The following is a 72,089-nucleotide window of genomic DNA, read 5'->3' on the forward strand; positions in this document are numbered from 1 at the left end:
TTGGATTTCCTGATAGTAAAGAATTACAAAAGTTCAGCCTTGAAGTAACAAATGCATGGATTAGTTTTTCAGCATCTCTCCTGACAGAATGTTTTTATTTTGCAAATATTCCGGCAGTGAAAAAAGGAAATCCTGGAAACCTGTTTAATATGGGATTTAAATAACATGTCTTGGTCAAAAATAACACAAATACATTTTCACTTTACTACCAGAGGCCAAGTCAATGCTATCCAGATTAGGTGATTGATTTATTGATTGAAGTTTATTTTTTGAGGACTCAGGTTCCAAAGGTGACAATTTCTGTCTTGTCAGAATTCAAAAGCACTGATTAGACAATATGTATCTAAACAATGTTAAACTGGACAAATTCACTGTTAATCCATGCATCTCCGGTTGTTTATTTTCAACTGACGTTACCTCTGCACCACACACCTTGATATAGAGACTTAAAAGTAAAAGCATGCATGGGAAGTTATAAACATTACAGTTGGATCAGACACCTTTTGCTTAATCAGTTTTACGAACCCAGATGCTCCAATACGTTGAGGTGCAAAGGAGAAAGAGCGCTTGGAGGTCAGCTGTTTTACACCAGCTGTTCAACATCGCTATTATTTTGAAGACAAGGCAAGGCAAATTTATTTGTATTGCACATTTCAGTACAGAGACAATGTAAAGTGCTTTACATGATTAAAATATAGGCAAATAAAACAGAATAAAAGCAAGCAGGAATAAAATGCGGAAACAAAATAGAACATGGGAGAATAGAAATTAAATGCAAACAAGTAAAAACGGACTACAAAGTGAACTAATGATGTTTCAGTAATACAGTTCAATTAGAACAGTTGAAGGCAATCCTAAACAAATGTGTTTTTAATCTTGATTTAAAGGAACTCAGGTTTTCCGCACTTTTACAGTTTTCTGGGAGTTTGTTCCAGATAAGTGGAGCATGGGAACTAAATGCTGTTTCTCCTTGTTTCTTCTGTTCTGTCTCTCCTCGAGGTCGGTCGGTTTTTCTTCAGCTCTCCAGAGCTCCTTATCTGCTTTTACCCTGCCCCCATTCTCCTGCTATTTGCTTCGTCTTGTGTCTTTTGTGCCATTTCTTCATAGCAACCGAAAGCTCTAAGGCAATTATGGATCTCGTCAGCTGGTCTCTCAACGCTATTGATCAAATTTTTTCAACTGGAAAGCAAAGGACCGGGGAGCGTGCCTGTCCCGACGGAACTTTTTTTGCGGGATACATCTTGGACCCGTGGCAGAAATGGTCCACGGTGTGCCTCTCAATTCTTTCTGTTGAGGACGTCGAAGATGTCTACTTATTCGGATTTATGATACTTGGATTCCTCATTTTTGGCTTTGGAGGATATTTAATGTATCAACACCTTCAAAAGCTGCTGGCGGTAAATATGGCCCTGATGAGACTGCCAGTGGCAGTCGACGCGATCACGAGGTCGTTGAATGAACAAAACGGACGGCTTGATAAGCTGACCGCGGTTGTGGTACAGAGGTGAGATGGGATAAAACCTGGAAGTGTGAACGTTACTAGCCCATCGATTGGATTATTGGAATATTGGATCCTGGAGCCAGCGGCGAAAAGACTCTAAGGCTGACAGAAAAGTTGGTGTCAGCTTGTTCTCATAACAAATTCTGTTTTCTTCAAATCGGACTCCCCGCTATCAAATTCTCCCTGGTTGTTATGGCGACATCGCACAAATTCCCTGCTACCCCACATTCCTGCGGACATCTGTGGAGGAGTCAAGCCGGAGCGGCAGAGTGATAAGACTTTCCACCAAGGACACTTGCCTGCCGGAGGACGGCCTTCATGGACATACAGATTTCCACACAACATGCACCCAGACACACATATGCTCACAAATACAGATGACTTACCCGACAGAACTCAAATGTTTACCTTCTGCATATATGTGTCTCGTCATTGATTGTGCTTTTTGTGCAAATGAGGTTTTTTTGTCGGATGCTTCACATTTTGTGTGGAAACACAAATTGTGCAGCACCTGTCTTTTTTCTCTCCTCCACTAGCCCAGTGTAAATCTTTTTTCAACAGATCTCAAGGCAGCGCCTAGGGACCCCGTGTAAAGCGGGGTCTGGGGCAGTTTGGGGAACGCACCTCACGGCTAGCCCTCATGTAGCAGCGGCCGACTGTGTGTGTTCCTGGCAACGCAAGGCCTCAGTCAATCGTTCCCCCAAAATGTTTGTTAAGTGTATGTGATGGACGGTTGTACTGGAACTGAAATTTCGATTGTAATGCAAATTGCAGTTGACTAATAAAATTGATTGATTGATTGATTGATTGATTGATTGATTTAGTTCTGGTTCTAGGTATGCGGAGTAGGTTGGACCCAGACGACCTTAGTGGTCTGGATGGTTGATACACTGATAAGTCTGTGATGTATTTAGGTGCTAAGCCATTCAGGGATTTATAGACTAACAGGAGTATTTTAAAGTCTATTCTCTGAGATACAGGGAGCCAGTGTAAGGATTTTAGAACTGGGGTGATGTGCTCTACTTTCTTAGTGAGGACACGGGCAGCAGCGTTCTGTATCAGCTGCAGCTGTCTGATCCACTTTTTAGGCAGACCTGTGAAAACACCATTGCAGTAATCAATTCTACTAAATATAAACACATGGATTAGTTTTTCCAGATCCTGCTGAGACATTAGTCCTTTATTCCTGAAAATGTTCTTCGGGTGATAGAAGGTCGACCTAGTAATTGTCTTTAGATGCTTTTTGAGGTTCAGGTCTGAGTCCATCACTACTCCCAGATTTCAGACCTGATCAGTGGTTCCTAGCTGAAGCAGCTGAAGCTGTGTGCTAACTTTTGATCTCTCCTCTACTGGTCCAAATATTATTACTTCAGTTTTGTTTTTATTCAGTTAAAGAAAATTTTGGCACATCCATGCATTGATTTCTTCTAGGCATTTACGCATTGCCTGAACTGGTTCATAGTGACCTGGTGACATGGCGATGTAAAGCTGTGTGTCATCTGCATTGTTATGGTAGCTGATGTTGTCTTTTATGATCTGAGCTAGGGGGAGCATGTAGATATAGAACAGGAGGGGACCCAGGATGGATCCTCGGGGAACCCCACATGTAATTTTTGTTGTCTGGGATGTAAAGTTACCTAATGATACAAAAAAGTCCCTGTCCTTTAAGTAGGATTTAAACCAGTTGAGAGCTGTACCAGAAGACCGACTCAGTTTCCCAAGCGCCCTAACAAGATGGAGTGATCGACAGTATCGAATGCTGCACTGAGGTCCAATAGTACCAGCACTGTGGTTCTTCCACAGTCTATTTATATGGGTGTCATTAAACACCTTGATAAGGGCGGTCTCTGTACTGTGGTGAGCATGGAAGCCAGAAAGGAAAACATCAAAGTGGCTGGTCGTTGTTAAGAAGGTGTTTAATTGTTGAAACACAGCTTTTTCAATAATCTTACTGATGAAAGGGAGGTTTGAGATGAGCCTGTAGTTCTGAAATAGTAGTTTGTCTAAATTGTTCTTTTTCAGCAGTGGTTTGATAATTGCTGTTTTTAGGGACTGGGGAAAAACACCTGACAGAAGGGACGTGTTTATTATCTGAGTCAAATCAGACGCTACGACAGGCAAAACTTTCTTAAAGAAAACTGTGGGAAGAACATCAAGGCAGCAGGAGGAGGAACTTAGTTGCTGAATGATCTCCTCTAAGCTTTTGTAGTTTATTTGGCTGAATTGGGACATTGAAGGAGTCTGACTGGCTGACAAAGCTTTTAGCATAGTGGTACACTAGTCTCCATGCATCCGGCATGTTTAAAAACATCACTCAGTGGTGAATTTGTATGGGACTGTGTGGAAAAAAACTTTTCTAAAAACAATCCTAAAATAATATTACCATACTATACCATATTATTTTTTACAAATTTGTAATGATTAAGAGTGTGGACCCAGTATTCAGCCAGACAAATAGAGTGCCGACAGAAGATATTTATTTTGGAACAGGAACCAAAACAACTGAGGCAGTCAGATCACAAAAAAGGGAAAACAAGAAACCCAATTCAAAAATCAGTCCAGGGTCAAAAAACAGAAAAATCAAAATAGCAAGAGTGTCCAAACCAGTATCCAAAAGCAGCATCCAAGAACAGGTCTAAGGTTGGCAACAAATAAACTAAGCAGGAGGACTGGGAACAGCACTACTTGACAGGAACAGAATCAGATCAGGTAAACAGAAATTCATTTCAATTTTATTTATATAACGCCAATTCATGAAACATGTCATCTCAAGGCACTACACAAAGTCAAGATCAATCATATTATACAGATTGGTCAAAAATGTTCCTATATAAGGAACCCAGTTGATTGCATCAAAGTCCCAACAAGCAGCATTCACTCCTGGAGAAGCGTAGAGCCACAGGGAGAGTCGTCTGCATTGTACATGGCTTTGCTGCAATCCCTCATACTGAGCAAGCATGAAACGACAGTGGGAAGAAAAACTCCCCATTACCGGGAAGGAAAACCTCCGGCAGAACCGGGCTCAGTATGAACGGTCATCTGCCTTGACCGACTGGGGGTTACAGAAGACAGAGCAGAGACACAACAAGAGAGACAAAAAAGCACAGAAGCACACATTGATCCAGTAATCTGTTCTACATTAGATGGTAATAGCGGGTGAGCCGTCTTCTCTGGATGATGTCACAGTTAACAGAACGCCAGACCAGGTGTACCTACTATGAAGATAAAAGAGAACAGAAAGTTAAAGCAGAAATGACAACACGTAATGCATAATTGAAGAACAGTAGAACTCTATAGAGTGAGAAAATTAGATCCTGATGTCCTCCAGTAGCCTAAGCCTATAGCAGCATAACTATAGAGATAGCTCAGGGTAACATGAGCCACTCTAACTATAAGCTTTGTCAAAAAGGAAAGTTTTAAGATTAGTCTTAAAAGTAGACAGGGTGTCTGCCTCACGGACCAAAACTGGGAGTTGGTTCCACAGGAGAGGAGCCTGATAGCTAAAGGATCTGCCTCCCATTCTACTTTTAGAGACTCTAGGAACCACCAGCAGACCTGCAGTCTGAGAGCGAAGTGCTCTGTTAGGAACATACGGGGTAATCAGAGCTCTGATATATGATGGAGCTTGATTATTAAGGGCTTTATACGTTAGAAGAAGAATTTTAAATTCTATTCTTGATTTAACAGGAAGCCAATGAAGGGAAGCTAAAATTGGAGAAATATGATCCTGCTATGGCCCAAAACAAACTAAGACGGTTAAGTGGCCTGCTAGGTAAACCAAACTGAACTAAAAGCTTACAGAACCCTGACTGATAACATAAAACAACACAATCAAACCATAACAAAAACTCAAATGATTACACAAATTATGTGGTGGAGATAATCGTTTGTATAAAGACCTGACTATGTGTGTACAAGGCCTAAGACTCCATGAAGTAAATCATTATCACAATGCATGCACCTTATATCTTAACAGGTTAAAGTCAAACAAACCCTAGAACCATCTTCATTTCGTATTCTTAATATAACATATTGGTGTATTCATAAATGACATGCTATATAATAAACTTCTAACGTCCCCCCAAATATTTGCAATAGCCATCCATGGTAGCGGCCGTTACTAACTAAACTAGAAACCCCGAAGTGACGTACAACCTGCACTAAGGGGAGTGTAAAAACACATCTCCCATCATCCTGCAAGCTGTCGGTCAGCATTTTTCATAAGTCTTAATTTGACAAAGTCAGTAATTTATTTGTGCAAAATGGCTGAAAAATCTTCAAATGACATCCAGTGCTACATGTTCGTTCCCAAATATGAATCTGGATAGTCAAAGCTCAAAAACAGAATCTATAGGGCATTTCAAGAGGAAGAAACCTGCTGAATCTCCATAGAATTTTGGCTAATACAAAGAATATATTTATATATGTAACCAGGTGGATGTGATGTACAAGGGTTACAAAAGGGTTTTCTCCTTAAGAAGGGTTATGCAAGTCAACTTGTAGGATGAGAAATGTAGTAGCGCTCCTTTGCTCAAGGGGGCATTGTTCGCGCAGGAGCGCATAGTTTGCTAAGACGCTAAAAAGGAAGTAGCAGTAACACGAAGTGACTGACTGCTGTGGTGTGCAAAGGTGGATACCCTATACATTTCGGTAAGGTCTGAAAATGGTTGCAAGAGTCAGCATATGAGATAATGATTAAGTTAGAAGACTTAAGATTTATCAATGATGATTTTGTATTCCTGACGATTTCTGTAGATCAGTAAATGAGTTGCGTGCATATCTGTGAGGGCAACACGGAACAGCGGGGTTAGCCTTAGTAATGCTGGCGTACATGTGTGAGCTGTATTATCTCCTACCATTGTATGCTGACTGGTAAATAAGCTACCATTTTTATGTTTCGGCCTAATTTAGAGGGGAGATGTGCGTGTTGATTGCCAGGTGTGTGTGTCCGGGAGTCTAGGCCACACACTGGAGGGAAAGTGAGTCAATTTTATTTTTCTCTGAGAATTGTTTCTGTATTGTTAAGAGGATGTTTTGTTATGAATATACTTTTACATTTTTCATGGAATTATTTTATTTTGAAGTGACTATAAGGGATGTGGCTTAACAAATGTTTTTATTTCCTTTTTTTTTTTAAGAAAGTACCACTACTGTTGTCTAGTGTTAGCTAAAGACTGAAGTTCAGCTAAATACAGTTGAGCAGTCTGAGTCATTATGAATCATTTTGTTTTCTTGTAATTAAAACTGTCCTAAATCCTCAAGAAAAAACAACAAACAAAAACAATATTAACGCTGTTCTTTATTAAGCTCAGTCGGGGAATAAACACCCACAAACTAAAAAATTGTTTTTGTGTTCGGTCTCATCATTCTTGACCAGGCCACATATATATAAACTTAAAACATCTTATTTTCTAAAGCTGTAAAGTGAATCATCACACTGTAATCAGACACTGACCCATCTCACCTTCACACCCACACACACACCCTTACTCAGACACAAATGAATAAGCCAGTGTTGTTAGATCTTGTGCGAGAAACAAGTGACTTGCTCTATGAAAACTAGCCCAACAGAAGCCCAACAAGCACATCACAACACTATTACAGAGGCCATTTCTAATCTTTACAAATGCATGTGCATATACACATCGGAACTTTTCTTGCTCACTGACAAATATTTTGGCTGGCCAATAGCTCTTGTAGTGTGGTGGGTTAACCAAGAAAACGAGTTCAATCGGGAAAAAAAGCCAACCCCAAATAAATTACCTCATGATGAAAAACAAGCCCTCGCGACTCATGAAATTTGCAAGTCACTTTAGGGAAAAACAAGCCCAAAGCCACTTATAATAAGGAGAGTAGGGAATGCTGAATCTCACATATACATAAACACCCTACTGACATTCTAATAGACCACCAACCCATCTCATAGACCATTTCTGCACAAGTGTGCAGAAATGAAAAAAAAACTCCCTTCATATGGTCACAATCACCATATCATCAGTCTCTCTGGCAGAGACCAACACAGCAGTGTTTTGTTGTTGTCATAATATGTATGTTGAGGCAATACTCAGGACAGATCTGTTCACTATTTGACTCGTACAAGTAAAGCAGCATGTTATTATTCCGGGGCCTAGTGCAGTTGTTACGTTACAATTACAAATATTCTCACGTGGTTTGAGTTACAGCATTAAGTATCTTAGCATTACAGTTATGTGAGTGCTAAGATGGCAGCTCCCTTGAAAAGCACAGAAAGGGTAAAACAAAAAACTTTTTTACTGTATATAGACAGGCATTGGTACAAAATTACTAGTGAAAATACTTCAAGGTCGCCATTGTATAATGAATAAAAAAATTCTTTAAATACTAGATTTTGGGATCTTATTCCATTGTACTCTTCATCTCACCAACGTAATACTAGGAATAGGCTGCTTCTAAAAGGGAAATATAAGAAACTAAAATGTGCTAGCTTTAGCATATGTAGTAGAGGTCCAACCTAATGGAATGAGCTGGACATCAACTTGTCTGCGCCACTGTCGCCTTATGGGCAAACAGTGGCGCAGAAGTTAGGGAGTTAATTTGGCAATTGGCTGGTTGTCGCTTCGATCCCCCACTCTGACAGTCTAAGTTGTTGTGTTCTTGGGCAAGACACTTCACACAAATTACCTGCTGGCAGTGGTGAGAAGGTCCGGGGGCGCTGTTGTATGGCAGGTGTAAATGGGTAATTGACTGACTGTAGTGTAAACTGCTTTGGGGTCATCAGACTAGTTAAAGCGCTATACAAGTACAAGCCATTTACCATCTGAAGCAATCTGCCACATTAGTGATTTTTAAACAGCAGCTAAAGGGCTATCTACTGGACAGTTATGCATCCGGTTGATTTATGACTAGGTGTCAGTCTGGGATTAGCCTTTTCTTCCTGTACATGGATACGGTATGAGGTCAAAGGCAGTCATTAGGATAAATGGAAATTTTATATTGGATTATGTTGTCTGATTATATTATGAGCTGTGAAAACAATCGTGGAATGGAGGAGTCCAGAGGTAACTGTCAGCAAGAGAAGCTGCTCTACCTCAAATGTGATAGGGAGCTTATTAATCAGAGCTGCCACAAATTGGGCTTATCAGGAGGTGAGCTTAAAATAACTCCAGAATCAGAGAAGAATCTTCACTTTTTCTCTTCACAGTGGTAGTGCTTACTCCTTCATAAAATTTTCATAAACGAGTAAGACAAAACGTGCGTCCACGTGAGAGGATGCAGAAACACTGAAAACACTGTATTGCCATGTCGGTGTCACACAAACATGGCAAAAACATGTGAAACTCATGTGAAGTAAACGGCAATGTGTCAGGGGATCAGATGCAAACATTTACTCATGGTAAACATGATCTTTATGTAGTCTGGAAGAGGAAACATCATGTATAGCGCGCTCATCGGAAAGGAAGAGTCTGAGGATGCTACTAACAGCCATAACAAAGCCAACTTTTGCCTAAGCTTGAACACAACACCTGAAAGCTCTATCTTTGTTGTTATTTGTAAGAGTGAGGTGCATGTGGGTTACAGAAAGAGGCAAAGCTATGATGTCATAGTACTCAGCAAGCATGTACACATGGAGTCACAAAACCAGTGCTTTGGAATTTTTCTACTCTGGGACCCAATTTCAAAAATAATTGTTGACAGTCTCCCGAAATGCCAGATCGATGTGGATCTGGCCTGAACATCAAAATGCATTTGTAGATACACTTAAACTCCTTTCCATGTGGACCAGTCATCAGTCTTCATGCACACCTTCTGTAATCTTGTTCATCTCCACTCACTCAGTTTTCCTTAAGTAACCACTTAGGTGGCAATATTACTTAATTGATGATTTTTTGTTTGTACTTCTGTTTTGTTGTTATTATTTTGAGTGAAAAATAAAAAAAATCTTTGATAAGATTTGGCTTTTGACGCCGTTTCTACAGATTGTATGTTACCTTTTAAATTCTCAGACTGTTATTTTTTGAGAATTAGCTTTAGAAGTTAAGAAGTTAGTTGTATTTGATTTCAGTCATGTGGATAATCAACACAGTGAGTTAACTCAAAAAAATAATTTACTTCTACAGCATTTAAAAGTTTTGATGACAGCTGTCGGAGCTTTTTTCTTTGTATTTTACCCATCTTAACCTTTGGCCTCAAAATATTATATCTTGTCTTTGGGTTGTTAGCTATGTTCATTGTAGAACGAGTTGGACAATAAGCAATAAGTTGTAACAATTTTCCTTTACTAGTAGATTGGAATTTCCAAAGATGTCAGGTGAAAATGATCTGCATAATGGTAAATATGCACTATTCTAGAATTGTGCATATTTAAATAGCTCTGTAGGACTAAGATGTAATTTTTTTTCAAAATCTCATTCCTGCTTTTCTTTGAAAAAAAAAAGCTGTTTTTGGACAACCATTTCTTCTTGTATTGCATGCTGTGTTGCTGGATTGATTTTTCCCAATACTTTTCTATATTTTGCTCTTTTGTTATGATGTGTAACCATAGCAACATACTGGTTTACAAGAGGGAGCAGTTGATTAACATTGCAAAAGCAGAACTAATACAACAACTGAAGCCAGATATCCCTCAGGAGTTGAAAAGGAGAGGTCGTGGTTGCAGAGCAGGAGCAAAGAGGAGAGAGAGAAAGAGGAAGTTCAAACCATCTCTGTCATCCATCATCATAGGCAACATCAGATCATTAGCTAAAAAGTTGGAGAAACTTCAAGCCCTGACAAGGAACTATTGACAGTAAGTTTCCCTCCATATTATTTGCTGAGATTGTTCATCAGTGTAGTTTTGGTGGTTGTTTACATTCCACCCTCAGCTGTTGCCTACAATGCATGTAATTGTAACCCCTGGGTTCCCAAAAATAGAAATGTTAATTAGTTGGGCATCGATATTCTATTTCTTTGTTGTTTTGAGAAGAACAACCAATAGATTTACAGGTTATTTTACTAATATACCCAACAAGCTAACTAAACAATAGCTTATTTAAAAGAAAAAAAAAACACTGTCTAAGGAGTAGAAAAATACTTTTGTTAAAATTTTGTGGAATGTCACTTCAACATTGCCAATCTTTCTCACAGGGAGTGAAACATTTGATTCTGGTCACAACATAAAGATGCACAGACAATACAAATGGCTGGTGACAACACCAAAGTAATCTCATATAATGTTAACGGGCTGTTAAATCCTATTAAGCGATCTAAAATTCTATCTAAAATGAAAAGAGAAAGAGCACATGTGGTTTATTTACAGGAGACCCACTTAAATGACAAGGAACATGGAAAACTAAGAACAATGGGTTTTAACAAATTATTTTTCTCATCATATAAATCAGGACACAGAAGAGGAGTGACAATCCTTATTTCCAAAAAAGTTATTTTCGAAAAACTATCTGAAATAAAGGATAAAGAGGGTAGGTACATTTTAGTTAAAGGAAAGATAGAAACACAGTCACATTACTAAACATCTATGCACCCCCAGGAAGTGATATATCATTCTTTAAAAAAATAACTGAAATGATGATAACAGAAACTGAGGGTCTTCTTATATGTGGGGGAGATCTCAATATTCATTTACAACCAAAATTCGATTGTTCAAGTGGGAAATTAGATGAAACAAGGTTGGTTAAAAACATCAACACACTTTTTAAGGATGTTGGTCTTATAGACATTTGGAGAGAGCTGTTCCCAGGGAGAAGGGACTACACCCACTAATTAGCCCCCCATGCCCTATATACAAGAATAGATTATTTTATGACATTTGGAAAAGACAAGGATAAAATACATACTTGTGATATTGGGACAATAGATTTAAGTGACCACGCACCTATGTATCTCACAATTGATCTTAACCTACGACCCAGAAATACTACATGGAAGCTAAACTCTAGCCTATTAAAGGACCCTATATTTAAGGAAGAAATTAGAAAAGAAATAAAGACTTTCCTAGAATTTAATGATAATGGGGAAACATCTCCACCCATGTTATGGGACACCATGAAGGCTGTCTTAAGAGGGAAAATTATATCAATAGCCTCACATAAGAAAAAAGAAAGGCAGGGAACACTTGACAGACTACAAAAAAAATTAAAGGATCTGGAATTAAAGCACAAATTGAATTCAGATAGGACTACACTACAGGAAATTGATAAAGTCAGAACCGAAATAAGAAATATAACTACACAGGATGTTAAACGAAACCTTATGTATTTAAAACAAAGATTCTATGAAAGTGGTTCCAAATCAATGAAACTGCTAGCATGGAAGTTGAAGAAGAGAATGGCCGAAAATACAGTTAATAAAATATACGATCCATTAACAAAAGAACTTAAAAATAACTTAAGTGAAATACATGAAGCGTTTGAGAAATACTACAAAATCTTGTATACCAGAGTCCCTGGTGGAAGCATACTTCAGACTGACACCTTTTTAAACTCACTGCAATTGCCTACACTGACAGAGGAACAGAACAATACACTTATAGCAGAGATAACAGAAAGTGAATTGCTAGCCACAATTAACAAACTGAAAGTGGGTAAATCCCCAGGCTCCGACGGATATACAGCAGAATGGTACAAGGAGTTTAAAAGCGAATTAATCCCAGTCATACTCTCCACACTAAATTGGGCCCTGGAAAAATCACAAATACCTCCAAGCTGGAGTGAGGCAATTATATCAGCCATTCCAAAAGAAGGCAAAGATAAAACAAAGTGTGCATCATATAGACCAATATCTGTTTTAAATCTAGATTACAAGATGTTTACTTCCATAATGGCCAGGAGATTTGAGAAGCTAATGACCCACCTGATCCACAATGATCAGACAGGCTTTATACACCAACGCCAAACACAAGATAACATAAGACGGACACTACACATTCTAGACCACGTAATTAAGACCAAAATGGAGACAATAGTGGTTAGTATCGACGCAGAGAAAGCATTTGACTCTGTCTCCTGGACCTTTCTATACAGAGTCCTTCACAGATTTAATTTCCACAATAGGATCATTAACACTATACAAACTTTATACAACAACCCCACAGCAAGGGTCAAAGTTAATGGCTATATCTCTAATAGTTTCACCTTGGAGAGGGGAACAAGACAAGGATGCCCTTGGTCACCACTATTGTTTGCACTTTTTCTTGAACCACTCGCTCAATATATAAGACAAAATTCAGAAATCAAAGGGATAAATCTTGCAGAAAGAGAACAGAAGATAGCTTGTTATGCAGATGATGTGATAACCTATCTCAGTGACCCAACACACTCTTTGCCCCAACTAATGCTAGCACTAGAGAAGTACGGGGAATTGTCAGGGTATAAGGTCAATATAAGCAAAACCCAAATATTAGCTTATAACTACGATACACCAGTTGAAATAAAGACCAAATACCCATGGCCATGGCAAACAAAACATATTAAGTATCTGGGTATCACTATCCCAAAAGATCTCTCAAAACTTTCAGATTATAACTATTCCCCTTTAAATAAAAAGATTAAAGAAGACATTTCAAGGTGGAACCTCACCCTTTCTTAGCTTCAGCTCCAGGATACAATCTATCAAAATGAACATATTACCAAGGTTTCTATACCTATTTCAGACCCTACCAATAGAAATACCACAGAGTCAATTTAATGAATGGGACAAGATGTTGTCTAGATATATATGGCAGGGGAAGAGACCTAGGGTCCGCCTCAAAACACTACAACTAATGAAAGAAAAGGGAGGTTGGGCCTTACCATCTCTTAGAGGATACTACTTTGCTGCCCAGACAAGAACAATATTATGCTGGTGCAACCCATCATACCTTGCACAATGGAAAGACATTGAAAACAGGATGCTCCCCATCCCTATACAAGCAGTTGTAGCAGATTCTAAATTAAAACATTACATACACCAAACAGACAACCCATGGGTAAAATTTACTTTGGCAGTGTGGGAAAAAATACTGAAAATTTATAAATTAGAGGGAGACTTGCTCCCCCTGAAATGGTGCTCCTATGATTCTGATTTTACACCAAATGCAATGGATAATAGATTCCAAATTTGGACCGCAAAAGGAATAACAGCTTTATGTACCATTATGAAGGATAACTCAATGTGCAGCTTTGAGATGTTACAGGAAAAGCACCAATTAGATAAGCTAGACTTTTTCAGATACTTACAACTGCGACATTATGTTAACACAAAGGTTAAAAATATGACAGAAATAAATCACAGTTTTGTTGAACTATTTAGAAGAGCATATAATTCAAAATTAAGTACTGGTATTATATCAGCCACATATAACTGCTTATCACAGAACAATACCCACTCCACAGCATATATTAAAGCAAAATGGGAAAGGGAAACAGGGAGTGAAATATTAGATGAAGAGTGGAAAAGAATATGGCAATATCAATGGAAATGCTCCAGTTCAATGACCTGGCGGGAATTTAACTGGAAGAACTTTATTAGATATTTTATTACCCCATCCCAGAAATCTAAATTCAGTGACACCACCCCTACCTGTTGGAGACAATGTGGTCAACAAAGTGCAAATCACCACCATGTTTTTTGGGATTGCCCAAAAATTCAAGGTTTTTGGTCAGAAATACATAATTCAATACAGGACATTTTCAGAAAGGATCTGCCACTGGACTTTAAGACTTTATATCTGGGATGTGTTCCTCAAGACTGGTTGAAAGTGGACAAATACTTAATGAATATTCTGTTGGTGGCCAGCAAAAAAGCTATTACAAGAAAATGGCTACAACCAGAAAGCCCAACACTGGGAACATGGAGAGACATTGTGGTGGAAATATACAAGATGGAAGAAAGGACAGCCTATGTTAACCAAAAAATGGAACTCTTTTTAGAGCGATGGTTGAAATGGGATCTCTTTGCTCCAGCCAAGTGGCCTAACAGCCCGACCTTATTAATATGACTTTATAATGTAAATGTATCCTATTGTATGAATATGTATGTGACAAACTCCCTGTATGTATATAGTTCTGTTCTAAATGTGTGTTGCTCCCCACTTCCCCTTTCCCTGGAAAAGCAATAAAATATAAATAAAAAAATAAATAAATAAAAAAACATTGCCAATCTTTCAATAGTTTGTGTTAAGTTGTGCTTGCAGCACAAAGTGTGTGACAGACTAACATCTGTTTTTGTTGTAAAGCTTAAGATTGATTCTTATTGGGTGATTTCATTTCTCCTGTATTAGGATTGGTCGAGGGGCGGGACTTGGGGTAGATGAGAGCGGGAAGAAAAAAAAAAGGAGATACTGGAAAGGTGCGCCCCAAAAAAAGTTCTGGAGTTCGGAGTTGTTTGGAAAAGTGCAACAACTTAACGGTGGACTGTTAGAGAAAAGAAGAAGATATGAGACAGATTGAACCAGCACACCTTAAGTGGTTCTGTGGTCCAGGGTGTGAACCCATCCAGAGGAAGAGACGGAATCAGTGGTGCGTTTTCTTTCTCCGCCTGCGCCGGGGAAGATGTGTTCCTCTTGAGTTTTGGACCTGCCGTTCTATGGACGGACTGTAGAGGAGCCTTTGGGTTTTTTCATGGATTTTCCATCAGCCTTTGGTGGTATTTTCCTCCTCCACCTGTGGGGCAGCCTGAAGGACCTTGTTCCAGCCAGCTAAGGTTGACCTAGGACCAGTGGTGAGTCATCGCAAGATCAGGCCTGCAACTGGGGTTGGTTTCAGATAGTGCCGGCTTTATTTAATGTTATTTCTTTTGGTGGGCCCACCCATTTAAAAGATAAGTTTGTTTGTAGGAAGGTTTAATACCTATATGTGTTTGGACGTTTCGGCGCCATTAATGTCGGGTTTAACAGATGAAAGACTGATTGAAGAGTACCAAGAGTAGAAACCTGTTTCATTTCTAATTGATGTCCAGCCATAAAATATGAAAAGAATATTTTGGGGTTGAGGTTTTTTTTTTTTGGTTTATTCTGGGGTTTTTTGTGTGTGTGTGTTTTATTTCCACAGACGTTCTCGTTTTGAAGTTTGTTCAATAAATGTGTTAACTTTACAGAGGTCTCATTAATTGTGGGTCAGATATAGTTGAGTTTAGAGAGGACTACTGTTAAGGAAAATTTATTTAATTTAATGCTGTAGCTAAAGGGTTGTCAATAAAATAAGGCTTTAGTCATAAGGACTTTACATTATTTTTGGGTCCACAATAAATTAGAAGGAACCCAGAGTGCTAGATCTGGTTTGGCAATACCAGTGAAATGCTACATAATGTTATCAGTTCTATTGTTGCTAAGATGCAGACTCAATACCCCAATTCTTTTGTGGCAATAGCTGGTGATTTTAATCACGCCTCACTCTGCTACACTGCCAACATTTCTTCAGCAGCTCTACCAGAGAAAACAAGACATTGGATTTGTTTTACACAAATGCCAAGGATTCATATATTTCCAAATTGAGACTTCCTCTGGGTAAATCAGATCACAACCTTGTTTTTCCTCTCATTATATTACAAACCAAGAGACTACCTGTTGTTATGATTTCGGTTTTGTTTGCTTTGCTTTTGGACTTTTCTTCAGCCTGTCACCTCTCAGCCACCTGCCACTATCCTGTCAGCTCTGCCCTGGCCAATTAGCCCACCTGCTGCCAGTAATTAGATTCTACTCTTGTCACCTGTTCACCAGCCCACACATACCCACCTGAGCCAACTCATCCCAGCCAGAGCGTCACCTCACTTCACTTCTCATGTCGGATCATCCTGAGCGACGTACCCTGCTCTACCAGATCCTGTATGCTCAGCCAGTGGGATTCTTCAGTTAATTTGCCTGTGTCTGCGTGCTGCAGCCCTGCCTGTTTCTCCATGAGTCCCTGCCGTTTACTAGTGATGGGTGGATGAGGCGTCATGAAGCGTTTCGACACATTGCCAAACTGTATTGATACTGTGCCGATACTGTGTCACTGAATACTGACACCTGCTGGACCTTAAAAAATCCCTACAGGCAACCTGGTTGACAGAAGCTGTGTCTCAATTCGGCGGCTGCGTCCTTCGAAGGACGCATTTTAAGGCCGGTGACGTCACAACAATGCGCGGAGGCTGTCCCATTTGGCAAAAATTCTGAGGATGCTTAAAATGCAGCCTTCAAATGCGTCCTCCTTTTCCCCGAATTCTGAGGATGCACCGATACCATCCTTAGTGGCCTCGCCTGCCATAAAATTTCCCGAGGTGCTTTGCTGGCTTTTTTTTTTTAGTTGTTGAAGAAGAAGAAAGAAGGCGGATTTTCATCAAGACTAATGAAAGCAGCAGCAGCGCTGGCAGTAGTGCTGAGTACAGCTTTAAATGTAAGTAGTTTGTTTTTATTTTTTTAACTGAACATCTATTAAAATACATGACGGTAACGGAGCCACCGGAATTTGTAGGACCAGCTAAAGCTTAGAGCTAATCTGTTGATACGAGACGTTCAGCAACATTAAAAGCCTTCATAAAAATGTCACAATTTTTTATTTTAACCTACATCTTATTGTAACTGTGCTGATAGCCGTGTCCCTCACAAATCCGTCATTTTGCCTGTTGACATAACAGAAATATGCTCAATATGTCATTTTGTTCTAGGCAGCAGGGAGCATACAGAGGAGTTGATAAAACTCCGTGGGCAAAATGACCACCTCTTTACCAGGGCCAAAAACACTGCCGCAGTCGGATGGAGGTAAGAGTTGAGGCATAATTCCATATACATGTTGCATTTGTATGTAAAATTCACACAAATTCAAAGAAGTCCTGTTCAAACACCAACGTACAAATATAATCTTTTGATCACATTAAATGATGCCCAGATGTCACTTTTTTTAATCTTATAGTTGTGATAGTAGTGATCCTTGTGTGTTTATCTCTTCTCGTTTCTCTTGTTTAGAACAATCCTGCAAAAAACGGGCCTGGAGGGTGAAGTTGAGCCACAACAGGCCAAAAAAGAGTGGGACAACTTGAAAAAAATTACAAAGTATGTTCAGGTTTGGCTAATGTAATGAAATACACACACACACACACACACATACATACATACATACATACATATATATATATATATATATATATATATATATATATATATATATATATATATATATATATATATATATATATATATATATATATATATATATATATATATATATATAGGGCAGGGGGTCAGTGGGAAGCCTACTGCTGCCACCTGCCCATGGTTTATCTTCACGTTCTGTGTTGCTGTTATTGTTAAATTAAATTATTAAAGTGTTTATAAAAGTTATTGTTGTCTGTGTGTTCTTAAAGTCTTTTAACCTTTTACATTATCTGTTTTATCACTTCTTTACAATTTAAGTAAACTTAGAACAACTTCTCAGTGACAACATCAATTTATTTTTAGAGAAACAAGTATTTACAATAAACTATCAAAAACATTTTAACTATTTACATTAGATTTTAAAATTAACTACTACAACTATTTACAGAAAAATAAATATTACTAAAGAACATATATATATATATATACAATTTTGACTGAGCAGGAGTCCCTGGTGGTGCTGCTGGACTGGATGGGATGCCACACAGATGACCTTGGAGTCTTCTGACTGCGAGTGGGACATCATCTGGGGTGTGGGGGATGCCTCTCTCCACTGTTCATCACATCGTCCATCAGGGTTTGCAGGGCTGACCCAATCGACGGCTGCCATGTTCCTAAAAATGTTGAAGAAGACGCAGAAAATGACTTTACTACAACTGTTTTCATAACCCTTACATGAGAAAAGCTAAAAAGTGATTATACTTGCCATCTAAATGTAATCGTGGTCGGGTAGAACCTCCTCCAGGGCAGACTATTCAATTCAAATTACTAAAGTTACAAACATATGCCTATATCAAGTCTTACAAATAAATATAACATTTTATATTTAAACATATTCGTCAATCTGCTGACAAGCGTTTGTTTAATAACTGGTATATTATGATCATTAGCAGGCCCCTGTGGGTGAAAATAATAGCAGGTAAATGTTACCTCTCCACTGCGCTCCTCCAGCCTGAGAAAAATTTGTCGCCGGTTTTACTGCCGCCGAAGCCGTCTAAACCAACTCTCCTCCAATAACAAGTAAATAAAAAATAAATAAATTCAATATCCCTTTTTTTGCGTCGTTTATCGGCGCTGGTGCTGTTTTTCGCCGGGCTTGGGGTAGACGTGATGACGTCGTATCGCAACCAGGAAGTGCTCCAAAGGCTAGACCGTCCCATTTACCAACGGCTGAGGATCCTCCGGAGCATCCTCCGATGGCTGGGTCCTCCTAAGGCTGTGTAGGCTGGGTCCTTCGAAGGACGCAGCCGCCGAATTGAGACACAGCTAGAGTTAACTGACACTGATTTGATGACCAAGTATACACAATGCAATTTAAATCATTGTATGTTGCATTGTATTATTTTATATTTTCATTTGAATTAAACATATATTTGATTTTTTTTTTTTTTTTTTTTTAGATACAGTCAATAAATAATTTGAACGAGGATGCTTGTGGACGGGCTTTTTTATTTATTTTTTTTTACAAATTTTTTGCCGCCATGTCCTTTCAATGCCCATGCTCACGTTCAATGGTAGATCGGACGCTGTGTTTAGTTACCTGACTGATATTATCTGTTCTGAAATCGGAAATCCTGAGTATGACAAAGGGAGGAAGAACCACTCAGAGTAGCAGCTTTCTACCAAGGGTAGATCAGCTGTTTTTTCTGAAACGACGCTCAGAGCAAAGACGCACAGCGCAACCCGCCCAACCCATCCATCAGTGGTGCGCTCCGATCAGCACCTGGCACTCACAGAGCAAAACTGTGGTACACCATCACAGTTGGAAAATGGTTAAAAATTAACCGTTCTTTTGTTTACAGTTCAGCTTGGATTTTATTTACTGCGCAGCATAGCTTTGCTGTGCGCGCTGCTGTGCGCGAATGCACACACGTGCAGCTTAGAGGGAACACTGCAATAACGGACCTAAAATAAGTAAAATGTTCTTAAAATTTGTGTATTTGTCCTTGATCTGAGCAGGTAAATAAGATTATCTGCCAATGGAATGAATATTTTAACCCCTAAAATAAGATAATTAGACATTCTGCACTTGAATTAAGATGATGGAGATGAGTTGTTCCTGTTTTAAGTGCAAAAATCTCATTCCATTGGCAAATAGTCTTATTTACCTGCTCAAATCAAGGACAGATACACTAATTTTAAGAAAATATTACTTATTTTAAGTTCCGTTTTTGCAGTGCAGAAACAGTTTGGCACGTCAGTCAGTTCGAAACAGTTCCTGTATCGGTCACGTGTCGATACGCGCATCGACACGGGTTTTGCTCTAGGAGCTCGACACATGCGCCGACGCATCGGTGTTGCCGGACCCATCACTACCGTTTGCTCTGTTAGTTCTGGTGGTTTCCTGGTCTACATCGCCTGTTCTGGTTTCCTGCTCATCAGTGGCACAAAAAGTGGGTATGCACTATATGCAGCGCATAGGGGCGCAGCACCAAGGGGGCGCCAAAGTGATGGTAAAAAAAAAAAAAAAAGTTTTGGTATTTTCTATATGTAGCTGGTATTGTGCTTTTCTTAATCATTTCTGAATTTCCTCAATGTTTTAAATAACATTTTAGAACAAAACATGCTAGAGTAGACGCCCTATGTCATAAGATTCCACCGTAGAATTTTGACACAAGAGGGAGCGGGGAGAAGCATCCCAATGCAGCCTGCGGGAAGGCGGGGCTTGATGTCAAGTCCCGCCTTCCCGCAGGCTGCGCCGTGAGCGCTGAGCGGGCTATAGAATAGAATAGCCTACGAGTAGTGAGTTCAGTTGTCTATGGAAAATGGATAAAACAAGAAAGCTGTCGGGGGCGAAAAATAGAAAAAGGAAGAGGGAAAGGGAGATGGCATTTCAAGGGATGCGACAGCAGTTAAACAAGTGGATGGTGAAAGGCAACAGGTAGGAATTAAAGTTTGATGGCTGTGCTTGGAGGCTTGCAAATAACGCTAGCGATTACTAACGTAGCAGCCAAACGGGGGTTCACCGCTAGCTTAGAATGTGCAAAACCGATGTTGCTGAGCTGAAAACTGGAAAATATAAGTGTTTCCCGCAGGAATTTGCTTAGGCGAGGTAGTGAATTGGGGTCGGGCACAAGTTTTGCGCGGACGGGGGGTTGACGACGACAAATTTTGCGCGGACCGACTTGGGGGTCGCCAAGATAGCGCTGCGGGAAACACGTGTAAGGTAGCAGGTAGAATACAGGACAAGAATCTGGAAAACAGATACATAAACTGGTTTATCACGGAATCATTAATATATTTTGTTTTACCATTAGCTGTTGATGTATATAACTAATGTAATGACTTTGGTTTACCATGGAATCATGCATAGGTTTGCTCCCGTTACTTAGGCTTGTATATTCATACAATATGAATATATATGTACAGACTAGCTAGTGTTTGCTAACAGTGGGAATGTAGCAGCCAAATGGGGGTTTAAAGCTAGCTTCTAGCTTAATGCAAAACCAATGTTGCTGCGCTGACATAGTGGAAAATATAAGGTAGCATGTACAATAAATGACAAGAATCCAGAAAACATAACTTATGCAGTAACTCATGCATAAATAATATGCAAAAAAGATTTTGTTTTACCATTAGCTGTTCATGTTAGCTGTGCTGTCAGACATGTAGGCTGCTTTACATTTGTTGGGTGACATGGAAGCTGTAATTACAGGGTCACATCTCTCTCTCTAAAGGTCTGTGCTAAGGCTATCCATATTTCTACTTTTTAAAATCCAAAATGTGAATGTAATTTCAACAGCAGCAAAACCTTACTGCTTTATAGTCTTATCTGATGCCATCACTAGGCTGATTTAGAATTCAATTAAGGCTGCTATATTTAACAGTGAGTTCATTTCATTCAGGTGTGAGGATGGTGGATCAGGAAAGACAGGGGAAGGCAGGTAGGTCTAACATTAGGTAGAAGTGTAGGGTGAGCCACTTGATACCAACAGATTGATTTCTTACTATCATTAATATGGAAAAAACTAATAATGGAAAATCTATTACAAATTGTTTATTTGACAACATGTCTTAGTGGAGAAGAACACAGGCAAGGAGTGAATGAGACAGACATGAAGTTGGTGATGGCATCAAGTATAGATGAGACCAGTAATGACATCAGGCAGGAGTTCTATTCTTTAGACCACACAAAACTAAATGTCCAGTATGGTTTAAAGTTCTGTTGACCAACCTATTCATTGTGTCCTTTTTTGGGGGGAAATAGTGCAGACAGAAATAGAGAGCCACTCACCACTGAGAAGGAATTTGAGGAGAATGTGAAAACGAGAGGTGAAGATGAGGTGGAAGAGTATGTGGAACAGAGAGGTGAAAAGGAGAGGGAGGTGGAAATGGAACAGAGAGGTGAAGAGGAGGACTCAGAAGATCCATCTGACTGGCCACCACCACACCAAATTGGGGACTCATTTAGGCAGCATATGGTTGAGAATGGCCCACAGAAATGTCCTGATGGGCCGTGTCCAAGATCAGACAAGAGTAGAAGGTGTTTTTACAAAGCATACTGTTTTCGTTTAATGTCCAATGGAGAAAAAGTGCAGCGGGATTGGTTACTGTACTCCAAAAGTACGGATAAAGTGTATTGTTTTGCATGTAAGCTTTTTGGAGGAGCTAGAGTTGTTGACATGCGCTTTGTTGTGGGGTACAATAACTGGCAGTGTCTTTCAAAAACACTGCAGCACCATGAAACCAGTGGTTATCACATAACTGCTTATCTGTTGTGGAAAGAATTAGCCTCCCGCTTACGCCTTGGTAAAACTATTGACAGAACATTGCAAAGAGCCATAGATGATGAAAAGGCACACTGGAGAAGTGTGTTAGTGAGAGTGATCGACTGCATACTCTTCCTTGCAGAAAGGAACTTACCACTGAGGGGGAAGAATGCTAAATTAGGAGATCCTAAAAATTGAAATTTCCTGGGTTTACTTGAAGTCATAGCACGATATGATGTCACACTAGCAGAGCATCTTAGAAAGGTAGCCTCTAAAGAAACCACAGGATATCTTACCTGGTGCACTCAAAATAAATTTTTAGATTCAATTTCAGAATGTGTACTTGCACAAATTTGTGCCCAGGTTAAAGCCTCCAAGTACTTTGCAGTGGAGTTGGATTGCACACCTGACATTTCAAAGCAGGAGCAGGCCTCAGTAATAATCCGGTATGTCCATACAGGCGACAACAAGAATGCCACCATCAATGAGTCTTTTGTTGGCTTCACAGTCGTGAAGGACACAACTGGTAAAGGCCTCACAGAAATACTGACTGGGGTGCTGGATAACCTGGGGTTGGAGTTTGCTAACTGTAGGGGGCAGAGTTATGACAATGGCTCAAATATGAGGGGTATACACAAGGGTGTGCAAACATCGGTGCAGCAGAAGTAACCAGAGGCACTATTTTTCCCCTGCTGTAGCCACAGTCTGAACCTTCTGTTATGTGATGCTGCATCATCAAACAGAATGTGTCTAAACTTTTTTGGCACTCTCCAAAGACTGTACACCATTTTTTCGGGTTCGGTGAAGAGGTGGGATATTTTGAAAGAAATTGTGGACATTACTCTGAAGCCTCTGAGTGATACCAGGTGGGAAGCAAAATTTGACTCCGTCAAAGTTGTACGTTTCCAGTTAGGGGGGATTCTTGATGCTTTGGAAAAGCTTGAGGAAGTGGAAAAAGATGGCAAAACTGTCTCAGAGGCAAAGTCGCTCTCTGGCGAGATTGTCAGCATGGAGTTCCTCATGTGCCTCTTGGTTTGGTATGATCTATTGTCAGAGATCACCTATGTCAGCAAGGCAATGCAAGCAGTGAACATCTCGATGGACACCGCCATTAGAATGATAGATTCTCTTAAAGAATTCTTGCATAAGTACAGAGTGGAGGCCTTTCAAAAATCCCTTGATGTTGCACGCAGAATAGCCATTGAGATGGATGCTTCCCCTGAGTTTAGAGAGAGACGTTTCAGAAAGCAAAAGAGATTTCATGGTGATGATTCCAGCACTGGCCATTATGAACAGGAACTTGAGACCCATTTTAGGTGCATGGTGTTCAATGTGATTGTTGACACAATAATTCAGGAGTTGTCTGATAGATTCAGCAATCTTCACCTTGTGTCCGAAAAGTTTGAATTCATCTTTAAAATGGAACACATGACAAAAGCTGAGTTGGAGGAATCAGTGACAAGATATGCTCTGGCTACCAATGATGTTTCAAGGGATATCATTCAGGAAATTTACCCAGCGAGACGTCTACTTAGGGGTCATGAAAAGGCTCTGGATAAATTAAATTTCCTCCTACAGGAGAACCTTGATTTGGTTTTTCCAAATCTAACAGTAGCCCTGAGAGTTTTCCTGACAATGCCTTTGACAGTTGCCTCTGCGGAGAGATCGTTCAGCAAGCTAAAGCTGATAAAGACATACCTTCGTTCCAACATGAGTAATGATCGCTTAACCCAATTAGCAGTAATTTCAATTGAAAACAGTGTGGCACGAACTATTTAATTTGATGCAATGCTAGATAAATGGGCAAGTGCAAAGGCACGCCATGTTGCAATTTAGTAGGATCTAAAGAGGGCTCTAGAATCTGGTAGCAACATTGTTACATTAAGCTACATTATAATTTACAGAGAGGGTTCTAAAGGATCTTTGTTTGTAGGCTTACTTTTGCATTTTAAGGCATGCATTAAGTTGCATTGGTTATAATGATAATGTTAATGTTAGTCAATTTGCAACTGTTTATTATGTGTTAACATTGTTAATAATATACCATATAATTATTATTATGGTAGGCCTACAGTGGCTGATATACTTTAAAATAAACCTTTATTATTTAAAGACCATACATGATGATGTCCGGCACTTATTTAGTTATTTATTTATTTTAATCCGGGGGGGGGGGGGTATGCAACTGATGCTGCATACCCCTCTTATACTGGGTAGTTGCGCCCCTGCTACTCATCCCTGCCTGCCTGCACCTTCAGCTAAAGTCTGGTTCTGTTGTCTGCCTCACCTGCCACCACTCATCTTTACTGCTGGTGAACCCGATATTCAGCCGGACAGAGAGAGACGTTTAAAAGGTTTATTTTAATCATTATACCTGTAACAAAAAGGGCTGTGAGAAGTGGTCACAGGAAGCTGAAGAAGCCCTACAGGGTTGTTTTGAAGCTACTTACTGGTTTTCTCTTTGCAAGCCACATGGAGACGACATAAATGCCATGACTGAGTGTTTGACCGAATATATGAACTTCTGTCTGGACAGCATCATCTCCACCAGAAATGGCCTGAGCAGAGTCATAACCTGTTGTTCCAGTTAGTTCAATAATGGGCACTTTTTCAAACACTTAAACAATTTGATTGAATCAAATTAACTAGTGATGGTGAGATGAAGCCTCATGAGGCATTGAACCACTTGAGCCAACTGGTTCGAGAGAGAGTTCATTTCTTGGAGCTTCATGTGCACACGGAACTATAATCACAGCCAGCTGTATCTTAACACGTGTGATGCATTGATTTTTTGTCTATTATGGCTCTTGGGAATGACTTCACAAAAGGTGTTGGACGAAATCATTTGTCTACATAAATTGTGTATACACATATGTGTATAATAAAATATTGTTTCAATGTATTGTCTGTGTGTAATTATTCCCAAAATAGTAGTGTCATGTGATATGGCATGGTGTGTAATAATCAGACCTCTCAACTTTGATCAAAAGTTAAGAGTGAGATTATGCTAATTTTGGGTGCGGGGGGGGGGGGGGGGGGGTTATGGTCAACAATTTCCCCTCAGCAGCAACACTGAAGCACACAGAGGTTCACGCTGCGTCTTTACGCATGATCCAGCTGCTGATGTCTCCCTCTTTTCAGCTCAATGCACTTCTAGACTGTTACAGTTTATAACATTCTCAGCACCTTTCACAGCGACAGGTTTCTCAGTCAGTCGCCGCGCTGACCAGACAAATTTCTATTGCTCTCGTCGGTGCGGTGGGCGGATTTTACCCCTGTATGTTGTTAAAAACGAAAGAGCATGAAACACAGCTAGTAACTCTCCTATTGACTTTAACTGGCAAACGTTGCCACCGATGTGAGGACATTAAACGTAGTGATTCACGTTTTGAATGGTGAACGGTGATAAAAGCACCTGCTCCGAGGGAAAGGGGGGGGAGGAGCAAGCGCTGAGGCACAGAAATACGGTGCATGTAGTTAAAAAATGCAGAATTAATAAAAATGAAACTTATAAACAGACCAAGTGGCGTTTTAAACTGCATCTGGTTAGCAGAACTGTTTTATGATCCAGCGTGCAGCCATGACTGGTTCTGAATGAACCGGTCATCTGGCAAACTCTGAGCCACTTCCCGAAGCAGTCACGTGGTACAGCCGGGCAGCAAGGCTTCGTACGTCATCGTTCTCGGCTCCTCCCCTAAATGAAGCAAGCCTCGATACGCACTTTACGGAAACGCCCCCTCCATTACTCGACACATGCCTCAAAGCCTCGGCACATCACGTAACATCACTGAAATTAACTAATAATGTAAAAAAAAAAGATTTGTTCACTCCTGCATAAATCAGAAAAACAAATATCATTCTTTCTAAAGTGAAACCTGCTAAAAAACATATCAAACTGTGACTTTAAAACTGAGGTAAGTGCCGAAGCATGAATTTTGTTTGCGATTGCACAATTAGTCTCCTGCATTGCCTTATTAATGCTTTAAAATGGTAGAATATGCAATTTGATTGCCAAATGAGCCAGGCTTCCACAAATATATATATTTTTTGACATGTAGAATATTTTTGCCACATGAGTACCCCTGCTCTTACATGCCTTCTCTGCTGTACAGAGCAATATCTGTGACTCAAAAACACAACAAGTAATCTCATGGGGTGCTATTTAGATGTTTTGCTTACCTCAGGATGCTGGAGAGTTGAAATTGAAAGTGAAACTTTATGGCTTCACTTGCCTGATAAATTGGACTAATAACTATGTGACCACATGGGGACACTTTACTATTCTTTGAAATTTAATTCTTGGTTGATCTTTTAATTTGAAGAAACAAATTAGGAGATGACATCACGGAAAAGTAAAATAATTTCCAATATGCACTCCATAAAACTTTAGAATTTTACATGACCAATCTTACTTCACAAGAACTATCCAGAAGACACTGGACTTGAGCTCCCAATGTACCTAAAAATATATAATTATATAGTCACAAATGTCTGAACCTGTTTTAAAAACAAACAGGCCTAGATTGGAAACAGCGCCACAACAGCTTTTGTGTTGGTATACAGTATTAAATGCTGAGTATTTGTTGTTGCATTATTATTGTATGCAAGTTAGGGGCTTGTAAAGATTTATAATTAAATAGATTACCTAAAGATAATACAAATAAATACTATTATGTTTACTGCAGTTGCTTCACAGAGCAAATACTGAAATGATAGGTTATCACTAAAATAAAAGGTTGTGACAGTTCCAGTAAAAATACAGAATCAATATTTCCATCCCAAAGGTTATTTTACAGTAATCTGCTTATTTGCAGATGGTTTTCTTAGGACTGGGTAAGCTGCAAATATTTGCTTTAAGTGAAACTTAAGATTGGGTCTTCGAATAGGAGAGGAAGCAGTTAAATATGTTTTCTGCCAACAGTTAGCTTGAACAGTGTCCTTTTCTTCTTCAACAGTGTACAAAATTTGCAGCTCAATCCTGAGAGCTCCATCTCAATTGATCACCGGCTGTTCCTACTGTATTTATACATAAACAGGTTTTTTTCTGTTTTTGCTTTCTTTCAAATTTTTTTTTTACATCAAAAGATAATACATTAACTGCTTTTATTGATAAAGTTAAGTACAACTTCAATAGTCTAGCGTTTGAACAGCTGATCTGCTCACTTGAAAATTGTACCCAAGGATGAACCAGATTTCTGAAGGTCCACAGCTGTTTTACTGGTACTTCTGGTACTTTACAGATTTCTTTTGATTTTCGTATACACAAACCCCACCTTCATTTAATCTCCATTTACCCAATCAGAAGCTTTCAAAGCCATGACATCACCAGCTGGGCTTTCCCAAATTTTTTACAGCATATTAATCATTAAAAATACAATAAAGTGATTAATGTAATGTTTTTTTAATCTGGAATTATATATGTGATTTATTATATTTTTAATTAAAATAAAATATATTTTCTCTGTCATTATTCTGGCATTTAACAAAATAATGTTGATTATCCAAACCAACCTAAAGAAGGAAACATTTAGTTTCAATATCAAACTGTGTTTTTGATTGTAAAGCATATTATTTTTTTAGCTATTTTCCTTTCTCCTCTTAAGCTAATAAAAGAATTTTGTGAATATTTACTACAGAAACATCGACTGCGTGACTAACACTGAGATAAATATCACAGCAAGCTAAGAAACAAATACTTATTGACACAAACACCTCTAGTATAAGGTAAGATCACTGTCAAAATAGACTTGTACAGAAAAGGATAGTTGTGTCCATATTAGTCAGAAGTTGTGCATAACATTTGTAAATTCATAATAATTGAAATCGCATTCAAAAGATACAACATACAGTTTAAATAGTTACAACTTCAATAACTAATATATACAAATTTCAGGTTTAAATTTGTGCTTTATTCTTCATGAACACAAACAGCAGCGGCTGCTTGAGAATACAGATTTTTTCTTTGAAAATACGAATTCACAACAGTGGTCTGACGTCACGGTTTCCAAGGCTGGTTAATGGAGCACAGAGTGCGAAGATAAGAGCCGCGCATGCGTTCTTCAGATTGACCGTCTCAGAACGCACCGCGGCCGCAGCTTGATTCCAGACAGCGCAAACAGAGCTCACAGCGGTAAGTTAGACATTCCCTTTTCTGCTGCTGTTGTTCTTCAAAAGTACTTTTTCAGATCATTTGAGGCAAGAACATTATACTTTTAAGCTTCCCTATGTGGCCTGTTTACAAAGTTAGTGCGTAATTTTAATAAAAGGTCCGACGTTGAGCGTCTGTGCCAACTGGTAGGTTTTTTAAGATTGACAGCCTATTTCCTACTTTTATCTTTAAAAAAACAACATTGAGGATGGTATTAAACATATGATCACGTTGAAATTGTGACTATTTCTCTGTAAATAATTAAAATGAAAACATAATTTTTATATATTAGTAACAGTAAAGGCAGTAGGGTACTGACCTTCACAGCATTGATCATTAAGGAAAAGTCATTTCTGTCCGCCCACCTTTACAGTGATTAATCTATAAATTATGTGCAGTTAGTTCAGTTAATTCTCAGTGAAATGGTAGAAATACCAGAAAAGGGTAGCCATTTGTTACATTTACTACTATATATTTTACCTTTTCTTTCTTGAGAACTATAATAATCTGCATGTTAACCACATATAGTTTTATGGTGTGAAAAGGTGAGAATTGAAAAAACAATTATGGTAACATTTGGCATTTTTTATTTACAGGAAGAAACAGAAACAAAATATGTGAGGACACCTCTGTGCCAATCCTCCAAATATTTTTTTAAGAAGGGGACCTGAAACCAGCCGTCAGGCTAAACAGGGCCACCATCGTCCTCCTCCTTCAGCTGCTGCCATCCAGAAGGCCCATGGATGGCCACTGGCTGGCCTGTGGTGCATCCTATAGGGCAGGGGTGTCCAGCTCCAGTCCTCGAGACCTAAAACTTTTAGAGGTTTCCCTGGCCCCACACACCTGAATCAAATAGCACAATTAGCTCCTCAGTATGCAGTCAAGTTCTTCAGAGTCTTGCTAATTAACTGATTATTTGACTCAGGCGTGTCAGACCAGGGACACATCTAAAGGTTGCAGAACACCGGCTCTCGAGGACTGGAGCTGGACACCCCTGCTATAGGGAAACAGCTTGCCAGTAAGATCGCTTACCTCCTTGTCCTTAAATAGAGCCAACAATGACACACAACTGATACATACATTATATTAATTGGATAGAAGATTAAGACATATCAGCATATTACCTAAATTACAAGTTAATTTTATATTTGGTACAGTCCAAGTGGAGGCATGTTACAACAGGCACCACGACAAGGCGAGAAACCATTGGGCATGCCTTTGGTGGTCTGAAGACACGGTGGCGTTCCATCTTCTTAAGGGCGCTGGAGGTCCGCCCGACATTTTCCCCAAAAGTAATCGCCCTCTGCTGCATCCTCCACAATATTTGTATAGAGGCAGGGGACCAGCTAGACGTGGAGGACGAGGAGGTTGACCCAGAGGAGAACAGCCATCCGGCGGCTGAAGACAGGGAGCTGCTCCAGTTGGCTGCATGTTTAAGTGAACATGACATATGACCTAACGTAGATCAGTTGTAGTAGTCATGTACTCATGCTGCTTCATTTAATTTTTTTCACTACCTGTAAAAATACATAAAAAATCAGTAAGTTAATTTCCATTCCAACTATTTTTAATTGCATGTTTGTAGGTGTTGTCTATTTGTACAAGATGTTAATAGAAGTTATTTCTGTTTTTTTATAGGATGATCCTTTTTTTTTTCCCCAGTGTCCTGTCTAGCAATGTGGCAATAGGAATTGATGTCTCAATGCCAGATAGAGCTCGACAGATTTTGCTTTTACAAGTGGAGCGAACAGCTTTCGCCATAGTGCTCCACTTGATTTATGCTTGTAAATAGCTTTATTGTGATTCCTGCAGGGAGAATTTCAAATTATATGGACATTACAATGGGAGAGTAAAGGAAGAACAAGAAGTGAAAGAGAAACAAAAAAAGAGTAGAGGTGAAAGAAAGAAGAGATAAAAGGGAGAGAATGATAAAACCTTCTCCGTCTGCTCCATCACCTGGAAAGAGAGATGCAAAAAGAACAGCACAACTAACAGACATAAAGCAACAGATACAATCAAATAACACCTAGATGCCATTGCTAAATCATATTTCTTTGTTTTAAACCACGTTAGTAACTGTTAATTTGTTGAATATGTTACACCTTCATTCTGTTCCAAAGTTAAAACATTTGTCTAAAATAAATGTCTTTTTTTCATATATTGTTACTATTGTTTTCTTTCCCTCTTTCTCCTCTCAATTCTTCGTGTCCTCACTCAGAGGAAACTCACTTAGATAGGAAAAACATTTATAGAATTTATTTATTTATAGATTTTATATTAGGGCTGGACGATATAGAAAAAAAGCACATTGATAAAAAAAATGCATATTGATTGATAGATAATTATCAAAAAGATTTAAAACCTGGCTCTTATAATATTGCTAAATAACTTACTTTTATCACACACAAACACTCAATCCCAATTAAATTCTTATTTAACCAACATTTTTTACAGTTTTTTTTTTTAAAGAAAAATAACTCAACTTAAAGAGACCTGGGTGATGTTATTAAATACTGACAAAGAATAAACTAAAGTGACCAGCGCTGTTAGGGAGCGCTGTTAGAGAAAAACTTGCAGCCCGGAACTTTATATCACGGATCAAGACTGGTGAGTGGTTGTTTGCAGCCAGGTTTTTCAACTGCAGACAACAGCAGCATGTCCATCATTATGAAGCATTTTACTGCATGTGTGATGTCCTTATGCCGCCTGGACACTTTGTCATTTTATCACAAAGAAGGGAGCCCAGTTTAGCTTGCTATAGGCCTACCTGCTTTGTTTTGGAAGAAGTTCCATAAGATTCCTAAGAAGATGACGCAGAGCTGTGTGGGGCCGACACAGCTCGCGCTGCTGCGGGAGTGAGCGGCTTACGTGATGAAACAAGTTGGTTGCGTTACCAGACTTTGTTTTTACCGGTTTCTTGCAAATTTTACAAATCACTGGTTTATCTCTGTCAGGCTGGCGAACTAGTAAAACCCTGTTTTGGAACAATTTCCTCTGCAGCTCCTTGCTGCGACATATTCACGTGCTCTGTGTTGTGGTTTGAGAGGGCGGCGCTTTATGACGGTGTGCCAGGGTCCGCGATTACGATTGGTTGAGAGGAAGCAGTGACTGCAGCATCAACTAATATAATAGGCTAAGAGGAAGGAAGGAAAACTGATTCTATAACCAACTTTTATCGACCCTTTTTTCCCTTATTGTGCCACACGTCTTTCAATTTATATATATTGTTATTAAATTATCGTCCAGCCCTATTTTATATGCTGCTGTCATCCTTGGGAGACATTTACAATTTATTCCAGCAATTATTGAGTTAATAAAGCAACACGCGTCAGTCTGATAAACACAAAACAAATAAATCAGACTCTTTTTTTTTATTACACACCAACTCTGTAAATAAGGAAGCTTAAAAGTATAATGTTCTCGCCTCAAACGATCTGAAAACGTACTTTTGAAGAACTGCAGCAGAAAAGGGAGTGTTTAATTTACCATTGTGATCTCTGCGCTGTCTCGAATTAAGCTGCGGCCGCGGTGCATTCTGGGAAAGTTCAGTCTGAGGAACGCATGCGCGGCTCCTATCTTCGCACTCTGTTCTCGATTAACTAGCCTTCAAAACCATGATGTCAGACCACTGTTGTGAATTCGTATTCTCAAAGAAAAAATTCATATTCTCAAGCAGCCCCTGCTGTTTGTGTTCATGAAGAATAAAGCACAAATTTAAACTTGAAATTTGTATTTATTAGTTATTGAAGTTGTAACTATTTAAACTGTATGTTGTATCTTTTGCATGAGATTTCGATTATTATGAGTTTGCAAATGTTTGTTATGCACAACTTCTGACTAATATGCACACATCTGTCCTTTTATGTACAAGTCTATTTTGAAAGTGATCTTACCTCATACTCTAGAATCTAAGATTTCTTGAGCGGTCAGAATACTGCTGTACAAGATCGTAAAACCCCAGATTTATCTGGTAGGGCCAGATTGATTTATAAGGAGACCTTTGTTGACATTGCATGCACCATGCCCTGTGTTCATGCTTGCCAAATGCCACTCCTTGCTGAAGCTTTCTGCTGAAATAAGCAGCACTCTGGTTCCTTGGGGGGTGGGGGAACCTTCACTGCAATGCACCCAGATAATCCATAACCATGGAACTGCAGGAGCCTATAAACATTCCCCCAACAACGGAGGAAGGGGGTTTGCTTTGGCAAACAGTGAGCATTTCTTTGGGAACACGGTAATACATTCTTTCAATCAGCCTTGTAAGAAGTGACCCAGCCCCAAGATGGCATTATATTAGATTTTTTTAACTGGTCTTTGATTGGGAGAGGGCAATGTCACTCCATATGACTCAGTAAAATAGTTATGCAATTTTTTTTGATTTGCAATGCATTTGCTGGTCCTCCCTTCTCATTAGAAATGAATAATCATGAAGCAGACCATTTGTGTTTTGGGGTTCGTTTGGGGCGTGTGAGACCACACTTTGCCATCTCCTCTCTCATTGCATCATTTTTTTTCTTTCCAAAGTGGTTTTAAAATTAGCAATATTTATTACATGTACTGCCAAATTTTCAAGAGGCTTGGTCAACAGCAGTCATCAATTTTATTAACAAAAGGTACAGAGTTTTATTTAAATTCAGTCAGACTGGCTTAGTTAAAGTCAGTGAAAATAGGAGAAACATGAATTTCTTCTTACTTCTGGTAATCAACAGGGCTAGGTAAGATGTAGACAAAAGATTGTCCAGGGTTCCAGAAGCAGCATGTTTCTTTCTGCCATCTTTGTGTCCTTTCAGGAGTCTCTTCCAAATAGAAGCCAGGAGCTGGGAGGGGAGGGGGAAGAGAAGAAGGAGGTATGGGGGAGGGCACAAAGAAGAGGAAGTTATCACCAAATTGCCATATCTACAAAGCTCTCCCTGCACGCCACAGATTCCCCCTCTTTAATCTGACACATACAGCCTCATGCCTGCTAAAACCCTGCAAGGCACTGTGAAGCTCAGCATCCTGGGCTGAAAGAACGCTGCAGCCAACATAGTTGGTGGGAGAGATGGAGAAACAGAAAAAGAAAAGATAGTACAAGTGCATGTGATGGGAAGAGGGAAAGAGACAATTTTTATTTGTTCTTTAGAGCGAGTATGAGGCTGGCTTTATAAAGAGAGCTAAATTGTGAAGGTTAATTGAAAAATTAGATAAACAAAGGCAGTGGAAAGTAGAGGGAAAGATTATGGCTGGCAGCACAGGCGGGCCACCACTGAACCTTCAGACTGTGCAACCCTGATAAAAAAGCACAGTTAATTGTTTCACAATTTCTTCCACTTAATTTCAATCCAATTAGAAAAAAGAAAATTTGCAAGAAACCATCTTCTTCCTTTCATTGTTAAGACATGTACCGTACCTCTGTTCAAAATAACACCAATGAGTGATTCTTTATAAGCACAATCATTTATATAATCAGCAATAAATGCCCTGCAAAGATTTTCATATGTTTTCGGATGTGAACATAATGCCCAATTCAATCTTCTTTTCAACATTTTCTTAGCAAGGAATTCTCAAATTCAACCAAGCTGAGTTCAGCTCATTGGATGACTAACATCTATTAGGAACATAAAGAGAAAAGCGTTAAAACCACAGTGCTTTAGTACCCCACTTTACTGTAGAAATGTCGGGGAAGATTAAAAGCAAAGCATTTGGTTAAAGACCCCTTTTTAAGGAAACTGGCGAGTAGAAATGTCAAAGCACTTAAAAGTCAGGGATTGCTCTGTCTAAACACAGCACTGACTGTTCTGGATGGCTGTGTAGGAGCGAAAATGCGAAATTATGTTATATTTCCTTACTGGAATTTTGCTAATATTGGGAGCTATACAACTTATTTTGCTAAGTTCCCTTGTCAACAGTTAAAAATAAAACAGATAAAATAAGTAAAATAAGTATTTAATGTTAACTAATGGGTTGACCCGCTGCACAGTGGGGCAGTGGGTAGCGCTGTTGCCTTGCAGCAAGAAGGTCCTGGGTTCAAGTCCAACCCTGGGTCTTTCTGCGTGGAGTTTGCATGTTCTCCCTGTGCATGCGTAGGTTCTCTCCGGGTACTCCGGCTTCCTCCCACAGTTCAAAAACATGACTGTTAGGTTAATTGGCTTCTCTAAATTGTCCTTAGGTGTGAGTGTGTGCGTGAATGGTTGATTGTCCTGTTTGTCTATGTGTTACCCTGCGACAGACTGGCGACCTGTCCAGGGTGTACCCTGCCTCTCGCCCAGTAAATGCTGGAGATAGGCACCAGCAACCCCCGCAACCCCATGAGGGACTAAGCGGTATAGAAAATGGATGGATAACTTTTTATCTTCATAGTAGGTACACCTGGTCTGGCGTTCTGTTAACTGTGGCATCATCCAGAGAAGACAGATCGCCCGCTACTACCATCTAATGTAGAACAGATTACTGGATCAATGTGTTCTTCTGTGCTTTTTTGTCTCTCTTGTGTCTCTGCTCTGTCTTCTGTAACCCCCAGTCGGTCGAGGCAGATGACCGTTCATACTGAGCCCGGTTCTGCCGGAGGTTTTCCTTCCCGTTAATGGGGAGTTTTTCTTCCCACTGTCGCTTCATGCTTGCTCAGTATGAGGGATTGCAGCAAAGCCATGTACAATGCAGACGACTCTCCCTGTGGCTCTACGCTTCTCCAGGAGTGAATGTGAATCAATTGGTTTCCTTATATAGGAAATTTTTGACCAATCTGTATAATCTGACCCAATCTGTATAATATGATTTAACTTGACTTTGTAAAGTGCCTTGAGATGACATGTTTCATGAATTGGCGCTATATAAATAAAATTGAATTGAATTGAATTGAATTGAATTGAAATAATGGGTTGACCCTTCCCTTCCTTTGACAACAAAATACTATTCCCAAATTAGTCTTGAGTACAGCCGCAAATCTTAAAGGAATTAAATATGAGGTGCCGTGGTTGCATAGCGGGAGCAAAAAGGAAACAGAAGGAGGAAGTTTGAACCATGTCTTCCATTTATCATAATGAGTATTTGAAATCTTTAACAAGAAATTTTAAAAAATGTATTAACTCCAAGCCCCAACAAGGACCAAACCAGACTATAGGGAATGCTGTACTTTTTATTTCACTCAGTTGTGGGTCCAGAGTTATTATCTTGACTCATCATCTCTGCCTGGCTTTCTGGTGGTACAAGCAAAAGAATATTTAAAGACAGGCGACAAAAGCAAAAGAGGTGGATTTGCACTTCCTACGACAGCACAATCCAGGTCATGTTATTGTTCTCTTTGCAGCCTGTATACTGAACTGTTAGTAAGGTCCAACATTTAAGTGGCTCTGTTTAAACTTTCTGATGCCAGCTTCATCTTTTGTTTCAGTCATCAGTTTGGATATTTAGTCATGGCCTGTGCTATACTCAATTTGATAGGGGAAACATAGTTGTAATTACCTTATTCTTTTATTTAGCCCATCAAGAAAAACATCTAATCATGTCAGAATTCTGTTAATGCTAACCAACAGAGTTCATCAGTGTTATTTTTACATTCTGACATTATTTTTTGTCGACCCTGCTTTTTTGTCATCAGCTCAGTTGTTGCTAAACTACTCATATCACACCCAAATGTGTTTATTCGCAATGATTCCAACATTTCAACTATGTAGCTGCTGCTGTACCAGAGAAAAATACGTTTTGGATTTGTTTTCTGCAAATGTAAGGAATTCTTACATTCATATATTGTTCAATGACATACTTTTAACTTAATTTACCTGATCGGCTCAAGTTCAGGTCAAACTCTTTTAACTACACTAGTAAAACCTCACTAAAACTATTTAGCTAAATTAAGACTAAAGCACCTAATAAACCATATATGCACAAAAGAACAAAAAGACAAATAAAACTCGCTGAAAACCATCATCAAAAAAAATATTTTTTTAGGTTTCAAAACTCAACGTGTTTAAAAACACCTTGAAAACGCATTAAGTAAACGGTTCTAAATAAACAATTTAACTTTCCCTGTTTATTTCTCTGACAAACCTGTCGGTGCCTCTGTGTCAGTTTGGTTCACTTTGGGGCATCCAGTTGGAAGCAGCTGAAGTAGTCCAAGGGAAAGTTGCTTATCTCAGCAATGGGCAGCAGCTATGGGCTAGCCAGAACGTGGCTGTTAAAGCAGGAGGCTCCGGGTCCTTCATGCAAGTCTTTGACCCGGTTGCAGTGGGTGATTTCAGCTAAGCATTTGCTCTCAGCTTGGGAAAATGGGTCGGGAGGCCACTCCACGCCATCTGGACTCAGCTTTAGGCAACAGCTGGGGAAAAAGAAATCACAAAGCTGATTTCGTTATAGACAGATTCTTTACTCTGGTTATGCAGAAGTTAGACTGCAGACTTAGCTTCGATCCAGCCGGCAGTTCTCCAAACCCAGTCAGGTCCACCGCTCTGATGAGAGTTCCCCCCCAATGTTGTTCCAATGAAACAGCGCGAAAAGAGAATGATTGTCTGTGGGAACTTGGCTTTATAGCAACGGCACCCTGCTGAGGGGGGCAGTTCATGGATCCTGTGGGGGGTACTCCGGGAGTATGGAGTACCGGACCCTTTAATAAGGGCTATCAGGTCTCTGTACGACCGGTATCAGAGTCTGGTCCGCATTGCCGGCAGTAAGTCGGACTCGTTTCCGGTGAGAGTTGGACTCCGCCAAGGTTGCCCTTTGTCACCGATTCTGTTCATAACTTTTATGGACAGAATTTCTAGGCGCAGCCAAGGTGTTGAGGGGATCCGTTTTGGTGGCCTTAGGATTGCGTCTCTGCTATTCGCAGATGATGTGGTCCTATTGGCTTCATCAGGGCGTGATCTACAGCTCTCACTGGAGCGGTTCGCAGCCGAGTGCGAAGCGGCCGGGATGAAAATCAGTGCCTCCAAATCCGAGACCATGGTCTTGAACCGGAAAAGGGTAGAGTGCCTTCTCCGGGTTGGGGACCGATCCGTTGTGGTGAAGAGAGAGCTGAGCCAAAAGGCGAAGCTCTCGATTTACCAGTCGATCTACGTTCCTACCCTCATCTATGGTCACGAGATTTGGGTCGTGACCGAAAGAACGAGATCCCGGATACAAGCGGCTGAAATGAGTTTTCTCCGTAGTGTGTCTGGGCTCTCCCTTAGAGATAGGGTGAGGAGCTCAGTCATCCGGGGAGGACTCAGAGTAGAGCCGCTGCTCCTCCACGTCGAGAGGAGCCAGTTGAGGTGGCTCGGGCATCTGGTCAGGATGCCTCCTGGACGCCTCCCTGGTGAGGTGTTCCGGGCACGTCCCACCGGGAGGAGGCCCAGGGGAAGACCCAGGACACGCTGGAGGGACTATGTCTCCCGGCTGGCCTGGGAACGCCTTGGGATTCCTCCTGAGGAGCTGGCCCAAGTGGCTGGGGAGAGGGACGTCTGGGCCTCCCTACTGAAGCTGCTACCCTGCGACCCGACCCCGGATAAGCGGAAGAAGACGGACGGACGGACGGTAACCGGTTAATACCGGTTTTATTTCATTCCTCAAAGTTTTTGTTGCCTAAATAACAAAAAAAAAGTAATTATTTTCCTGCGCACGTTTAACCTGACTCCGCCAGCTGTATGTCGCTCCGCCTAGCTTCACTCACATACACCTGGGGCATCGCCCATAGAAAGTGATTTCTCCAACCAATTTTATTGTCTGGCCAATCAGAACGCAGGGCTGGAGTTTCATAGATGTGACGTAGTGGAGATGCGACCATGATGTGAGACTGTTTTGATAGCAATGGAAACGATGTTTTCGCCCTTCTCCCGACCGGATTTGGCAAGTTTTGTTTTCCGGGGCGCTTCCGCAGCGGACATCTTGTCGGTTAGCGCAAACCATGTTAGGAGGCCTTTAGTCCTCAACGCGGTCGGCCCGGGATCGACTCCGACCTGCGGCGCTTTGCCGCCTGTCTTCCCCCCTCTTCCTGTCAGCTCACTGTCAATAAAATGCGTGCCACTAGAGCTGCAAACGCATAAAAACCTGTGACGCTCTTACAGCGTCACAGGTTGGCTTCGGTGTGAGTGGTTGAAATAGCACATCGATAAAGATGACAGACAAGTGGCTTATCCAATCATATGCAAGGATTTTTGATAAGGCCCAACCTTCAATAAAGGCAATTCCTATGGAGGTGTCCCAGATGTATGTGAGTGAAGCTAGGCGGAGCGACATACAGCTGGCGAAGTCAGGTTAGCGCACGTTACCATGATGGCTGAGGTTCACTTCCTGTGTGACATCACATCACACATTCGCTGACTGAATTGAGAGAGAGTGGTGTCTCCACTAGAGCTACACATCTTAAATAAGAGGTAAATTAAGATCCATCGTTAAGTAAAACGCTCTTTCCAAACACAATATCAATAGCTATATTTGTCAAACAAAAGGAACGAAATTAACCGTTCCGGGAACAGTATTTTTTTGTTCGGGAATGTCAATTTATTGGTGGAACTCATAACCGGAAACGTTATAATTCCATTTCTGTTCGGAACAAACCGATTCGGAAAAAAAATCGGTTCAAAGCCCTGCTAGGAATACTGTATGAATGTTGATGTTCATTGAAGCCGATGTTAAACCTACCGATGGTCAGATGTGACCGTAGTGTTGATTGATGTGAGTAAATGTTCTAATATGAGGCTGGTAAAGTTTTTGTAGATTGGTTTATTTAATTAATAACGGTTGGTCTTCAATCAAGCCGAGCTGCCGCTTTATTGCAAGACATTGCACAGGGTCAGGTTCGGTCCAGCATTATTTTCAATTGATTTATAAATTAAGCAAACCGGCATTATAATAGTTCTGTGATACTGTCAATATATGTCTCCCTGTCTGTTTATATTTGTTAATTGCGCCCAAGAGAGAATTATTTTTCGGCTTAAAAAGCACTATCAAAGCACTATAAAGATGGAGGCTTTGTGTATATAACCTTATTTTATCATGATAAATGTTTTTTTTTTTTTTTTTATAAGCATATTATGTGGCTATATACCTTTTAAGATAGTGGAGGAGAGCTTAAAAAGGACGGAAAATGGACAAGGTTATGTCGGAAGACCATCTACAGGGATTGGACAATGAAACTGAAACACCTCTCATTTTAGTGTGGGAGGTTTCATGGCTAAATTGGACCAGCCTGGTGGCCAATCTTCATTAATTGCACATTGAACCAATAAGAGCAGAGTGTGAAGGTCCAATTAGCAGGGTAAGAGCACAGTTTTGCTCAAAATATTGCAACGCACACAACATTATGGGTGACATACCAGAGTTCAAAAGAGGACAAATTGTTGGTGCACGTCTTGCTGGCGCATCTGTGACCAAGACAGCAAGTCTTTGTGATGTATCAAGAGCCACAGTATCCAGGGTAATGTCAGCATACCACCAAGAAGGACGAACCACATCTAACAGGATTAACTGTGGACGCAAGAGGAAGCTGTCTGAAAGGGATGTTCGGGTGCTAACCCGGATTGTATCCAAAAAACATAAAACCACGGCTCCCCAAATCAAGGCAGAATTAAATGTGCACCTCAACCTGTTTCCACCAAAACTGTCCGTCGGGAGCTCCACAGGGTCAATATCCATGGCCGGGCTGCTATAGCAGAGAGGGGCCACCGCCTCTCTGCCTGCTCGGATGCTTTTTTCTCTGCTCCCTGCTTGCTTGCATTTTCCTGCCTTTTACTTTTTATCTCCTTTTTATCTCTTTGCCAAAACCACAGAAAGTTGGATTTAGTTATTTTATTTATTTTCCTTTTATTTATTTTTGATTTTTATTTTGGAAAGATGCCTACCTTCACCACAGTGGACCTTGACATGCTTCTACAGAAGATCGCTGTTATAGAACAGAAGATATGCCGACTCAAACTGAATTATGATGTAAATGGCGCGTATGGAAATGAAACAACCCTGCCTGCGACTCCGAACGGCGACCACCAGCCCAGCAACTCACTGAACAAATAGATCCCTGAGGAAAATGAGAATCCCTGGACCACTCTTGGTGCAAGACCAAAGGATCAACGAACCCCGCACTAGACAAAGGAAACAGGCCGATACTACAGAGAACTGTCCCAGGACAAGTTGAACATTAGTGTTAGGTATGTCAACACTAAGCTACCAGAGAAAAGACATGCTATGGGGCCAAGGACCCTGATATTATGCAATCGATCTGTAAGTGGTATTAAACATTTCTGTAACAAGAAAAACACAGAGGTGTAGATGTATAACAACAGGAACTTTGGCCTGGTGTCTGATGTATCAGACATCCTTCCAAGGATCTTGAAAAAACGCCCGACCTTGGAACAACTCATAATATAAGCTGAAGCCCTGGGAGACGTCCTCCGGATAAGAAAATCAGAAGTATTGAAAGAGGACTACATTCGTCTGCTAAATCTAGTTGATGGCCTTAATGTCAAGGTGTTTCTCAGCGGCCCTCATGTGCCCATTAATTGTGGAGACGAGATTTTCTCCAGAGTTCTGATGCTAAACAAATGGCTGGAAAAAACATGCAAACAAACAGCTGTAACCTTCATAGACAACTTTAGCATCTTTTGGGAGAGGAGACATCTGTTCACCAGAGATGGTTTCTCTCTAAATATGTCAGGTGCAAAACGGCTGATATCTACCATCTTCTATTCTGTGAACCATGCATCATCAGCTTTGTTCCAAAACAAAGTGCCAAAACAAATGATAAGCCCAGTACAGCCAGAACAAGCCAAGATAAAGATGGCCAGAAAGATGACACAGAGAGAGGCTACGTCAGACTTACAGGAGGATTCATCCCAGATCTCAAAAGAGGACAAAAAACTTCCATCCACACAAACACCGATCGAGACTGCACCCCCCTCCCCCTGTTCTCCACAAAGCCCAGAGGTTCCTTTACTGGATTTTTCTTATAACATGAACAAAGTCCTCAAGATTGGTCTACAGTTGACTTCCTCTCCACATATTAATTCTGAAAACCACAGTTCTGTGACTAAATCAGCATCTTCCATAGGACGCAGAGGTCCAGATCCTCCTCCTCCTCTACATATCACCGAACATGCCTGTCCTGAGGACCTTCAGATAACTTCCTTGTGATGTACACCGGGCCCTGGCCGCACGTTTATCAGACAAGACCGCTTCCAGCATCAGCCTGGGCCTCTTGAAGGAGAATATGGAATATCTGTTATGAGCTCCATCATATATCAGAGCTCTGATTACCCCGTACGCTTCTAACAGAGCACTTCGCTCTCAGACTGCAGGTCTGCTGGTGGTTCCTAGAGTCTCTAAAAGTAGAATGGGAGGCAGATCCTTTAGCTATCAGGCTCCTCTCCTGTGGAACCAGCTCCCAGTTTTGGTCCGTGAGGCAGACACCCTATCTATCTTTAAGACTAATGTTAAAACTTTCCTTTTTGACAAAGCTTATAGTTAGAGTGGCTCATGTTACCCTGAGCTATCTCTATAGTTGTGCTGTGATAGGCCTAGGCTGCTGGAGGACATCAGGGTCTAATTTTCTCACTCTACTGATTTCTACTGTTCTTCAGTCTACTGTTCTCCAGTTTTGCATTGTATTACATTGAAATGACTGTCGTCATTTCAGCTTTTAACTTTTTGCTCTCTCTCTTTTTCTCCATAGTAGGTACACCTGGTCTGGCGTTCTGTTAACTGTGACATCATCCAGAGAAGACGGCTCACCCGCTACTACCATCTAATGTAGAACAGATTACTAGATCAATGTGTGCTTCTGTGCTTTTTTGTCTCTCTTGTTGTGTCTCTGCTCTGTCTTCTGTAACCACAGTCGGTTGAGGCAGATGACCGTTCATACTGAGTCTGGTTCTGCCGGAGGTTTTCCTTCCCGTTAATGGGGAGTTTTTCTTCCCACTGTCGCTTCATGCTTGCTCAGTATGAGGGATTGCAGCAAAGCCATGTACAATGCAGACAACTCTCCCTGTGGCTCTACGGTTCCCCAGGAGTGAATGTTGCTTGTCGGGACTTTGATGCAATCAACTGGTTTCCTTATATGGGACATTTTTGACCAATCTGTATAATCTGACCCAATCTGTATAATATGATTGAACTTGATTTTGTAAAGTGCCTTGAGATGACATGTTTCATGATTTGGCGCTATATAAATAAAATTGAATTGAATTGAATTGAATGATACGTGGCAGAAATAAGAAAAGCAAAAGGAAAACAGACAGGAATAATCAGTCGTACTTAAAAGTCATAAACTGTTAGATGCAACCTGCCACAGAGACATCATCAACCACTAAGTCATATAAACTGGGTTTACTAAACATTAGATCTCTGTCAGGAAAATCCCTGTTATTTAATGACTTCATTATTGACAATAATCTTGATGTAATGTTTTTAACAGAAACATGGTTACATGAATTTAATAAAGCACATATTCTGTTGGAGTCGACACCTCCAAACTACAATTTTCTTTGTGAGAGCAGACAGCAAAGGAAAGGTGGAGGAGTAGCAACATTGTTTAATGATTCACTAAAGTGTAAAAAGGTGTTTTTGGGAAAATTTGACTCTTTTGAACATTTGGCTCTCCAGGTAAAGAGCCCGGTACTAACTACGTTTCTGAATGTTTACAGGCCACCTGTAAGTCCACATCAAACCTTTTTAATGATTTTAGTGACCTGCTGTCTGTGATATGCGTTGACTATGACTGTTTAGTTATTGTGGGAGATTTCATCTTTCAAGTTGACAACCCTGAAGACAGAAGTGCAAAAGAACTGTGTGACACACTTAGAAACTTTGATTTAACTCAACATGTTAAACAGCCAACACACAAACAGGGACATATTTTAGACTTGATCATCACTAAAGGTCTAAAGATTTCTAAAGTCAATGTAACTGATGTTGCCCTATCCGATCACTTCTCTATTACCTTTAAATGTATAATTTCCAGTGACTCATTTAGCCAAAGGGACATCATAAGAAAACGCACCTTTAAGGACAATGCCAAGGAAACTTTTATTCAAGCTTACTCTGCTACTTCAACTTTGGGCTGCAACTCAGCTGGTGAACAAGTAGATAACTTTCATTCTAAAGTCTCAGACATCATTGACTGCATTACTCCAGTTAAAGTGAAGTTTTTTTCCGGGAAGAATAAATCTCTGTGGAGAAATGCTTCAGCAGTTAGATGTGAAAAAAGGGAGTGTCGGAAAGCTGAACGCAGGTGGAGATAGAACAGACTGCAGGTTCACTATGACATCTATAAAGAGAGACTACAGATATAACTTACAACTGAAAAATGCAAGAGAATCTTTCTTCTCAGAGATCATCAAGAAAAACATTAATAATGCTCGTGTCCTTTTTTCCACAGTTGAAAGATTAACAAATCCTCCTGTGTCAGTGGCTTCTGAACTCCACTCCACCAGGGCCTGCAATGAATTTGCTAACTTCTTTACTGAAAAAATTCTAAAAATTAGAGGATCAGTTTGTGCATCTATACCAACTCTAGAACCTACTGGGACTTATCCAATTGGGACTTATCCTGACAAAACGTCCTAATTCAGCCAAATAAACTCCAAAAGCTTAGAGGAGATCATTCAGCAGCTAAGTTCCTCCTCCTGCTGCCTTGATGTTCAGTTTTCCTTAAGAAAGTTTTACCTGTCATAGCGTCTGATTTGACTCAGATAATAAACGCGTCCCTTCTGTCAGGTGTTTTCCCCCAGTCACTAAAAACAGCAATTATCAAACCACTGCTGAAAAAGAAGAATTTAGACGAACTACTACTCCAGAACTACAGGCCCATCTCTCAAATCTCCCCTTTATCAGTAAGATTATTGAAAAAGCTGTGTTTCAACAATTAAACACCTTCTTAACAACGACCAGCCACTTTGACGTTTTCCAGTCTGGCTTCCGTGCTCACCACAGTACAGAGATCGCCCTTATCAAGGTGTTTAATGACATCCATATAAATACTGACTGTGGAAGAACCACCGTATTGGTTCTATTGGACCTCAGTGCAGCATTCGATACTGTCGATCACTCCATCCTGTTAGAACGCCTGGAGAACTGGGTCGGCCTCTCTGGTACAGCTCTCCACTGGTTTAAATCCTACTTAAAGGACAGGACATTTTTTGTATCAGTAGGTAACTTTACATCAGAGATTACAAAAATCACATGCGGGGTTCCCCAAGGGTCCATTCTAGGTCCCCTCCTTTTCAATATCTACATGCTCCCTCTTGCTCAGATAATAAAAAACAACATCATCTACCATAACTATGCAGACGACACACAGCTTTTCATCACCATGTCACCAGATGACTGTGGACCAGTTCAGGTACTAAGTGAATGTTTAATTCAATTCAATTTTATTTATATAGCGCCAAATCATGAAACATGTCATCTCAAGGCACTTTACAAAATCAAGTTCAATCATATTATACAGATTGGGTCAGATTATACAGATTGGTCAAAAATGTCCTATATAAGGAAACCAGTTGATTGCATCAAAGTCCCGACAAGCAGCATTCACTCCTGGGGAACCGCAGAGCCACAGGGAGAGTCGTCTGCATTGTACATGGCTTTGCTGCAATCCCTCATACTGAGCAAGCATGAAGCGACAGTGGGAAGAAAAACTCCCCATTAACGGGAAGGAAAACCTCCGGCAGAACCGGGCTCAGTATGAACGGCCATCTGCCTCGACCGACTGAGGTTACAGAAGACAGAGCAGAGACACAACAAGAGAGACAAAAAAGCACAGAAGCACACATTGATCTAGTAATCTGTTCTACATTAGATGGTAGTAGCGGGTGAGCCGTCTTCTCTGGATGATGTAACAGTTAACAAAACGCCAGACCAGGTGTACCTACTATGAAGAAAAAGAGAGAGAGCAAAAAGTTAAAAGCTGAAATGACGACAGTCATTTCAATGTAATACAATGCAAAACTGGAGAACAGAAGACTGAAGAACAGTAGAAATCAGTAGAGTGAGAAAATTAGACCCTGATGTCCTCCAGCAGCCTAGGCCTATCACAGCACAACTATAGAGATAGCTCAGGGTAACATGAGCCACTCTAACTATAAGCTTTGTCAAAAAGGAAAGTTTTAACATTAGTCTTAAAAATAGATAGGGTGTCTGCCTCACGGACCAAAATTGGGAGTTGGTTCCATAGGAGAGGAGCCTGATAGCTAAATGATCTGCCTCCCATTCTACTTTTAGAGACTCTAGGTTTAGAAAAAATCAATACGTGGAATTGCCAAAATTTTCTTCAGTGAAAAAAAACAAAACAGAAGTAATAATATTTGGACCAATAGAGGAGAGATCAAAGGTTAGCACACAGCTTCAGTCACTTCAGCTAAAAATCACTGATCAGGCCGGAAATCTGGGTGTAGTGATGGACTCAGACCTGAACCTCCAAAAGCATCTAAAGACAGTTACAAGGTCGGCTTTCTATCACCTGAAGAACATTTCCAGGATTAAAGGACTAATGTCTCAAAAAAATCTGGAAAGACTAATCCATGTGTTTATATTTAGGAGAATTGATTACTGCAACGGTCTTTTCACAGTTCTGCCTAAAAAGTGGATCAGACAGCAGCAGCTGATCCAGAACGCTGCTGCCCGCGTCCTCACTAAGACCAAGAAAGTAGAGCACATCACCCCAGTTCTAAAGTCATTACACTGGCTCCCTGTATCTCAGAGAATAGACTTTAAAATCCTTCTATTAGTTTATAAATCTCTGAATGGCCTAGCACCTAAATACATCACAGACTTGTTATCAGTGTATCAACCATCCAGACCATTAAGGTCTTCTGGCTCCAGCCTGCTCTGCATACCCAGAACCAGAATCAAACACGGAGAAGCATTAGTTCCTATGCTCCACTTATCTGGAACAAACTTCCAGAAAACTGTAAAGGTGCAGAAAGCCTGAGTTCCTTTAAATCAAGTTAACTGAAACACCACTATTTTTTTTAAATGTTCTTTAAATTTTCTATCTACATTTTATTCCTACTTGCTTTTATTCTGTTTTATTTTGCTATATTTTAATCATGTAAAGCACTTTGTACTGAATTGTGCTATATAAATAAATTTGCCTTGCCTTGCCTTGTTACGAACGTGAATCAGGCAAACCCAGTATTCAAACCAAACAAGTGAGGTGAAGGCAAAAAACAGTATTTAATAATAAAACAGGGACAGGCAAGGCTCAATGGTCAAAATGGCAGTCCAAAATCCGGTACACAAAAGGCAGTCCAAAATAGGCAGAGGTACAGACAGGGCAAAAGCAAGCTCGGATAACCATGGGACAGAATCAAGTCGGTAAACCGGTAAATCAGTCAGACAGGGCAGGAAAAACAGATCAGGGAACAGGCTGGCTCAGAATCAAAAAGGCTCTCAGGTTAGCATCAACAGGTCAATCAATAAAGGAACGCTGGAACAAAACTCACCGTGGGCTTGTTAATGATCTGGCAGAGAACTGAAGACCGAGGCAGAACTATATAGTGGAGTACACAGGTGAAATGGAGTGAAAACTAATTACAGGGAAGGCAGGTGAAACTAATCAGGGCAAGAAAGCTGACAGATTGCTGATAAAGTGACAGGTGGAAAACAGGATACCTAAACAGAACAACATGTCTAAATCAAAACCAAACAAGACCCCAAAAGCAGAAACTTAACTAATAAATCTGATAACATAAACCAAGACAAAACCCAAATCGTGACATGCCTTGCCTTTGGTCACTCGTGCCAATGCCAAACGTCGGTTTCAATGGTGCAAGGAGCGCAAATCTTGGGCTGTGGACAATTTGAAACATGTATTGTTCTCTGAGGAGTTCACCTTTACTGTTGTCCCCACATCCGAGAGAGTTACAGTGTGGAGAAGCCCCAAAGAAGCATACCACGCAGACTGTTGCATGCCCAGAGTGAAGCATGGGAGTGGATCAGTGATGGTTTGGGCTGCCATATCATGGCATTCCCTTGTACCCAAACTTGTGCTAGATGGGTGCGTCACTGCCAAACCGAACCATTCTGGAGGACCATGTGCATCCAATGGTTCAAACATTGTATCCTGAAGGAGGTGCTGTGTATCAGGATGACAATGCACCAATACACACAGCAAGACTGGTGAAAGATTGGTTTGATGAACATGAAAGTGATGTTGAACATTTCCCATGGCCTGCACAGTCACCAGATCTAAATATTATTGAGCCACTTTGGGGTGTTTTGGAGGAGCGTGTCAGGAAACATTTTCCTCCACCAGCATTACGTCGTGACCTGGCCACTATCCTGCAAGAAGAATGGCTTAAAATCCCTCTGAGGATTTATCAGGCACCTTTGAACAAAATTTCTGGGCTCAGACATGTCTAAGAACTTTCAAATTGACTAGAAACACCAACTTACAACTAATACAATACAAAATCCTTCACAGAGTACACTACACAGGACAAAGATTATTCAAGATGGGTCTGGCACAATCTAATATCTGCCCACACTTCATAGGCAATCATCCTGATAATTATTTTCATGCGTTATGGTTATGCACACCAGTCCAGAGGTTCTGGACACAGATATGTAAGGACTTATCAAAGTGCTTGAGCTGTAAAATTACACCTTCCCCATCAGTTTGCCTGCTCGGTAATTTTGAGGAAAGTCCTCTGAAAAAAGAAATAGTTTACATGGTTTTTGCTGCTTTATGTATCGCAAAGAAAACTATCCTCATGAATTGGAAAAGTAAACAAAATCTCAGTATCAATCAGTATAGAGATCTTTTGTTGGATCATATTAATCTAGAGACAGCATCTGATTCCACATCTGATTGGTCTCTTTGGGCTCCTCTGATCAACACCATCACTTAGTGGAATAGGGGGCGGTGGGTTGCTTCCTGCAGGGCGCAGTGGCTGGATGGAGGGGTTCCTGGGGCCCTGGGGGCACTTGGAGTAGGGCGCCTGGTGGATCCGGCTCCGGGGTCTGTTGCCCCCATCTGGGAGGAGTTTGGGAGGCCTACGGGTGGCCTACAGCAGCCGCTTGCGGCGCTCTTTGGGAGCTGCGTGTTGACGGACGTGGGTTACTGACCTGGTAGCTGTGCTGCCGCTGGGTGGGGCCGGGGTGGGTCTGGGGGTCTGGGGTCCCTGGGGCGCGGGCCCCGGCGGGGCCTCGGGGTTCCGGTTCTGGGGGGTGTGCCGCTTTTGGTGTGGGCCGGCGCGCGCCCGGGTGTCCGCCCCTGCACGGGGCCTCTGGTGCGCTGGGGGGCCTCGGGGCCCGTTGGGCTGGTAGGGGGGCATGGTCATTAACATCTCTGGGCAGATGCTCTTCTCCTTCATTGGATAGGCACTCTGCCAGTGGGGGGAGGGAGAAAGGAGGGGGAGTAGGGACCTACCCAGCCTGGATGTCTACTGTCGAATGTATAGTGAGTTGTTTGAACGTTAGTGTTGGGGAGGGATTAAATCTACGGGTGGGGGGGTTGGGGGGAGTTGACGTTCTGGTGGGCTTGTGTCCGGCCCCCTGTCCCGGTCCTGGTCCGTGTCGTCTTCCGGTGCGGGTTTCACCTGGGGGGTGGGGTTTGGGGTGGCTCGTGCGGGCCGGCTGGCCAGGGTCCCCCCCTCCTATTATTATTATTATTATTATTATTATTATTATTATTATTATTATTATTATTTATTTATTTATTTATTTATTTATTTATTTATTTATTTAGTTTAAGTAGGCTTGGTGGGTGGGCTGGGGGGGGTTTAGGTGTTGGTCCTGGTGGGTGGTTGGCTGGCGGGCCCTGCGGCCTCTCCCTGGCCCCCGGGCTACGGTGGTGCCGCTGCCGAGGCCCCCTTCTCTGAGTGGGGCTTTCGGGGAGCGGGGGTGCCTATTGGAGTCAGTAGGGGAGCTGGCTCCCTGGGTTGGCTTCCCAGTCATTTGCTCCCCATCCCCGGACTCCTCCCTCTGCCTGCTCCATCACGCCGCCACATATGTAGGTCCTGAGGGATGGGGCGTTACTGGAGGTTGCCACTTTCTGGTGACGCCCCTCTCCCCAATTTTATCATGCATCTTAGACACTTTCACTTCAAACATTTTTCACATCGCACACTCATATAGGCCATGGTAGGGGGGGTGGGGGTAAGACGTCTGGGGGGGGGGGCTTATGTTGTGTGGGCCTCACCTCGGACGGCTCCCTTCACCTCCTCTCCCACTTAGACATTGAGGGTTCTGGGCAGTCGCCCGGAGGGGGTGCGCTGGCAACAGCTACCTTCCGGAAGGGGGGTGGGCTGTGCCGTGCATCCCCTTCGGCGCTCCCAGTTTTTAAACGCACTTGAGAACAACATGCAACAACACAACATTTGAGCAGGCGTAGGGAGGATCGGGGTCTTCTGCACACCCCGTTCTCCGATGGCGGCAAGGAGTCTGGGGCCTGGAGGAGGTGCGGGCCACTGTGTCCGGGGTCTTGGCGGGGGGCTGCGGTGGGTAGTCAGCGGCTTGCCAGGTCTGGGGCTGATGCCTCCGCTCCCCCCAGGAGGGGCGGGGGGCAGGGATGGCAAGGGTAAGGTGGGGGGAGGGAGGGGGTTTATTAGGTATTTAGGGGGAGGGGTGGGCTCTGGCCAGGTGGCTCGTGCGGGTCGTGTTGGCCCGCCCTCTTGGGGGGGCCCGGTCCGGGGGGCGTCTGGTCTGGGGCCGGGGCCTGGGGTCGGGCACAAGCAGTCGTGTAGTCGATTTGGGTTGACCCCCCCCCCCCCCCTTTGGTCAGTGTTGGGTGTGAGTGTTATGTGGGAATGTGTGTACAGCGTCTTTTTTTTTCTTTTCTGTGTGTGGTGAGTGGGGCACAAGGGAGGGATGGAGGGATGGGGTGAATGAGTTTTCCTTTTTTTTTTTTTTTCCAGGTATGGGTGTGGTCCGCTCCCTCTCCCAAGAACATCTCAAGTCTCCGCTAGGTGCGGAGCCCATCCCCCCACGTCCTGCCCTCCTCCACTTCGTTGGCGGGCGCCTTGGCCCCCTGGCGCATTGGTTGGCTTCGGGTTTGGGGCGGGTTCCCGGACGTGCGCCGGCCCACTCCCGGCGGCCTCTTCGCGGGGCCTGGCCCCCCGGGGGGCGGCCGGGGCCCCCGTCGCGGGGGCGGGGCGCCCCTGGGGCCTCTGGCCCTCAGGGCCCATGGCCGGGACCACTTCAGCGGGGCTAGCTGCCAGCGGAGCCCACGGGCTCGTCTCCGCGGCTCTTGAGGGCGTCGGCATTGCGGTGGCTGGGGATGGAGCAGACAAAGAAGGTTTTATCATTCTCTCCCTTTTATCTCCTCTTTCTTTCACCTCTACTCTTTTTTTTTCTTTTCTTTCACTTTTTGTTCTTCCTTTACTCTCCCATTGTCATGTCCATATAATTTGAAATTCTCATTGCAGGAATCATAATAAAGCTATTTACAAGCATAAATCAAGTGGAGCACTTGAAACAGTGAAACAGTAACAATGGCGAAAGCCGTTTGCTCCACTTGTAAAAGCAAAATCTGTCGAGCTCTATCTGGCATTGAGACATCAATTCCTATTGCCATATTGCTAGACAGGACACTGGGAAAAAAAAAAAAAATAAATAAATAAATAAAAAAAATCCCTCTGACCACTGTGCAGGACTTGTATATGTCATTCCCAAGACGAATTGACGCTGTATTGGCCGCAAAAGGAGGCCCTACACATAATAATATATTATTGTCGTCTAAAACCAGGTGTTTCAGTTTCATTGTCCAACCCCTGTAGGTCGCGTAGTTAACAGCAATATTCAACTTCCATTCTGACTCGAAGCAGGGTTTCTTTACTTCCGTAGGATGGAATTTACAGTTACTTGTACATCTTACACAAATACGGTTGAATGATATACAACGACTTAGAAAAGTTTTCGCTGACAACACGTTTAAAACTCAAGGCTACAAATTCTTATTTGAACAGTACCTGTTCAATTATGTAGGTATGTGTTTTTGTGTTTTCTAGCTGCTAACAAATATGCTCGGATAGCAGAACTCAAATTGTTAGCTAGCTAATATTACATGGCTATTCTGTTTTGCAAACATAACATCTATTAATATATATTACGGTGACAGACCAGTCCCCGGTGGAGGTTGGGCGCTCGGCTCAGCTCTTCTACTATGTCAGGACAGCAACAGGACCTACCATCATCTATCATGGAACACTGAAATAGGGGACAGCTTTTTGCTTGTGACAGGTCATCCATAATGGGGACTATCCCTGGAAAGGTCTGGTCACCCTAAATACATATATTTATGTATAGTAGGTTAGACTATAAATTATTTTGCGGCCAGCTTTCTATATTACTGCTGTACAGAACTTGGAAGATGAGGTATGGCTGCCCATACCTTAACAGGGTACAGTCAATAGTAAGTAATAGTAGTAATAGGCAGGCGGACCTCATCTTCCAAGTTCTTTTGACCAAAGGAAAAGGCGTGTTAATAATTTCAAATGTGCTCTGCTCAGAGCCAGAGGTGCCCAGAGACCCCAAGATCACTGAGGTAGGTCAGAGGGCAGTCTAGAACATGGCTGGACATTTTAGTGGTGCTACAGCTAAAGGAACTTTTCTGGCTCCAGTTTTTACACTGCAATCTTAACTTGGACCTTCACTTAATTTTTTTGGGGTGAGGAATTCGGGTCAAATTTGTCATAGGAGGTTGATTTTCACATATGTTGTAAGGGCCTTGAAGTGAGTAGAATCTGTGATTTTGGTCTCCCTGGGCCCTTTCCCGCAGGAACAGTAGGGGGCGAAAGGTGAAGATTTCCAACATTTGATGACACATAGCACACACACCGTTAGAGCCACACCAAACATGACGTGGAGCATCCACCCTAAAGTCTCTACAAATGGGGAAAAGCTCTGATGTCTAACACCTTCCTATGGCTACTTCTGGTTAGCAACATAGTAACCAGAAGGGCTTGTGGCATACTGTCAAGCACCTACATGAGGTGTACCTCTGTAAATTTTGTTCAAATCCATGACCAGGAAGGGCCTTAAATGTCGAATGACTCCAAAGGTCATCTCAAAAGCAAAAATAATTCAAATTGGTACTCCATATTAAATTCAAGAATAAAACCCTCAGTATTTCTTTTTCTAACCAGAATATTTCTCTTTCCAGGACAGTTAACAATATTGGTGTTATTTGTGATCCACAACTCTCCTTAAACAGGTGTTGTGAAATTACCACAGGCTGTGTTGTGGTGAGCTCTTCCATATTCCATGTTGTTCACAAATTAATAAGTAATTTGGACATTACATATATTAGAGAGGAACAAATAACACAAAAGCGCTGAAAATGTATGGTTGATTTATTGCTTCTTAAACGCTAGAGCACTTATGTGTTAAACTAAATAAAATAGTTTGAATACAATTATTTTGAATGAAGTATATGTATTAGGTTTTCTTTCGGCCATTGACAGCTGGAGATCTGCACCAGCACCCCTCGCGACCCTACAAGGGATAAGCGAGTTGGAAAATGGATGGATGGATGTATTAGGTTTTCATGCATAGATAGGCTGAGAGAAAGGCTTGTCTGAACATGTTCAGCTGTTGAAGGAAGGGTCATAGATGACTTGAGGGGGAACTGAATACGGAAGAAGACTGCTGCCAATGGAATTGGCCCTGAATAAGGAAGAGCCTGTTTACCGGAATTGGCCCTGAATGAGGAAGAGCCTATTACAACGTTAACATCAACTCACACCAACGGTTTTCAAGCACATAAAAAGGAGATGGTTTCGGCGCTCAGTGCTCAGTTCTCATCATAGAAGACAAGGCAAACGTAGCAGAAGAAAGAAGACACAAGAAAGAAGATCGACTGGCCAAGGAAAAACTAGGGAAATCCTTTTGTCTGGGAACCAGCAAGGCTGAGCTCAATGCCTCTTCTCCTTGTCTGTTCTACAATTCGGGGCTGATGGCAGTGCAGCTGTGGCTTTGAACTGGTCGATGAGAAAAACCTGATCGTTCCAGAGATGGCAGCTTCACCCACCGGATGTCAGAGCTGAAGCTGAAACAACTTATTGAGCCAAAGAAATTAAAGTACGCCCATTCTGTCAGGACAGAGGCTCAAGCTGGGAGCCTTTGTGAGCAGGACATCATCTGGACATCGGAGTGTTACCATTAAGAGGAGGAAAGTTCTTTATTTGATCAACTCCTGCTGATCAATTTAGTCATCAGCCTTAGAAATAGTTAGGAAGTTAGTTAAATTTTGATTTGATTTATGCTGTTACTAATTCCCTGCTAAAGTGTACTAATTAAAGAAGCATATAAAACTCTAAGTTGTGGACATTCGATTTATTGAGTCACTTTTTGTTGAGTTCTTTAATGGTTGTAAAACAGACTTGGTGCATGGTTCTAGAAAGATTTAGGAGGTCTTTAAAGTTTGCATGTAGTCAAATTTAATAAACAACACCCTTGGGACTTTTGAGTCACTAAAACTTATCCAATAACAAGTGCCGTAGTATAAGAGTAGGTGCCACTGTTAACTAAGGCGGTGGACAGGAAATAGGTGGCTCAGGCCTCTAGGGCAACTAGGTTGCCTAAGTTGTCTACTGGAAAATGGTGTGGCCTTAGGATGGAGGTGGTTAGTAGATCAGTCGTGTCCTAATCTAAAAAGGTCTCATAGGAACTCTAACCAGGAGAATACGCGTTAGATTTAGAGGTCTTTAGAACCCTAGCTAGTTTTAACTTTAACCCAAAATACATGATGAAAGAGGGGTTTTAGTTCAAGGCTGACAACAACGGTGTACTAGTTATTCAGCATTACTCTTTGGCAGGATATTTCTAACTTTGGCAGTTTTCCAGAGGTCAAAGATGGAACCCCTTGAAACCTGTTTAGTATGGGATTTCAATGATATGTCCTGGTCAAAAATAACACCTTGTGTCAGGTTCTTTTCTTCCATGGTGACCCAGAAGCAATAAACACAGAGACAGTACTGTATTTTTTGGACACTAAGGTGCACCGGATTTTAAAGTACACCATGAATTCATGTGTCTGTGTGTCTTTGTTCACATATTAGACACACAGGATCATAAGGCGCATTATATATTCATCCTAAGTATGTAATATCACTCCGCTCCTCCAGTATGGTGACCAGATGTCCCTAATTTCCAGGGACAGACCCCATTTTGGATGACATGTCCCTGGCAAAAGCTGTCCCTGGTAGTGTCCCTGATTTCAGTGTATCATTATGGAGTAAAACTTTTTAGTGCAACAAGAGGTATTTACCAAGTCTTGCTGCAGTCCCTACATAGTAGAGCTTTGCCGAATGCACCATACCTGGCCCCGATCAGCGTTGCAGTTAAAACAAAACAATCCAACCCCCAGGTAGAGATTCTGTGCTTAAAATCAGAGATGTCCCCAGTTTTCATTAGAGAAATCAAATCTGGTCAGCTTAAGAAGGAAATACACTGGCTGCACAACGTAAGTGGCGCAGTTTAGACATGTTTTTAAAAGCACAAATTTACACCAGATGCTGCAAAGTACGCTCCACAGCTGCGTGATTCTGCAGAGAGAAGAACTTTCGTCATGGGTAAGAAATTAAGTAAAGACAAATTATCAGTAATATATGGGTAAGTAATTAAATGATCAGTGATATATCTGTAATGCTCGAGAATCGGACCCAAGATTCAACCTCGACAGGTCGTTGACGTTTTAACAAGCTTCATTGAATGGAGGGAAGCACTAACACTCAGGGCATGCTGCTTGCGCTCAGGCTGGAGGCAGAGACACAGGTTAGTGCCCAGCGAAGGCTGGTATGATAGCTAAAGAGCTGGGTCACTAACCTGACTGAGGAGAACCAGGGCTTGGAGTGTCGGCTTGAGGCTGGGAAGCGAAACAGAGGCTGAGGTCCGCCCGCAGGCAGTTAGCCAGGGCGCCGGCCAGTGGACGGCCAACAGAAAGGTGGACAGTTCCTGTGGGGCTTTCCAGCGACGTGATCCAGGGGGATCTGGGGTCGGCAACAGAGGGCAGGGGTCCAGCATTAGTACAGAAAAGGGACAATCCAGAGACAGTTTCAGGTTCGTTAACTGACGGGTTCAGAGATCCACAAGGGTTAGACAGGTTCCAGGCAGGGTCAGGGGTTCTAACGGGCAATCCAGGGTCGACAGGTTCCAAGGTCCAAAGGCCGAACTGATCAGATCTCAGGCGGGCAGACAGAATCAGAATGGGGTCAGGCAGGCTCGGAAACAGAGGGCAGAGACAGGTCGGCCAACAGACAGGCAGACAGACAGGCTTGCAATCAGAAAAGGCTGGATGCTTCTCACTGGTTTGCTCGAGATGATCTGGCACTGGTTTGAACACGGTTCTTATACAGGTGGAACCAGTAAAGTTTGATTGCAGGCGGGGTGGAGCAGAGCAGGTGTGCTGAATGGGTAGTTAGATCAGCACCAGTGCCGAGATCATCATAGAGCCCCCCCACCCCCAAGGGCGGATTCCAGATGCCCTAGGCTGGTCGGGATTGACTCTGTGGAACTCCCTGATGAGGGACTTGTCAAGGACAAACCGGGAGGGAACCCACTGATGTTTCCTCTGGTCAATAGGCTCTCTTAGCCCTCCTCCAGGCTTGCTGGCACCTCAAGGTGGACAGATGGACAGAGGGAACCCTTGAATCCCTCTCCTCAATGGAGAACACCAGTGGCTGGAACCCGTAAACCACCTAAAAGGGGGAGAGACCAGTGGAGCTGGAGGGAGTGGAGTTCATGGCATGTACCACCCAGGGCAGATTCTGGGCCCACTTAGTGGGGTCAGACTGGCAGAAGAGGCAGAGCTTGGTCTCGACCTCCTGGTTAAGCCTCTCCATCTGGCCAACAGTCTGGGGATGGAAGCCGGAGGAGAGGATGACAGATATGCCCAACATGGCGTAGAACTCCTGCCAGTATTGGGCCACAAACAGCGGACCTCGGTCTGAGGCAGTGCAAACGGAAAACCTCCCATGCCAGGATTGCACCCATGTCCTTGGCAGAGGGGAGCTTAGGTAAGGGGACCAAGTGGACCATCTTGGAAAAACGGTCAACGATGGTGAGGATGACCGTGTTACCATCTGAGGCCAGCAAACCAGTAACAAAGTCCATGGACAGGCTGGACCAAGGCCGGGAGGGAACAGGCAGAGGACGGAGGAGGCCGGACGGGGTCGACGAGAGACCTTGGCCTGGTTGCAAAGAGGGCAGGCGGAAACAAACTCCCTGACATCTCGGGCCAGAGTGGACCACCAGAACTGGGAACGGACAAAGTGAAGGGTCTTGGTTACACCTGGGTGGCAATACAGACAGGAGCTGTGGCAGAGGTCCAGGACCTTCCTCCTTAGGGGGTCTGGGATGTAGAGATGGTCCTTGGGAGAAGCCTGAGGGATTTGAGCTTCATCCAGGGAGCGTCTGACCTCCCTCTCGAGGTCAAGTCTGGTGACCGCGCATCTCACAGAGTCTAGTAAGATAAACCCCTGCGTCCAGTCGTGGCTCCCCTCCTCGGCCTCGAACATCCTGAACTGGGCGTCAGGCTTCACATTCTTGGACCCGGGCCTGTAAGAGAGGGTAAAGTTGAATTGATCAAAGAACAGAGCCCACCTGGCCTGTCTGGGGTTAAGCGGTCTTCAGGTACTCCAAGTTCCGATGATCCGTCCAGACCAGGAAAGGGAGCTTGGAACCCTTCAACCAGTGCCTCCATTCCTCCAGAGCTAACTTGACTGCCAGCAGCTCCCAGTTGCCCACGTCATAATTGCACTCAAAGCTGGACAGCTTTCTGGAGAAAAGGGCACCGGGGTGAACGTGACAATCACTGGCCCTTTGGCTGAGAATGGCTCCGTCGCCGGAACTAGAGGCGTCAACCTCCACTATGAACTGTTTGTCTGGATCGGGGGAGACCAGGATCGGGGCAGAAGTGAACAGCTCCTTTAGGTGCCCGAAAGCCTTAGCTGCCTGTTCATTTCAGGTGAACTTGACCTTGCAAGATGTCAGGGCATGGAGTGGGGCGCCGACCTGGCAGTGATTGCGTATAAACCATCGGTAAAAGTTAACGAACCCCAGAAATCTCTGTAGCTCATTTCTGTCAGACGGAGCAGGCCATTCAATGACAGCAAAGACCTTGGCTGGGTCCATTGACATCATGAAGCCAAGGAAGGCAGTGGAGGTGCTGAGTGGGTAGTTAGATCAACACCAGTGCCGAGATCATCACAATATCCTATGTTTTGATCACCTAAAAGTCAGTGTCTTAACCATATCTGATTATAAACGCATATTTTAGCTTGTCACAACTACATCATCCATGCTGCTTTACTTTCGACAACTCTTATTTTTGGATACTTCCGGAAGTGAACTTTGGCACACAATATTTTCCCGATTACTCCCTGCCAAATACAAGCATATAAGCATCTAAAATTAGAACTTGAATCTAATTTAGGCGTCTTGTAGCGTTATGCTTCTAGTGTACATTTTTTGACTGATTAAAATGAAAAGCTAAGCGTAGGACGTGCATATGCTGTTATCTTGCGCTTCCGGTGTTTCCTCTTTAACAGTGCTCTCTCCTTAGAGGGAGAGCTAACCGTCTCTGCTGGGATGACAGAGTAGTTGGGCTACACTGCCCTGTTTCTAACATAAGGCCAAAATAAACATAACTTTTATATTGAATGAACTTAATTAGTTTATTGTTGCTAGGTCATACTCCAGGTGAGGGCTGCCTTTAATGAATGCACATGTAGTTTCAACATTACAGTCAGGCAGTCTTTTAGACAGCTCTGGGGTCCATGAGGTAGTGACACAGTGTACCGCAATGCTCCGAATATCCATTGAGTGGAGTGGCTTCATTGAAAATGAAAGTCCTACTTACACATTTTAACAGATTTTTGAGCACATTGTACTACATAAAATTGGTCAGTGAGCACAACTTTAATCATATATAAAGGTGCACCATACATTTTTGAGAAAATGTAAAGATTTTAAGTGCGCCTTACTGTCCGAAAAATCAACGTAATGCCATCCAGTCTAAGTGACTTTTTCTTTTTCAACGATCATGATTTAGTATAATCTGATAATTTAAAGTAAAAAAGCAGGAATACATTATATAGTAAACAGAATTGGTCCAAGCACTGAACCTTAAGATTCTTCACCTTAACATGAACAAACAGGAATGTCAGCACACGGCTGGTTTAAATGTTATCTTTCTGTTTCCTTCTTCTGAGAGAATGCTTTGATTGGTCATCACTGTTGAAATTCTCAGACACTTGTTCTTGAACTTTCTACATGATACCATCTGTTTTGTGTCCTTCCTGTAGCAAAATACCAACACATTATGTTACTCCTGCCCCTGCACTTCACAGTGGGATAGTTTGCTTGCAATGATTTTAGTATTCTCCTTAACTTCAACATTGGTAATTTTTGGCTAAACAATTTAATTAAGATGAGACATCAGATGACAGAGTAAGTCTCCAAAAATTAAGTTATATGTCCCTGATAGCATTTAAAAACTATAATCTCGCTGTCATGGTACGTGCACTGGCTTGGCCTCATCTTCTCAGAATGGCCTTGGCCGCAGAACTTTTGGTGGATGCTGATACTTTCTTACCAGCTTCAGCCAGCATCTTTTTGTTTTAATTCCAGAGTAGATTCATACATTTCACAACCAAAACACATTCATCCCGGTACACAGAACCGATCGCTATCCTGAGTAGTATAATCACTGGATATTCTCATGCTGTATGAACAGATGAATGTGGTACCTTAAGACATCTGGGAATTGTAACCAAGAATGAACCAAACTTATGAAGACTGATAACATTCTTCCTGATATACTGGTTTGTTTCTTTGGAATTTTCCATGATGTCCTATAATATATAGTTAAAGAGAGAAAAATATCAAAACAGCTGCGTAGCAAAAGGTGAGAGCACTCATTATTTATGACATTAAAAGACACAATATTTGTTCCTCTTAATTTTCACTGAGGTCTGCATGGCTCAATTTGAAGTTATTTCTGCATACTTCAGAGAGGGACAGGAAAAAAACAAAACTTTCAACTGCCTTTAAATGCAATAGCAGCTTAGGCCTGTCTCAAAAACATTTCTAAAACTGAAATATCTTTCTTTTAGATTTGTGGCTGACTTTGAAGATTTATGCTGAAGGTGTGATTAGCATATGTTTCCAGCATACAGAATGAATCGGAGGGGGATATACATACATTAGGAGGTGTCCCATTAGCAGACCAGCAGAAGGGGTGATTTATGTTTTTTGCAGACATCAACTGACAAGGACATTAGGGTTACAAATGGTGGCAGGTGACATTGTCAAGACCATCAGTCTCCAGACGATGCACTGCCAAAATGATGTGAAAGGAGCAGGAAGCGAGGATTATGGGTAGCTTTGGAGTTGAGAAAAAAAGCTTTTGCAGCCATACCATTTGCCTTTAAAACACCTACTTGAATATTACCTTGTCAGCATAAGGGGAGAAACAGCTCTCCAGAAAGACAAATGACAATTCAATAATTGTGAATGACTTGAAAATGTCTCTCTTTTGCAGAACTCAATTACAGTGATGAAAGCAACTAATATAAGTTCACTTTGTACATGGCCAGATACTGACAAGATTTACCGCATCATAGAAGCTTATGCTTTATTCATGGCCTATTATACAGTATGATTGCTACCACTTCACACTAAATACAATTGACACTATAAACCATAGCACTTACTGAAAGGAGTTTTTACACAAGGCATTTATATAACAATAAAGAATTATTTTGTCAAATCATTAAAATAGGACACATGGATGCTACTTGTATCTGTCATGATATACTCTCTAGAGAGTACAAGCAACCAAAAGGGATGCAGTGAACAATTTCAATCCTCAATGATATTGTTGATGCTTCTGTTTTGGTGTGCCTTTGCTAAAATACAAAAGTTATACTATAAAAAGGACCATTTCTAAAGTGTTCCACAAGAAAGTTTAGGACCACTTGAGGGTATTCCAAGCAGCTAAATATATATAATCTTATCACTATGTAGGTTTTTGTCTATCTTTTTCAATTCAGTTTATTTATTCTGCACAAATTCACAACATATCATGGATACTGTTATGAAAATATATAATCATTTATATGATAATAGTGTATTTTAAAGGTAAACAGAGTTAACCTTTAACACGGTAACCTGGGATGAAGGGGGTTCTTTGCAGAATACAATGGTTACATTCAGACTTTAGTAATGGTGCCTGGTGCAGGACAGAAATATATGAGAGCCTTGTAGGTCAGTTAATGGTTTTTAAAAACTTTCCCAGGGCCCTGAATATTATTTTAGTTGACTCCCAAGAAACAGGCCAGGGCTATGATTTACATTTAACAGCCAAGTGTCAGAAAGCACATATCTGTTGCAGACTGAATGTCTCCAGAAAGGAGGGTTAGTCCAGCCCCCTCAGGGGCTCGTGTGTTTTAAAAGACATGTTCCGAGGGTAAACGGGGAGACACAACTTACAATTCATGGAAGGCATTTCGGGATAAGATTGATTATCGTTGATAAAACTTGTAAGTTGTCTCCCAACTTAAAATTCCAAATTGTAATAAATATGTGTATGTGTGTGTTTTGCCTCTGATTATTTGTCTCCTCTTTTGCTGCCGAATCATCAAACCGGATGGGTGAGACAGGCCGTGGTAATATGGAGTAGAAACAAGCCCGAATTTTATCACTTGGTGCGCGTGACCCCGGATTTGGCTGTAAGTAGAGGAACATTTTGAATTTGGGCACAAAGGAGGACTTATCTTCAGCACCACGGGTTGACCCGAAAAAAGGTAATGAGATTTTCAGTCTCCATTGGTGAAATGTTAGATGTTTAGGCTAAATTTAAGTGGTGCTGTTGATAAAGACACTCTCTTCTAAAAATATCAGAGGTTGAACAAATCAACTAGGATGAAAATGGAATTTATGTTGAAACCGAGAAAGGACTGAATGGGATTTATTTTTAAGTTTCCTTCAAAAATTGTAAAACAAGATAGAAACGATAAAATATAAATAAAATAAAATAAAAAAGATGAAATACAAAGAAACAAAAGTTCTAAGGTTTGCCTACCTTAACTTCAGGCTGACGAGTTATGATGAATTTAAAGCTGGGATGGAAAACTTTCCTTGGTAAACGGAACACCCTAAAGTAGTTTAGCGATAGGAACAGTCAAGATACGTTAATCTCTTTAAAGGTTGAGACTAGGAGAGTTAAGACCCTGAATTGGTGAAGCTGTAAGAGAAAGAATAGAGATAGAATAAAAGGGATCCCAGGGGAACAATTTGGGTTGTTTCTCAGCTCCAGAACGGGGTTCTGGATGCACAACGGTTAGACCAGGAGATATTAAAATAAATGAGACAAAGGTTCAGTCGAAAGGAAAGGACAAAGGTCTCTCCTTGTTGCGCAAGCTGTCTGTCTTAATATCTTATTTTTGTTATGTCTTGTTAAACAGTTTGTCTCGGTTAAAATGGTATGCAATGTGTGAGAAACAATAGCGGAGTTCACGGCTCCTAAGTGGGTGTGTCTGTGTGTGTGTAGAGTCGAGGTTTGTGTGTGTGCGCGCAAGTGGTTACGTATGCGTATGTCTGGCTGTGAATCATTTTGTACGTGTAGTGGTTACGGTGGGAAAGTACTGTGTCAGGTTAAGTGCAGTTTGTATAAAGGCGAGGATCATGGAAGGAGCATTTGATCAGGATATCCAGGATAATCAATGGGTCTCTGCTCCCTGGAAATCTTTGGGAGAACAGGTCGAGGCGCTGATGGGTTTTGTTGAAGCGCATGAAAACTTGGACAAGAAGACGCAGTCTGAGTGGAAACAAAGTCGTGGAAGCTGTTACGGTAGAAGAGAAATGGCTGGAAAATGGTGAACCGCTTGGCAAGTATTTGGTAAAAAAGTATGTTAAAAGTAAGAAACATATGAAGGAATGTACACAGAAACAACAGAAAGCTGGTTTGTCGCATTTTGGGAAACGCGACCAGGAAAAAGATGAGGCAGACAGAGAGGTTAAATCTTGGGAAAAATTGTTGGTAATTTGGCAGGGAATTAAACATTTGTTTAAAACAAAAGAAAAAACAGAATAGTTTCCTTCACCGCAGGGCAGGTCTTCACCCCCATATAACTTAAACACACCTTTTGCCGGACTGTATCCAGTCCTGGACGTGACGGGTGGAGAGTTAGTGGTAGAATCGGTCCCCAGTTACACCCCCAGGAACAACTCACAACACTCAACAACCACATACGTCAATTAATACTCCACCCATATCCCTCACACCTTTGAAGTCATGTGAACCCTTTCTCGCTCAAGCAGCTCGCGAGAACTGGTCTCAGTCCGTTGAAGGGCTTCCCTCTCTGCTTAGTGCCCACCCCATTTCTCAGATGATATGGCCCTCTCTGAAAACTTACATCAGTGCTGCTAAAATGAAAACTGTAACAGAACCACTTTCAAAGTCTTTCAAGACAGCTGAGATGATTGTGCAAGATGCCCTCTTCCCAGCAAAGCTGAACTTCTTTTTAATGGTAGCTAGGGAAATCACACCATTTTTAAAGTTATACCAGATGGACAAACCCATGCTGCCGTTTATGTGTGGTGATCTCACATATATGCTGAGGAGTCTAATGGAGAAGTTTGTCAAGCCCAGTGTCATGAAGGATGCAAATACCCCTGTAAAGCTTCTTCACGTTGACTATGCTAACTCAGTCAACCACGTAGATGTCACCAAACTGAGAGTCGGATTTGTCACAGAGAGAGCCCTAGAGGAGCACATGAAACAAAACTCCTCTGAGAAGCTGAGGCTGGAGTTCAGACAGAATTGCAAGCTGTTTTTACTGAAGATGGTATCCAAATTGTTTGAAAAGGCACCAATTAAATATCCACTTGTTAGAAGCCTGTCTGTCCTTGATCCAAGGGTGCTCCTAAAAAGCAAAGAGACAAGTGTCCGAAAACTCAACACTGTTTTGTGACTCCTCATGGAAACTGGCCGCATTGAAGAACAAAGCTGTGATGAAATTCTGAGGCAGTTTGGCGACTTTTATGACCACAATCTTATGTGTGCGTCAGATTCCTTCAGGAAATTCAACCCACAGATGGGAAGGTTGGATGAATTCTACCTTGAACATTTACTTAACAAGGCAGAGTTTCGCCATCTCTGGCCGGTAGTAAAACTTGTCCTGGTCCTCTCCCACGGTCAAGCCTCTGTTGAGAAAGGGTTTTCAGTAAACAAAGAGGTGGCGGTGGAGAACATGAAAGAGCATTCTCTGATTGCTCAGCGGCTCATTCATGACCATGTGAGCCATATTGGAGGGCTGCTCAACATAGTCTACACAAAGGAGCTACTCCTCTCTGCAGCTGCTGCCAGGCAGAAATATCATAATTATCTGGATGACCAAAAACGTCAAAAACAAGATGAGCAGACAGCTCAGAAGAGGAAGGGAGTAATGGAGGAGATGACTGAAATAAAGGCCAAAAAGAAGAGGATGGAGGAGGACATAAAGGTCCTGCTGAAATCTGCAGATAGTAATGCAGAGAAAACTGAATCGGTTGGAAAACTCAGCTTCATCTCAAAATCAAATGGTCTTCGCAGAGCTGCAAAAGAAAAACAAAAAAGTCTGGAGGCTGTAGAAAAACAGCTAAACGACAACCTGAAGGTGCTCAAAGATACTCCTTTATAGGTCCTTAACATACTATGTTCTGTGTTTAGTGCAGTTGTTTTGCAGTTGTTTTTGATAACGGCCACTTAAGTTGATTTGATTGGTTTTGCAGTAGGCTATTTTGTGTTGTTTGGTGTATTTTGTTGTTGTTTGTTGTTTTTTTCAACAGGAGTGGATAAAGGCCACTGAAGTGAACTTTAAGTTGATTTGTTTACATTTACCCATCTTGTTGAGTTGATTTATGTTAAATTCAATTAAATTAAATATGCACTTTGAGGTTATAGACCATATACATAAAATGCAACTTTTGGCCTAATCTTTATAAAGCACATGTAGCACTTTTTGCCACATATACATTTGCAGTATTTTGTGTTTTTAATTCTGTGTATTTTGCAACTCAAGTTGTTTTGATTTGCACAATATTGTCAACAAAGGTCAATGAGCTAAATCTGATAGACTGTCTACCTCAAAGACGAATGTTTGCATGTTTATATTTTCAATAAATTAATTGAAAGTGAAGTGAACCTGTTGAGTGATTTTGTTCGAGGTAACTGTTTTTATATTGTCTCAGGCGGGTTAGATATCAAGCAATGTCTACTTAGACTCTGATACATTTTGAAAAATTAAAACTTGTGTTTTGCTTAAATATCTGATCCTTCTGCTAACACAATTTTGGTTGTTTATGACATCTCTTTTAATGCGATAAAAACACTAAATAATAATTTTGACTATGTATTGGTATGTAATTTACAGTGGTGTAAGGTGTAACACAGGTGTAAATCCAAAAGGGGATAGATCTAACTTGGGTGAATTATTTAGAGAAGCAGTGCTAAAGGGGTACCTTCTCTAGTGTCACAGCTGATGAAACAAAATCTTGATATGCCTGGGTGTGAATATGCTCGCTGGGAAAACATTTAGTACATCATTTGCATGTTGCTTAGGATGAGGAGAGGAAGAAGAAACAAGAGGACATACACGATCAATTAATAAAATTGCAGTTATTGGACGCAAAACGGCAGATAATTAAAGGAAAAACAGAAAAGACTGAACATGTGATGGTATCAGCAGTTACATCTCCTGGGGCTCCATGCCCGACGTGACACCTCAGTTTAATCAAATTCAAGGGGGAGGCATCCCCCCTCCTGTTTTTTATCCTCCATATAACTACAGGTCTGCTGGTCCTGCACGTGGACACAGGTGGCGGTTTGCTGATCAGCGTGGACGGGCAAGTTGGGGCCGGAGTCTGAGAGGACGAGGCGCATATAGCGGACCTTTGAGAACACCTGTCGACGTTTGCTACAACTGTGGTGACGCTGGACACTGGGCAAGAGACTGTGTAGCTCCACCAGCAGGTCAGCCTGGCATGGTGCCACCAAATCCTAACATGGCCCCGCCTCCACAAGGTCAGTACCAGCAGCGTGAGCACCGCAGACCCCATACTGCCAGTTAAAGTTGGAGAGGACTACATAAACTTTTTAGTCGACACTGGAGCCACATATTCCACTATTATCAACCAGCCATCTGCCTCTGTGCTGTCGACTAAGACTGTGTCACTAATGGGTTTCTCAGGGAAGGAACAGCGTCTGCCGTTTAACTTTACCACTTCCGGTAGAAGTGGGTAACCAGAAAATACATCATTCATTCGTATGGTCTCCTTCTACATCTGTCAATTTATTAGGAAGAGACTTGTTGGTTAAACTGGGAGCCGCAGTGCTTTGTGGACCTCAAGGTTTGGCTGTTACCTTTCCAGACGGTTCTTCCCTAGTGTGTGGTCACACTTTCCAGGATGGACAATATCTGGTTCAACCCATGGGGGAAGAGTTTGCTGACATCTATTGGGGACTCTTAACAGAACCTGCTGAAACTGGTGTTCTCTCGGTGTTCCAGCTTTGGAAGCCTTGGATTCAAAGCCTAAGTTCCTACCTGACACCACCTGATCCACCGCACATCACACTGTTCTACGACAGGAACCACACAGACTGGTATCAAGAATCTTTTGCAGCAGAACTTAAAGGTAAAACATGGACAGTCACTTCTAAGAACATGTTTCTGGCCCCTGAGGGCAGTGATACTAACTCCTGAACAACAGCAATGGTATATGATGAGCTTTTAACTCAATACCATGGCAGAGAGCATACTGACCATCATAAAGCAGCAGAGATGTTGGATGCTCTCTCATCACAACTCTGGGGAACCAGTCCCACGGATGTGGGATTAGGTTCATGTGCTCCAGTTTCATTTCAGGTTACGACTGATTCTCCTGTTTGGGTGAATCAGTATCCACATAAACCTCAGGCAGAGGAAGGCATTGCGGACACCATTGCAGGCCTTTTAGCACCTGGAGTATTAGAACCCTCTGTCTGAGCCTGGAACACATCCATTCTTCCAGTGGAAAAGAAAAAAAAAGGTAAATATCGCATGGCACATGATCTTAGAGCCATAAGTTCTGTTTTAAAAACACCTACAATCTCTGTGCCTAACCCATAAGTGGCCATTTCCAGTTTGGAGCCCTCTCATTAGTGTTACACATGTATCGACTTGGCAAACGCATTTTTCTGTCTTCCTTTGGCTAAAGAATGCAGAGATGTTTTTTCATTCACTTATAGAGGTCACCAGCTACGTTACACCAGACTGCCACAGGGATTTGCCCTATCGCCAGGTATCTTTAATGAGGTTTTGAAAGATGTTTTACAGACATGTCCTCTGCCGAGAAACACCACTCTTATTCAGTACGTGGATGACCTGTTGTTGGCTTCACCTACTGCCGAGATCTGTCTTCAGGCCATGTTGCTAGTTTGGAGACACCTCCATCAACATGGTTTCAAGATCAGTAAGGATAAATTGCAAATTGCCAGGAAACAGGTTTCTTTCCTGGTCCTTGTTATCAACAAGTATGTCTTCCAGTCATAAGCAGAGCATTTTGTTTTTGCCCCCCAGTGTCCTGTCTAGCAATGTGGCAATAGGAATTGATGTCTCAATGCCAGATAGAGCTCGACAGATTTTGCTTTTACAAGTGGAGTGAACAGCTTTCACCATAGTGCTCTGCTTGATTTATGTATGTAAATAGCTTTATTGTGATTCCTGCAGGGAGAATTTCAAATTATATGGACACTACAATGGGAGAGTAAAGGAAGAACAAGAAGAGAGAGGAAAAGAAAAAAAAGAGAAGAGGTGAAAGAAAGAAGAGATAAAAGGGAGAGATTGATAAAATATTCTCCGTCTGCTACATCACCTGGAAAGAGAGATGCAAAAAAGAACAGCACAACCAACAGACATAAAGCAACAGATACGATCAAATAACACCTAGATGCCATTGCTAAATCATATGTATTATTATTTAAGCTGACATGTGTAATGTGATACCTGAAAAAAGAAAGTGAAAGAACATAAATAAATAAATAAATAAATTACAGGCTTTCTGTATATAAGTGAACACTTAATACCTGGAACCCTGCACCTGTGGGAGTTTGTGAGAGTGCACTAGTTTAGGTGAAAATTATCCAGAAGAAAATAGCTCGATAGTGGTTGTGGAGAACCAAAGGCCCGCCTTCCCCGAGCACAGAGGCAGGAGTCAGGGGACCCATAACCCCGGACTCCCAAAGGGGCCCCTAAAGCAGGGCGCTCAGGAGGGGCCGACACAGGATATGTGCAACCCCCCCCCCCCCCCCCCCCCAAGGAAAGAGGAGAGACGACCCCGAGGAAATCCCCCAGCCACCGCAATGCTGAAGCCCCCAAGAGCCACGGGGATCAACCCGCACGCCTGGGAACCCGCCCCAAACCCGAGGCCCACCAATGCGCCAGAGGGCCAAGGCGCCTGCCAGCGCAGCGGAGGAGGGCAGGACATGGGGGGATGGGCTCCGCACCTGGCGGAGACTTGAGATGTCCTTGGGAGAGGGAGCGGACCACACCCATACCTGGAAAAAAAAGGAAAACTCATTCACACCATCCCTCCCTTGTGCCCCACTCACCACACACAGATTAAAAAAAAAAGACGATGTACACACATTCCCACATAACACTCGCATCCAACACTGACAAGAGGGGGGGTCACCCCAAATCAACTATACGACTGCTTGTGCCCGACCCCCGGCCCCGCCCCTGGACCAGACGCCCCCCGGACCAGGCCCCCCAAAGAGGGGGGGCCAACAAGACCCGAAGTCTTCCCCCCACGCCCCCATACCATGGCCTACATGAGTGTGGGTTGTAAAATTGTTTGGAGTGAAAGTGTCTAAGATGCATGATAAAATTGGGGAGAGGGACGTCACCAGAAAGCGGCAACCTCCAGTAACGCCCCCTCCCCAAGGACCTACATGTGTGGCGGCGTGATGGAGCAGGCAGAGGGAGGAGTCCGGGGATGGGGAGCAAAGGACTGGGAAGCCATCCCAGGGAGCCAGCTCCCCTACTGACTCCAATAGGCACCCCCGCTCCCCGAAAGCCCCACCCAGAGAAGGGGGCCTCGGCAGCGGCACCACCGTAGCCCGGGGGCCAGGGAGAGGCCGCAGGGCCCGCCAGCCAACCACCCACCAGGACCAACACCTCAACCCCCCCAGCCCACCCACCAAGCCTACAGGCTTTACCCACCCCCCTAAAAAAATATAAATAAATAAATAAGAGGGGGGGACCCTGGCCAGCCAGCCCCCACGAGCCATCCCAAACCCCAACCCCCAAGCGAAACCCGCACCAGGAGACGACATGGACCAGGACTGGGACAGGGGGCCGGGCACAAGCCCACCAGAACGTCCATCCCCCCACCCGTAGATTTAATCCCTCCCCAACACTAACATTCAAACAACTCACCATACATTCGACAGTAGACATCCAGGCTGGGTAAGTCCCTACTCCCCCTCCTTCCCCCTTCCCCCCCACTAGCAGAGTGCCTATCCAATGAAGGATAAGAGCATCTGCCCTGAGATATTAATGACCATGCCCCCCTACCAGCTCAACAGAGGCCCCCCATCGCACCAGTGGCCCCGTGCAGGGGCGGAAACCTGGGCCCCCAGACCCACCCCGGCCCCACCCAGCGGCAGCACAGCTACCAGGTCAGTAAACTACGTCCGTCACCACGCAGCTCCCCAAGAGCGCCGCAAGCGGTTGCTGTAGGCCGCCCGTAGGCCTCCCAAGCCCTTCCCAGATGGGGGCAACAGACCCTGGAGTCAGATCCACCAGGCGCCCTACTCCGAGTGCCCCCAGAGCCCCAGGAACCCCTCCATCCAGCCACTGCGCCCTGCTGGAAGCAACCCACCGCCCCCTATTCCACTAAGTGATGGTGTTGATCAGAGATTAATATGATCCAACAAAAGATCTCTATACTGATTGATACTGAGATTTTCTTTACTTTTCCAATTCATGAGGATAGTTTTCTTTGCAATACATAATGCAGTGAAAACCATGTAAACTATTTCTTTTTCCAGAGGACTTTCCTCAAAATTACCGAGCAAGCAAACTGATGGGGAAGGTGTAATTTTACAGCTCAGGCACTTTGATAAGTCCTTACATATCTGTGTCCAGAACCTCTGGACTGGTGTGCATAACCATAACGCATGAATATAATTATCAGGATGATTGCCTATGCAGTGTGGACAGATATTAGATTGTGCCAAACCCATCTTGAATAATCTTTGTCCTGTGTAGTGTACTCTGTGAAGGATTTTGTATTGTATTAGTTGTAAGTTGGTGTTTCTAGTCAATTTGAAAGTTCTTAGACATATCTGAGCCCAGAAGTTTTGTTCAAAGGTGACTGATAAATCCTTTTCCCATTTCATAATAGGAAGATATATTGAATCATCTATTTTAGTCAGTGTCCTGTATGATTTAGACAGTAGTTGTTGTTTTTTGGCGGGGGGGGGTTAAATCTATTCAATTCAATTCAATTCAATTTTATTTATATAGCGCCAAATCATGAAACATGTCATCTCAAGGCACTTTACAAAGTCAAGTTCAATCATATTATACAGATTGGGTCAGATTATACAGATTGGTCAAAATTGTCCTATATAAGGAAACCAGTTGATTGCATCAAAGTCCCGACAAGCAGCAGTCACTCCTGGGGAACCGTAGAGCCACAGGGAGAGTCGTCTGCATTGTACATGGCTTTGCTGCAATCCCTCATACTGAGCAAGCATGAAGCGACAGTGGGAAGAAAAACCACCCATTAACGGGAAGGAAAAACCTCCGGCAGAACCGGGCTCAGTATGAACGGTCATCTGCCTCGACCGACTGGGGTTACAGAAGACAGAACAGAGACACAACAAGACAGACAAACAAGCACAGAAGCACACATTGATCTAGTAATCTGTTCTACATTAGATGGTAGTAGCGGGTGAGCCGTCTTCTCTGGATGATGTCACAGTTAACAGAACGCCAGACCAGGTGTACCTACTATGAAGAAAAAGAGAGAGAGCAAAAAGTTAAAAGCTGAAATGACGACAGTCATTTCAATGTAATACAATGCAAAACTGGAGAACAGTAGACTGAAGAACAGTAGAAATCAGTAGAGTGAGAAAATTAGACCCTGATGTCCTCCAGCAGCCTAGGCCTATCACAGCACAACTATAGAGATAGCTCAGGGTATGAGCCACTCTAACTATAAGCTTTGTCAAAAAGGAAAGTTTTAACATTAGTCTTAAAAATAGATAGGGTGTCTGCCTCACGGACCAAAACTGGGAGTTGGTTCCACAGGAGAGGAGCCTGATAGCTAAAGGATCTGCCTCCCATTCTACTTTTAGAGACTCTAGGAACCAGCAGCAGACCTGCAGTCTGAGAGCGAAGTGCTCTGTTAGGAACATACGGGGTAATCAGAGCTCTGATATATGGTGGAGCTTGATTATTAAGGGCTTTATACGTTAGAAGGAGAATTTTAAATTCTATTCTTGATTTAACAGGAAGCCAATGAAGGGAAGCTAAAATTGGAGAAATATGATCCCTCTTGTTGATTTTCATCAGAACTCTTGCCGCAGCATTTTGAATCAGCTGAAGACTTCGAACTGCATTTTGTGGACTTCCTGATAGTAAAGAATTACAATAGTCCAGCCTTGAAGTAACAAATGCATGGACTAGTTTTTCAGCATCACTCCTGGACAGAATGTTTCTAATTTTGGCGATATTCCGGAGGTGAAAAAAGGAAACTCTGGAAACCTGTTTAATATGGGATTTAAATGACATGTCTTGGTCGAAAACAACACCAAGATTTTTAACTTTATTACCAGAGGCCAAGTTAATGCCATCCAGATTAAGGGATTGATTAAGAACTTTATTTTTTGAAGACTCTGGCCCAAAGATTACAACTTCTGTCTTGTCAGAATTTAAATGCAGGAAATTTAAAGTCATCCAGCTTTTGATGTCATCTAGGAATCTAGGAACTCTAATATATTAGTTGGGATTTGTAAACCACCATTAATATACTTATATTTATTTCTAATTATTGATTTAAGTTGTTCATATTCCAAGAATTTATTTTCACTAATGCCATATTGCATATTTAGTTTAGCAAAATTGATTAACTCGGTTCCGTCCAGTAGATGTTCCAGATATTTAATACCTTTATTCTTCCAGTATGTAAAGTTTATCATTTTATTATTTTGTAGTATATCAGGGTTATTCCAGATAGGTGTACGACTGCATGGGATAAGGGATGACTTTGTCATTTTAAGGAACTCCCACCATGCTGTCAGAGTAAAACTAATGTTGATATTTTTGAAGCATATATGCCGTTTTATATTTGAGCTAATAAACGGCAAATATGAAATCATGATATTATTGCAGAGCATTTTAACACATCCTAAACCGCTGCGTGTGAAAGATATGCTGTCTTTTCTGGGATTAACTAGTTACAGTCGTAACTACATTCCCGGGTACACTGATCTGACGCAACCTTTGAGGAACCTCATGAGGACGCAAGGTGTGAGAAAGCTAAATAATGTTTTGATTTGGACTCAGGAAGCGGAAGAAGCATTTGTTTTGCTTAAACAATAACTTGCATCTGCTGCCGAATTGACTCTTCCTGACTACTCTATACCATTTTTTCTTGATGTTTCTGCAACAAAACTAGCACTTAATGAGGTTTTGTTCCAGCATAAAGGGGGAGAGAAGAAATTCCTAATGTACATAT

At 42.0% G+C, this 72,089-nt stretch overlaps 2 long non-coding RNA genes across 2 annotated transcripts; one reads left to right on the forward strand and one right to left on the reverse strand.

Moving 5' to 3' along the window:
* Positions 1 to 16,727: 16,727 nt before the first annotated feature.
* On the forward strand, positions 16,728 to 17,473 carry LOC118565545. Its single transcript, XR_004932432.1, has 3 exons — positions 16,728 to 16,824; positions 17,096 to 17,189; positions 17,394 to 17,473. It is a non-coding gene; the product is annotated as an uncharacterized LOC118565545 (long non-coding RNA).
* A 12,422-nt stretch (positions 17,474 to 29,895) lies between these two features.
* Positions 29,896 to 55,260, reverse strand: LOC118565546. Its single transcript, XR_004932433.1, has 3 exons — positions 55,146 to 55,260; positions 33,133 to 33,256; positions 29,896 to 29,956 (listed from the first exon to the last, which is right to left on the reverse strand). It is a non-coding gene; the product is annotated as an uncharacterized LOC118565546 (long non-coding RNA).
* Positions 55,261 to 72,089: the final 16,829 nt, after the last annotated feature.

The sequence above is a fragment of the Fundulus heteroclitus genome, chromosome 13 (genome assembly GCF_011125445.2).
Source record: "Fundulus heteroclitus isolate FHET01 chromosome 13, MU-UCD_Fhet_4.1, whole genome shotgun sequence".
Lineage (NCBI taxonomy): Eukaryota > Metazoa > Chordata > Actinopteri > Cyprinodontiformes > Fundulidae > Fundulus > Fundulus heteroclitus.